Raw genomic sequence first — 66,912 nt, 5'->3', positions numbered from 1 at the left:
GGGGCCCGGCCTCGGGGTCGCCGCAGGCTTCCCGCCGGCCGGGCGAGGCCCCGCGGCTCGGTCGTGCGTGACTCGCGGGGTCTGTGGCGGCGCGATGTTTTTGCTGTGAGCACAGCCCAGCTCTCGGGGCCTTGCCTGCGGCGTGTATAGCAGCTGAACGGCTGCAGGTGAGGGCGCAGGAGTAGAGGGTGACTTCTCCCCTGTGACTTGTTCCCGTGCAGGATAATTAATGACCTTTACCTGGCAATTAGTGATTAAAATCTTAATTGGTACAAGACTTGGTGTATGTTCTTTTCACTGTTTGCACCGTTGCCTCAAACATAGCAAAACCCAGCCTCTTTGGGGGGCGAAGCGAGAGGAAGAGCTGTTTGGTTTCACGTGTTGTTAGCGGCTGCGGACAAGCCAGTAACCCCGATCTGGAGAGCGTAGCTGGTGAGCGTGACGGGGATGCACACGGGTGCGCACCGGTTACCGGGGTGCTGGGAGCTTTGCTGATCCCTCTTCTTTCAGGTTGTTTTGGCCCTGAAGCTGTGAATCTTGGCACGATCCGTAAATACTAATGGAACTGCTAAAGGGAAATGTTTTCTTGTTTCCAATTCACGCTAAAAAACGTAGTATGTTTTTTGTGGGTAAACCAGAAAGGTGATCCAAAGAGAGATTGCTGCGGCTCTGTTTATTGCAGGACACCTAGTGTTGCTGTATTCTAACACTTGCTGCCAGCATCTGCAGAAGGCAAGGCTGAGGCAGTTTATTGTGGAAATGGGAAAGGGGGTAGGGATCTTTATGGATACAGTTCCCTAGATTCACCCCCTGGCTGGCATGTCAGTAAGTCTGATAAACTGACTATTACTAAGCTGCAAGACATGGAGGCATTTACTGAATTCTGGAGGAGCTCAAGCATGAAGTAATTGAACTTGCCTGTTGTGCTGTGTTCCTTAAGGCACAAATCAGCTGCAAAACTAGATGGAAGGAGGGTGGCAAATGTGATGCTTTTTTAAAGAGGGATTGCAGGACTGGCCTAAGAAAATAGGGACTGCCATATCAAGCAGATTACAAGAAAACTGGAATATGCATATATACAATATATTATGGGAGAGTTGATGAGAGGGGTGAGTCACAAAGTGCAAAACGGTGAGACTCTGCAGGCCTTTATGTAAGTTGATATGGTCTGTATGGGTTTTTCACAAAGCTTTCAACAAGTTCCTTCGCCTAAGGCTTTTAGTTTCTTGAAGCTGTTATACGGTAAGAGAGAGGCTTTCCCATAACTTAAAAAGATAGGATGTAGAGTGAGAGTGAATACAGAGTTACAACTTTGGGCTCCTTTGAACAAATAACATTCGAAAGACAAACGGTTTAGAAAAGGAGGGTGGAGCATTTATAGCAGACAAAAGTTTACAAGATAGATAAAAGCAGAGAGGTGCTTGAGAGATCGTTCTGCAACCCTTCAGTGATCCCAAACATCTGAATTTCAGCAGACGTCAGAGCTAAATGGCACCTTGCTTATTGTCAGTGGTGTTGGTCACCCCCACTGAGTAGTGGTACAATAGAGCTTGGAAAACGTGTACAAAAGAGCAACGCAAATGGCAGAACAGTAAACCAGCTCCTGTACAAAAAGTAATGAAATAGATTACAATTCTGTAGCCTGGACAGAAAATTATTAGCTTGGTAATGGTCTCAAATATTACGAATTATTGGGGGAAGGTAAAATCATTGTGTCGTAACACAAAGTATTAACTGAAAAATGAAATTAGCAGGCAATACATTTAAAATGGTCGGAAGAAAGCACTTTTTTTCCATACAAGACATTTTGAAACATGTTGCCAATATTTTATACCAAAAATGCCCCAAAAAGGGTTATTCTGATTTGCAGAGGGTGGATGAAGTGGGGCTGCAAACATGCTGCATTCTGGCTCAAAGTTGCCAGGCTGTGAAAGCTGGGCCGTGCCAAGGAGGGGATTGCTCTGTGTTTGTCGTGCTTTTATACTTTGTCTATGAGCATCTGTCGTTAGCTGCTGTCAGGAAGAGGAGAGCAGGCAAGACCAACTTTTTCAGGTGAACGTATGTTCTGTCACAGTGGGGCAAACAAGAAATTTAACAATGAATTAACCACCCATGTGGGTACTGTCTCTCTTTCATAGATGTCCAGGAATATGGAGGAAATGAAAGAGAGCTGCATATGAACAAAAAGTGGTGAAATCTGTTTTTGGGGGGGGGGGGGGTTCCCCCCCCCCCAAAAAAAAAAAAATTTTGGTCTTTAATAGCTGAAGAAACTGATGACCTAAAGTTTGCATAAGTTGAAACAGCAATTGCCTGAATAACAGAGAAAATGAGATAGAAATTAGACATGTCATTCATGGGAGTTAGATGTGCCTGATGATACATACAAGATCCTGGTGTCCTGTAGGGCATATAAAAGGTGGTCCTGTAGGGCATATAAAAGGTGGCAAAGACCACAGTTGTCTTTGAAGAAAAATTATGTGGTAAGTCAAAATACTTTGTTATTTCATGTCCTCTATTATTCACAAAATCAGACTTTTACCACAGAAGCACATTGGCAGCGTTGAGACCTCTAGCCTGTCCTACTGCAGTTTTTCCCATGGACAGTTCAGCCAGAAGGAAAAAGCCACAAAAAATCTATATATCCGGACAGAGAATGGTACATGGGAAGAACGTTTGTCAGTGAATCCTTCTTTCTGTGGGACAAGCATGGGTACATAAAGAGTGCTTGAGAGATAGTTATTTTTAAAACTTTTTTTTTTTTTTTTTTGAGGAAGACATTCTAGAAGTAATAAAGGCACATAAAGGCTGCTTCATTCATACCTTTTCCTTTTTCTCACTACCGCTGGTTAGGAGTGAAAGTATTAATATAGAGATATTCTATGTTTTCAGTGTGTCTGTACTTTTAAGATTCCAACTGAGTGGCAATTGGATGCTTTAACTTTTTGGTAGTTAGCCTAGTTTCTCTCGCTTGATTTAGAACCCCATGTTGTGCAGATTGCCATCTATTTTTCTTCTCCTGTTGCAATATTGAAAAGTTCACAAGGCATGAATTAAAGTTAAGAATATACATATGTTTTATACATAAGTGCATGTTTTTATCTTGGCTTCCTTTGGGAGCTTTTGGATGATTGAGGCTTTAGTTAGAACTCCTTTGTTTTGCCTGATTGATTTACATGTAAAGGTTTTGGCTAATTTTGGCCTTAGTCATGCAAATACATATTATAGATAGGAGCAGCCCAGTGCACTTCCCAGTAAAACTTACCTGTATAAAAGTTACTTGTATGAAAAAATGCTGGACTGGGGTTGTGGAAAGTCAAATTCAATATCAGGGAGACTATCCTATTTAGGGGTCACCTACATTTTTTGCAAAACTTGAAGTGAATTAAGAGAAGTTAAGGACTGTCTTTAACTTGCATACAGCTTCTGTGAAGAGCTAAGTGGACTAAATGTTTATATACTATCCAGTGAAATTAGTCCTGTGCATTTTTTAGTTATTATCATATTTCAAAAGTACAGTCCTAAACCTTGTTAGAAATAAGTTTTTACTTAAAATTTTGTGTTCTTAAACTCAGTCAGCACTGATAGCTACTGCTTAAAACTACATTTTTATTTCGAATAATAGAGAACAATTGAATTTCCATTTCTTCGAAATAGTGTGCTCTTTAGACAAAGCATTGTGAAATATAGTCTGTTTTGGCTCTGAATGAAGACTTTGAGATTTCACAATTTCAATGGAAAACCCATGATTTTAAGGAATGATGAATTAGAATAATAAGCATAATAAAATTCAGAGAAATTATACTCTTTGTATAACTACACTGTAGTGTATCTAAGTGCAACATTTGATAAAAATAAAAGGTATGTTGGAAGGATAATATACATAAAGCACAAAGGAAGAGTTTAAAAAGAATGGTCTGTGTTTTGTATATAGAATGGCACTTAGATTTCTTTTTCACAGGTTTGGGGTTGGGGTTTTTTGTTGTGGTTATTTTTTTCTTTTAAGGTCTCATTAACGGTTAAGAAGAAGGTGTGGTATATTAAAATGAGAGTGGTTCTTTGGCTGCTGTATATTTCATCTCATAAGGAAGACTTGGGCATTTCTGGAGGCACTGTCTTGTTTGTAACCTCCAGTTTACTCTCTTGGCTGCTGTTTCAGTTTTGTTTTATTCTCCTCCCTCATCTTCCACCCCAAACTTCTACTATTATGTTTAAAGAAAGACATCAGACATAAGTAGTGCTCCTAACAAGTTTCAGGAGCTTTCTAATATTGCTTGGGGAAATAGTAAGATACTCAGTATCTGGAGGTTGGAAAGAAGGCATAAGTCCTTGGCCTAAAATGTCTATGTTTAAAATATATATAATGTGTGATGTTTGGAATGTTATTTCAGTAAACATACTGTAGGATGGAGGATTGGTTTATTTGTGAGTAATTGATGGGAGTGCCATGGAGTGCAGAGCTACCAAGCTTGGGTCATGAACTCAAGATATGGAACATGCTCTCCTGTGAAGAATTAGTAAACTGAGATTCTTCAGTCTTGAAAACTTGATTAAGGAAGAATTGGTAGTGGTCTACAAATCATGATAGACAGAAGTTCAAACTGTCTTTTCCTATGTGTCATGGTTTAACCCCAGCCAGTAACTAGGCACCAGGCAGCCACTTGCTTATTCCCCCCACACCCAGTGAGATGGGGAAAAGAATCAGAAAAAAAAGTAAAATTTGTGGGTTGAGTTAAGAATAGTTTAATAGAACAGAAAGGAATAAAAAAATAATGATAATAATAATAATAAAATTACAGTAATTATAATAAAAGAATTGGAATATACAAAACAAGTAATGCACAATGCAATTGTTCACCCCTCTCTGACTGATGCCCAGTTAGTTCCTTAGCAGCAATCCACACCCAGGCCAACTGCCCCGAGTTTATATACTGGACATGACGTCACATGGTATGGAATATCCCTTTGGCCAGTTTGGGTCAGCTGTCCTGGCTGTGTCCCCTCCCAACTTCTTGTGCCCCTCCAGCCTTCTTGCTGGCTGGGCATGAGAACCGGAAAATCCTTGACTTAGTCTAAACACTACTTAGCAGCAACTGAAAACATCAGTGTGTTATCAACATTCTTCTCATACTGAACCCAAAACATAGCACTGTACCAGCTACTAGGAAGAAAGTTAACTCTATCCCAGCCGAAACCAGGACACTATGGAAGAACTAAGTGCCTAGGAAAGGCAGGTGATTCTTCAATCAGCAGCAGTGGATATGGAAAACTCTTGTAGAAGCATGCTGTGGATGCAGAAAATTTGAAGAGAAGACTGCATGACTTTGTGAGAAAGAAATCTGTGGAAAGTTCTACAGAATATGCAGAAACCACGTCCAGCTCAGGAAGTTCCTGGACTAAACACAGTTGGCAAAATATTAGACAAGAACATAATATTTACTTGCCCTCTTCTTTTTCATCCCAGAGCATCTGCTTATGGCCTCTGTTGAAGGCAGAATACCAGGCTAGACTGACCATTGGTCTGACTGTGAATAACTGTCCTTATTTTCTTATGCATCTTCCTCAGCAAGTTAGTGGCTTTCAGAGGGATTCTAATTAGTAGTGGGTTTTCTTTTACATAGTTCACTCTTACATCGCTCTGATATAGCTCCTGATTTTCATTATCTGCATAGTGGAGGGTTTTGTAGCAGTAGCTGTAATAACTGGTAAGTCACCTATTCTTACAATCTAATCACAAGCAACATGAGTTTGATTATGTTTTTCATTATTTCTGACAGTTTCTTTTTATGCAACTTACTCAAAATGATAGTTCACATAAGTGTGTATGTTTCAGAATCAAGGAAAGTATTTTGCTTGAAAGCCAAAGTATAAAACCAGGGGTTTATTTTAAATTATTAAGAAAAAAATGAAACTATGGTCATTTTGAATTTATGATTTCTACTAGAAAGATACCTGTCTAGCAAATCTGATCTATGCCAACATATTTAAAAAGTAGGTAAAGATTCAGCTTTCCATGTCATCTGCTGCGTTCTGAGCTACTTCTGCAGAAGTTTTGGCAGCAGGATCGTCAGCTGTCTTATAAGTAGCAATGGTTGAAAGAGGAGCAGAAAGGCATTGATAATCTGCTTCTGCAAGATCTTTAATCTGTTCAGAAATGGCGCTGTACTGAGTAATGAAACAGGCACAGACTGGGAAAAAAAAGATGATGTTGCTGACCTGGAGTGACCTGCACTGGTTGAAAAACAGAAGAGTTACAGAGACTACTTTTCTGGAAACCTTTTGAGTTCAGCCTACTTCTATGGTCCTAGCATACTTTCATGAGAGCTCCTTTAAATGTTCAGAAGCATGTGGCCCTCTGTGTCTGGCTATTTGCCACATCCCATTGCTGCTGTGCAGTAATTAATCAGTTTGACATAGACAGTGCATATGCATTGCGATTAGGAAGGAAGTGTCAATTTGATTTCTGGTATCTCAAGGATTTGCTTGAGAGGTTACTGGTCAATTTGAAGAAATTCCTGAACTGCCCTGGGGTGACAAATAGACTCTTATTGATGATAAAAATAGGAGCTTATCACCATATGTGTATATTTTATTTAAATTTTAAATACATTTTTCTTCCATGTGTCAAGATCTGCCTGACCAAGAGCTCCCAAAACTGAGAGGTAATGAGTAAAGAATGACAGTTTTAATCAAGTCAGTTTATCTTGTGTGTTAGGGGTATATCATGTGGGTTGCTCGTGAAGAACCAACCCAAACCCAGAGCTATGACTCTGAGGTGTTTATTCAGACTTTTTTCAAGACTGTTGTAATTCTTCATGTTATTCCAGCTATTTTAGTAGTCACAATGCAATAGCAGTGGTAAGTAATTGAAATTCCAGGAGAGAAAATAAGTTTGGTTGTTAGAGTTCATTTTGAAATGAGGGAATGAGGAGCCATAGGTCATTGTAAATACTACTACTTGACTGTGTTACTGCTGTGTTTGCTTGGATAAATGAGCCAAGGAGTAACAATTACAATACAGTATGTTCTGCAAAGTACATTGCCTTTTTCTGATTTTCATGAAAACAGGTAGGAGGAGTTTCAGGGAGGAAGGTAGGGATAGAAGATGTCTTCAGCTGCCACCTCTTCCTTCCTCCAAGCTAATTTTATATTGCTTTTCAAGAAGTAGCATACATGAACTGCATTGTCTGTACTTGTGTACCTGAAATGCTCTTCATGCATCCTAAGTAGGTATGAGAGCTAGAGTTTTGAAGTAAGAGAGAACTAAGAGGTTTGGGTGTCAGCTGTACTTCAAACATGTTTTGTTTAATGCTTTTTGTAGCGTTTTCCCAGTTTCATAGATGGGAACCTTACCTTTTGTTTTTCTGAGTGGATTGTGAAGGAACAGGTAGCTGAGTATCAGTTCACAAACTAGAGTAGCAACATCATTGCCAATGTTAATGGAAGAGTTATCTGGAAACATCTGTGATCATGCAGGATTATAGAGATCCTAGTTCTGTATTTGTTGGAAATACAGATATGTTTCCATCATCCAACTAATTATTAATGTTTTCTGAAGTTTATTACCCATAGGTCTAAAATGTTTATAGTAAAACTGTTTCAATATAGATACTATTGTCATTCTTCCCACTATTGGGAAATCGTGGAAATAAGTAGTTTTCCCAATTATCCTGTGTCCATCCCAAAAAAAAAAAAAAAAAAAAGCCAAAAAAAGAGTTGATTCAGTGCATATGAGAATTAGTTAGTTTTCACTGTGATCTTAGGACTGTAACTTAGAATATGTTTTTTTATCACAATGTTACACAGAAAGTCTTTCTTTATCTGGTATACCTTTTTTTTTAATTATTTTTTTTAATTGATTGGACTGTGGTCTTATGGAATCCTTTGTTTAAGCACAAGGGAAGAGATACGATGGCTCTGTCTCTTCTTCCTAAAAGCTTTACTGTAGTACTGATCTTTGAGGACTGTGAGCTTGGGTCTCAGTAGACATCAGTGGTACCTTGTAAATTCCCATTCCTACAGACTCAGACTTCACACAGCTTGCATCTCTTTCTGTTCACCTCGTCTAATTTGCATTTCTAGATAAAGCTTCAGATTTTCTCGTAATAATTGAAGTAGAAAGTCTGTCCCATTATAACGTGTGGCTCCCAACAGCCCTGAAAAGAAGAAGTACAGAGAACATGCCCTATTCTTTAGAATTAGTGCAAGTTTTGGTGGAGTAAATGAGCAGTCGTCTGTTGAGTTTAATGAAGTCAAGGTTTCACAGAAAATGTTAAGTACAGGCTGTGGTACATTGTTTCTGCACAAGCTAGCACAGGTACCTGCCATTTCATTCACCACTGTTTGCCTGTTTGTCAGTGCTCTGAAATGCCAAGTATGACAAAAATGTTGGAGGGCAACTTCTCTTGCAGTGAATTGTGTTCCGTTGTGTTCAGTTATAAGGCAGCAGAATCTGACATGGAGTGTGCTGGAAGATAACAGTCACTGATTTCATAACTGGGGTATTTTGTTTATATGAACTTAAGTGACCTGAAACATCACCACCAATTCTCGTGTAAATGTTTTTTGTTTTGCATATTAACCCAGCCTGTAATTTCACTGATTCTAAGGCGTCTGCTATGTCTTAAGCAAGGAGATGTAATAGACTTTCTTGCAAATCTCATGTTGAGATTCATGTTCCACACAAGATGCTGTGTATGGTGATTCTGTGTAGAAGATTGTTATATTGAACTGTTCTTTAATTTCATTTAAGTGTATTCTGGATAGCAGATAGCACAGTGGATTGGCATCTTTAGGTGGAAGTGCCATTCTAGGTCACAACATCTTTCTGACAGCAGAAATGGGATCGCTAAAATTTTGTGGATAGAGGAGTGATTTACAGAGAGGTGTGGTATAGTAAGTGAGAAGGCAATTTGCAGAAACTTGTGCAAGGTGTTTTTGCAAAAAGTTAGATTGGTTTACTACTATTGATTGTTTCGATTCCTGTGTTTCAAATATTGTCAATTTTTTTTTAATAGCAATGGGGCTAGGTTTTAACTTTCATGTGTCTGAATTCTAATCTTAATATAACATTTTAAAGGTGGCGATACATGTGAGTATCTTCTGTCCAGTGGGAGATTTCTTGGAGAAAAAGTATGGCAACCCCACAGTTGTATGATGCATAAGTATAAAAATAGGTAAGGAAACACATGTCTTCTGTTCATCTGCCTAGAAAGGAGAGTCATTGTTTGACTGCAGCTGTAGTAATTGCAATGTCACCTATTTTTCACTTTATAGCTGATCCTTTAGGCTTTCAAAAATATGCAACATTTATCAGAAGGAATTCTTTTCCTTGTGCATTGTCTGTGTGTCTACAGTGTTTACCATAGGTGTATTTATGTATAAAAATACAAATAAATGTTGGTGATAGTAGTACTGATACGTGTTACAGAGAGCCACAAGATACTGCAAGAGACTGCGTAGCTTCATATGTCACTCTCAGATTGCTGAAAGGGAAAATACTGACCTTATGTGTAGAATTGCAAGTAAAAAAATCCCACATAAAATTACCAATCACTTTTTTTTTTCACCTACTAGTAAGGAACTTTATTTTTTAGAATTATGTTGTATATTACCATTTTGAAACTACTATGTTTGTAGCACCACAGAATAGGAAAGCCTGCTTGGTGATTTGCCTAATTGTATTAGCAGGGGAGTTAATTTTCATTTCTATGCAACTTACACTAAACTTTTTATTAATTCAGCATGTTCAAAAAAAGATTTACCATTCCTTAGAGCTGGATATAATGCTTAGAATTATCTATATTGCTCTGTAGATTTTCTAAAGACTTTTTCCTAAAACACAAATTTGCTGTAACATGAATGTTGCTGTTTTGTTTTACAGTGAAGCAAAAAATTGCCTCATAGACAAACATATTGTGTTTATAGGAGATTCTAGAATTCGACAGCTGTTCTATTCATTTATAAAACTCATAAATCCTCAAGTCAAAGAAGAAGGAAATAAGGTGAGTTAGTTTATTTTGATGATGTTTTTGTTTCTTTCTTCCTAATTTACCTCATAACTCTTCTCTAAACTTAAAAAAAGTAAGAAATTATACCATTTGCTGGCCTAGCCATCAGGAAGAAGAACCACAGAAAGGTCTTTTGGAGAAGAACAAGATTAGACCAAGATAATTATTTGGGTACAGATGAGATGATTGGGAATCTGAGAAGTGAACTAGGAAGCTCAAGAGAAAGCTTGTGGCAGTCTGGGAATAAAATAACAAAGCTGACTTGTCCCATAGCAACTTACACTTCATATTTGGTTTCTTGATGAGAAAATGATTGCTCCTTTGTGTGTTTTTAAATAGTAGTAATCCGTGGGTTATAATTTGTCACTTTAAATGTCAGTTAAATTGCTGATCTAATCTGTTCATAAAAATCCTTGGGGCAATGACAGATTTCCAGGTCTAACTTGAAGCTGAAACTAAAAATAGCTCCTGGTCTTACCTTCCTTTTGATTGCTGCAGAAGAGCTGTCTGAATTTTATAAGGTGAAGAATGTAAACTGCAGCTTGCTCAGTAGAAGCAGTAAGAAAGGTTTTAGCTGTATCATTTGTTGAACAGAATATTAATTTCTTTTGCTATATCATGCGTCTTAGGTTCGTGGATGTATGTACACATGTGAGGGAGCAGACACATTTCATTTTCAACTGTACATCAGATTTGTCAATTATTTAGTAATTCTGTCATTTAGAAGTGCAAGCTGGCAGCTTGTCCAGCAGACAGCATGCAGTCACTTTCACTTGTCAAAACAAGATGTTTGATTGATTGAATAACTCTGATTTTCCTAGTCTGTTGGTTAGGTCACAGTTGCTGCCCAAAAGTAGTGGTGAGATGATAGAGTACTATAATTGAGTTTGAGTTGAGAGGTGTCTTTTGTCAAGTATTTATGAAATCAAGATCTCCATTTGTGGAAGAGAAATACGCTTGTTCTTTTGGACCAGGATTGAAAATAATACTGCATTTAGTAATATTTTAAAGGAGGATTGTGCATGCAGTAGCTGACTGCTTCCTTTCTGATTTCTTACAGCCTCACTCAGCAAATTTAATAATGCATTCCAGACTTGCCTGAGATTATTTTCTTTTATTCTTTAATTAAAACTGTCAGTTGTTTTGTGCAAAGAAGATGGGCAGATGAAAAGGAAGGCTAGGGCAAAGGAAGTGTAAGAAAAGAAAGATAAAAAAAGTCTAAGTTTTTCTCATTTTGGGAGGCTAAATTTAGGAAAATATTTTATACCTTTGTAACAGTGAACAGAAAGCATTTCAGACTTGTTTTCTTCCAGGAAAAATAACCCTTTCTGTGAGTAGCTTGTTTTTCAAGAAAGTAACATAAGTATTTTGCATGAGTATACTGACAAGTTTATACAAGAAAAATCCTTTCTACTAAAGATAAACCTTTGGGTGAGAGCAAATTAACATATGAATGTAAATATTTTTGTTTCATTCTGAAAGTTTGTCTTTTGTTTTATTGTTTTGGGTTTTTTGACAGCATGGAAATATCCCCTTTGAAGATAAATCTGCTTCAATTAAAGTGGTAAGGTTTTATCTAGCATTAAATTGCAAGTCATAATCATATTATGATTTCATACAATGTAATCCAAATTGCAGTCAAAGGTGGATTTTTCAAATTTCCACAATTGCTGTAAAAGTAAAAAAAAGCTTTAGACCATTAACATTCTTTACAAATTTTCCACAAAATATATCAGAGTGTATCTTAAAATATTACGTTTTGAATAAGATTCTTTGAGAGACACTGGCTTTGAGTACTTGTATTCTGTGTTAGCTTTGGGCATAAGCTCTGGAAGTGTGTATAATTTTTCTTTTTGTCAGATCTTATAATTTGACCTTCCCAAGAATAGCTTTTGCCAGGAAGTTTACTCTTCCACTGCCGTAAGAATACGTATCTGGGGCCAACTTACTTGGAGTGGTAATTGTCATAATTGCCACTGAGCTCTCTATGCTATCCCAACAAGTATTCCTTGCGCTGTTTTTGCATGGAGAAATAACCACATTGTTGATTATAATGTGGATACTTAAAAAAAGAAAACAGAGTACTTGAGGGTAGGTTTTATGAAGGACTCTGTTCTCCTCTGCCCTGGCAATGGAAATGGTGTCGTCAATAGCTTTCTTTGCTTCCCATGACAGCTGTCAGCAGCGCTGGGATTCTGCTAGTCATGTATTTGTTTATGCCCTGGAGACAACTCATTCTCTGTTCATGAAAACCAAAGAAGCAGTGTGTTTGCTGAGTTGTCTGCAAGCTAGTTTTCAGTACCTGTTTGTGTACGTGGTTAAGATTTAGGCTACAGAATAACATTTTAGGGTGTGAGCCCATGGCAATTTAAGTCTATGCTGTCATGCTCTGTTGCCCTTCACAGTATGTTCCTCTGTTTGCCTGTAACTAACGCTGGTACAGCTGTGGAATGGGCTGTTTCAGGAATTGATTCAGCCAAAAAATTACTTTGTAGGATTCCTTTTTGGTCACGTCTGGTGTGGCTCATCATATGGTTATCTGAGTGCTGGAAAAGGGGGAGTAGAACACCAGGCAGGACAAAGGGGCCAATGCAATGTGATTTATGATGGCGTAGCCTGACACAGAACTGCATCTTCAAAACTCCTTGAGCCTTGGTAGGTGTCTAACCACCAAGATTTGAGAGAGCAGGTTTGGGCTTTTGGGAGATGCCTAGGTAGTTAAGAATATATTCCTAGTCTGCTGCTTCCTTGTTTTGATGCTGTATTGCTGTTGATATTATTGGCACGGTAGCTGAATTTTCACATTCACAATGTCTGTGACCCAGTAATCTAAATGTGGAAATACTTGACCAACAAAAGAGAAAGTCACTGGGAACAAATGGAGAGTTTAATTTTGCCCTTTCTAGTTATCATACTGATCCTTCTGTCCTTCAGCCACTGCAGAGGGCTATGTGATCACTCACACCTACCAAACAGTTATTTGACAGTACTCAAGGGAACTACCAAAATCTTTAGGTCTGTGCCAGTGGAAGATAGAGATTTCCTCTCTGCTGGTAGTGTTTCTGCATTCCACATTATAAAGCTTCCTCACAATATTTTCTGCATATGTAATCCCTGCCATTTCACTTTAATATGTATTTGTAGTCTACTCAATAGGTCTGCACCTGAGGAGTCACTAGATGCTAGGAAGTCATGGCTCTACCTGAGAGACATAATAGCACTAGGCAAAGTGTAGACTGTCCTTCTAGATGAAGGTTGGGCACTACTCCTGACATCTATAAAAATGTCAGTAGGTAATGCATTTAATGCCCATCGCACTATTACAGTTAAACAGCTGATAACTTATGAAGTTGTAAAGTAAATTGTTAGGTTTACTTTTTGTTTGAAAATTATGATCAATTATATGAATTTCTGGAACAAAGAAAACCTTTTGGTAAAAACTGTGGGAAATAGAGCAAAAAGTAAGTTCTAATAGATGTGAGCTTGGTTTTATCCCTGGTCTCATTGGAAACCCAAGGACATCCCATTTGGCAGAAACTAAAAAATTACCTTCTTGGTGAAATCCCAACTCCTGAACTACAAATGAAAACTTATTCTTTTTTCATGGGGGCAAAGTTTTGTGTTGGGTTTTTGTTTTTTCCCCTGTTTTTTTTTTCTTTCCTCTTCTTTCTGTTTTCCGTGCTAGAGTGAGATGTCAGGCTTTTCATGCTAACTATAAAGGAAATCTCACTTTGAGCCTAGTGTTTTTCCTTCACAGTTGAATTTATGGCAATTAGTTTGTTTTTTTGAATTTTTGTTATTAGTCTACTGCTCATCATTAAGCTTGCAGACTAAATCTGCATTTATTTTACAGGATTTCCTGTGGTATCCAGAAGTTAATGGCTCTATGAGGCAACGTATCAAATCTTGGACTGAGGTTTGTCTTAAAAAAACTGTTTATTTTAGGAAAATAGAGCATCTGACTGAGGACTACTACCTTTCTTTTTTTCATACACACAACTGTAATTACTAGGAGTCCAGCAACTGCAGCATATCGCATACATTCAGTTAGTTATGTACCAGAGACCTGAAATTTGACATCGGGATAGTGAAAGGGGGATGTTTACTGGTGTATATGTTTCTGGGCATCTCCCGGTCTCGCCAGGATGGCTTCCCTTGGGCCAAAAAAAACCCAAACCAAACCAGAAAAACCCTATTTCCTAGGAGCAGGTTGATTCATCCTATTAAGAGCTGAAAGGATTTTACTCTGATTTGGTGTTTTGCTTCCTCTGTGTCTGCGATGGCTCCACCTTCGTGTGACCAAACATTTTTGATCCTTATGGGTCCCTTCCAACTTGAGATATGCTATGATTCTATATTTACGTTAATTTGAGTGTTCCAAACTGAAGGACAAAGGCAATTTGGAAAGTCAAGAATGCCTTGATTTTTTTTGTTGTTTTTCAGTATTTCCCTGAAGTTACATAGTAATCTTACATTACAGTTATGATACTGTTTTTCATGTTATTCAGCATAAAATTATGTGTGTAATTCTGATAAGGAGTAATATGTTTACGGATTGGCAACTAAATTTTTCATGCTTCTTCCTTTGTTGACCTTTAAATAGCCTGGAGTTATTTAGTAATGTCCCCCGGTGATTCTTCTGCTACCCTATTGGTCATTCTTGCACAACACCTTCCATAAAGATAGCGAAAGTTATCATTTGTTTTTCTGTGATTACTACAAGAAAATGAGAGCTGCTAAACACTTGCTGTGCCAAGGCAAAACTTGTACTGAGGTGGTCAGCACTGTTTGTTTCCTTGTACTCTTCTGTTTGAGTACATATTCTGTTCCTTGTCCTAGATGTAACTTTCAGACCTCTGGGGCAACAACTTTCTGTTCTGTCATGTCAGTACAACAGCTCAAAGAGATGTTTGACAATGCTGAGAGACACTAAGGGAAAAAGTACTTCAGTAGTGTGATCTACAGTTTACTTGACCTTAGGAGAAGATGTTTAGATGGCTTGTAAAGAGAACTTATGCTGCTAAATTGATGATGATTGTATATTTTGCACTTTTGCAGATTCTGTTATGTGAAAATGCTGGTGTATCACAAGTTGATGTTCTCTGTAATATATCTGCAATCTATTCTTTTGTAACCATTAACTGATGGACGAGTCACAGTTAATTAAGATACGAGTCTTAATTAAACTGCTCAGTAAAATAATAATTTGTGAATATGTTAAAACTAATTTCTCTTTACTTTGTGTCTTAGGGTTCTGTGGCAAAACCTCATATAATTGTAGCAGGAGCTGCCACGGTAAGTTATACATCTGTGGAGCATTTTAGTAAAGAAAGAAGTTCTAGTAGCATAATTGTTATGCTTTCAAGTTGGTTACATGACAAAGTTGTTAAACTCAATTTATAATAAAAAATATACTCTCAGTGAATTTGTTATTAAAACAAGTAGTTCTAAAATATCAGGTATATTTTATTATAGCTGTGCAATGTACAGTACTTGCTTTTTGGCAGCAATACTGGTTGATAAGCATTGATTAGCTTGAACCTAGCTAATAAAGTAGCTTTGTTAAAAGCAGATTATTCATTTAAAAAGTTAAGTAAAAGTACTTGCATACTAACTAAGATGCATTTTTAATAAATTCTTTTCAGTCACAAAATACTGCTTTTGAGCATGGTGCAATCTGGAATGCTCTTTTTGAGCGCACATATTGCTTTTAGACTTATATGGGCAAACCCCTGAATTTTACATGAACGATTCAACAACCAAAGAGATTGTGCTTCCTGAATCTTGTTCCACTGGAAGTTTCCACCACTGCTATAGGCAGCAGCGTCACAGAAAACAGGGCTGACAAGGACCTGAAGAGGTCTCCTAACCCATCAGTTTGCCACAAAGCAGGATCAGTTATACCTGTGTTGCACTTGACAAGAGTCAACCAATTCTTTAAAACTTCCAGGGGTGGAATACAACAGCCCCCACCTAAGTAGTCTATTCCAGTAGTTGGCTGGGTACTGGGAGTCAAGAGTCAAACAACTGCTTATGTCATTAATTCCACATTTAATGTCCTTTACTTCCAAATAATTTGGAACTGGAATTTGAAAGTAATTAACTGTTAAAATTTCATACCAACTCAAATGTAGAGAGGGAAAAATGTGTTCCTTTTTAAACAAAATCCTTTGAAACCAGTTTGATTTAGAGACAGTCCAGGCATTCTACCAATCTGGAAGCTCCTGGGCATGTCAATCTAGGGTGAATTCCGCTAATTTTAGGGGAAGGTCATATGTGTATGCAGACCTCCACACGTTTCGCGAGGGATCAGAAATCCTCTGTTTCCTTACAGGTGAACCCCCTAAGTTCTCTTCCTCTGTAGGATCCACATAAATATTTGAGCTTTAGGAATCTTAGTAAGCCTAGAATATCTCTGCTCAGTCTGAGAATCTAGCATGTCTTACTAGCATGAGTCATTGTATTTCACACAGAAAATGCCATTATATACGGATAGTGTTTTGGCATGCAGAAGGTCAGGTTGCAAACTACAGAACTCTTAGCTAAATAGGTTTTTTTACTAATATATATACATTAGCCATAGCTTGTTGTCCTTTGTGGACAGCAGGAGATACGAACCAACAATATGCATGTGATGGTCAGCTCTTTATAACACCAATACATTTACACAAAACATTAATAGCGATACCTAGAGTTGGCCAAAGATGAACATCCCCTATTTTAAGGGACTTGCAGAAAAATAAAGTGCTTCAAAAATCTGGCGCATCAGCAACATTACCATGGATAGCACTAGTGTGGTAGCCTGCTACTAGATTAAACAGGTGTGTGCCCTTGGACTTGTCAGCATTTTGAAACTTGCCTGTATCTTTAACTTAGCTCTTGATTTGGTCATGCTACTTTGGTCTGTCTTAAGATGTCAACTACGTAACAGTTTATAAATAGATGTAAAGTCTCATAAGCTGGAGAAGCTTCAGCTAGTACAAAACTCAGTTGCTTGCTTATTTGGGGAAGAGGAGATGCTCTGAGAATGTCACTAAAGTGCTCTTCTCCTTGGTTCCTGACTTCCTGTTGAATAGAATATGCTTCTTAAAATGTCTGTTTAAATACTGTAGGTATTTCACGAGTAAAGATTTAGCTACTGGGAGAAACTGCTTTTTTTCCAGAATGTGAGTTCTCAGAGCAGCTGCATGTTACTTGGTTTCATGAACTATTCATTTATATTCAGTAATGTTCTCAGCAAGTGGATTAATCAGTGTACTTGGCTTATATCAAAATTTTTATGTAGATATTTAGAAATAACTAGAGATTTCACTATATTCAGGATAATTTTTTTTTTTTACAGATTTTTACTAAATCAGTATAGATACAGTAATACTTTAAAAAAAAAGCTAAATCTATTTTTCCTGCAGTGTGGGAAATTCTCTTCAGAAGTTAGGAGAAATTCTTGGGTGGCTATAGAATGGAATCATAGAATAGTTTGGGTTGGAAGGGACCTTTAAAGGTCATCTAGTCCAAGCCCCCTGCCATGGGCAGGCACATCTTCAACTAGATGAGGTTACTCAGAGCCCCGTCCAACCTAACCTTGAATGTTTCCAGGGATGGGGCATCTACCACCTCTCTGGGCAACCTGTTCCAGTGTTTCACCACCCTCATAAAAAATTTCTTCCTTATATCTAGCCTAAATCTACCCTTTTTTAGTTTAAAACCATTACCCCTTGTGCTATCAAAACAGGCCCTGCTATAGCATTCTCCCAATCGTTACATGTAGAAAATTAAATCAGAAATTAAGCTGGCTCTTTTTCTTTTTTTTTTTCTTTTCTTTTTTTCTTTGTGGATGTCTGCAAAATAGATGGAAATATTGGATCTCAATACCACCATCAAGTTTTGCTTGCACGCATCTCTTGCTGTGGTCAGTTTTCCTAGAGTAAAGTGGACTGTATTGGCCATGATTTTTATATAATGTGACTGGCTTTGCTACTTCATCATTTTTCAAATTCAAGGGGCTTTTAATTAAAACACTTTGCATCATTTAATTTATGAAAAATCAAATATACATTAAGTTGAATATTATATACTCCACATTTAAATGGTCTGTTTGAATGTAATTATCTGTCTAGACAGCTGATTGGTCCAAAAGAAAATTTTTAGCACTTAAGCAAAGACTAAAGAAATAATCTAGCTTTATAGAGACAACGAAAAATAGCTACTAAGAGAGAGCAATGGAATCAGTTAATTAAGTGTCCTCAGACATACAGGTTCTGAATCTCTTTCTTTATTTCTCCAGTGGTCTATCAAGATTCACAATGGCAGCAATGAAGCCCTCACACAATATAAAATCAATATCACTTCAATTGCACCTCTTTTGGAAAAGTTAGCAAAAAGTAGTGACGTTTACTGGGTCTTACAAGGTAAAGTAATTAACAGTAGGTAAGAATTTGTACTGTCACTGTCTGTTGAATCTTTATCTTGTGGGATGTGGAAAACTTAGTACATATTGCTTACTTGCAGAGTAAGAAGGGTGCTGGTTGAATTCCAGTCTGGCCTTTCTTGCCTTAACTAGCTGGTACCTAACTAGCTGTTACTAGTGACGGAGATTTTAAAGCTCTCTCAGGAAAATGTTTTGCCTTCTGAACTCTTAATTCTTTGTTAGCTTACTCTCAGACTCAGTAAGCCAGGTCTATTTTCCCTGTGCTGTACTCCATATATACCTCGTGGGAGTCAAGAACACAAGTGCATAAAACAGCTGTATTCCTGTGTTTGTGTTCTATTAAATTTTCAGATTACATAAATAATAGGAGAGGTGCAACAAGTGCTGTATCCTCTCTGTGTGGTTGGAATGAATAGAAATATTCTAGAGAATATAGAGAATTTATGTCTCTAGAATGAAACTTGCTTCTGTACACTGAGCACAGATGAGTTAAGATTAGGAGCCAGAAACTGTGGTTCACAATGAGTCTGTGAGATTTTTACTATGGCACCAAGCTTACATTCTTTTCCTTTTTTTCAATAAAACTAAAGTATGTCCCTGACACTGAACAATGAGCTCATAGGTGGAATGTGCTACTGATTTATCTGCCATAGAAAATAGCATTTTAGATTATCATCACCTCAGTTAGAAACGTAGGCAGATTTTGAGCTCTGATAGGAATACACCCAGCTGTACACTTACAGTCACATCCAAGTTGCTATCAAAGATGGTTCTAGAGGTTAACCTGAATCAACAGATTAATCTTCTCGCATTTGTTTCAAAACCATGTTTATCTATAACAGAAGAAATTAGTTGTCAGACAGGCCCACCATTCTGTTGATAAAGATCCTGTCCATTTAAGTAATCTCTGAGCTCTTTCATGGAACAAATAAGAGGATGAGCAGTCTGTATACATAGAGTTGTCTAGGCATTAATTCTCCAAAAGTGAGTATGAGGTAGCTAAAGTAAATCCACTTACAGCCTGTAGAATGTGTTTCACCAGCTATGAACATCAGCAGCTTTTCAGAGCACCTTATTGATCTCTAGTTGACCTTTTGATCTAGAACCCCATATAGCTTTGTGTTAAGCTCTGTATAATTTCTGAAGCCTGCAGGCAATTAAATGGTGTTCCATTCTTCTGAAAAACTGAGATTCTGCCGTCAGTTAAACTGGAATCAACAGGAGCAAGTGTAATATGCTTATGGATTATGACTTAGAGAAATGAGAAGCTGGTTTCTTCTGCAGTAGCTAGAGGGTTTGAGATTTTTAATTTTTTTTTCCATGTGTCTATTCTGCTACCTAACTTCTGTCCTCTTGGCTTTGGAGTCTTTCCTTGGGGGATTCTATTAGTAAGAGAAGTCATAAGCAGCTCTGCACTCCAGCATTATATGCTTTTCATGGGTTTGGGGAAATTAAACAGGCATTTATGTCTGGCCAAAGCTTTCTAATCTATAGGTACATATGCATGACTAGGGAATGGCGATATGAACATTTCATCATAAACTGTAGTCACTGTAACAGTCACTCATTCCTCACTGTACATTTTTTCTATACCATTAAACAGTTGTGACTACCTAAATGAAAGTAGCCTGTGCAACTTGGGCTAAGCAAATGCATTGGTCAAGTAGAAGATTAATGTGCTCGTTCTTTGTCCTTTCAAATTCAGATCCTGTTTATGAAGATATGCTGAGTGAAAGTCGGAAAATGATTACTAATGAGAAAATAGATGCTTATAATGAAGCAGCTGTTCGCATTCTGAACAGTAGCTCCCGAAATTCTAAAGCTAAAGTTAAAGTCTTCAGTGTATCAAAATTGATAGCACAAGAAACTATCATGAAGTCTGCAGATGGCCTGCATCTCCCTGAATCAAGCAGGGATACAGTAAGTGTTTTTATCACTGGTCAACAGTATAAAGTACTAATAGTAAAACAAGATTTTAAGTGAATGTTCTGAAATGGCAGACAATATGAACGTAATGAGGACCTGTACATTCTTCAGGAAGTTTTGTTTAGAGGATCCCAATAGGTGGGAGGGCAATCAGTTATATAGGATGTTTAAAAAACATAACAGCAAACACACTAGTGTGTAGCTATTTTGAAATAGCTGTTAATCTGCTAGATCTTTTAGATCCTGAGTGCAAACTTTGTGCCTTCATCTGCATGAATGAGTTAGGGTGATAATGATTTGTAAAGCAGTGCTCAGAAATAAGTCTTAAATTTTCCCCTATGTGCCCATATAATTTTGTTTAGTAAGGAGTATGAAGAGGATAAGAAAACACACAATAGCCACCTTCCTGGTTGCATGGAGTGCCACTGACTTTATTTCTTATTTTATCTTTAACCTAGCAATATATATATGCATGCAGTGAGCCCCTCTGAGCTTTGTCAGTCTGCCTTTCTTGTGAAAGAGCTCTCCCACCATGTCACTTTTAGTTCCACTCCTTTGCAGGTTTCAGTTGCTTTTAAGTACTGGATGAACTAAATACCATCTCACCAAGGGTTTCAGTTGCATTGTGATGTTTTAGAGACCTTCATTACCGTGCCCCTTTAGGACCCAAGTCTGTGAGCTGTTTTTCATTTATAGTCCATTTAGCTCTTTATAGCTCCTTTTACAGCCAGTAGAGAGAACCCTTCTGTTGTAAGGATTAGGATTAGGTCTTTTTGCTTACTTCAAGAAGCTCAAGGGTTTCCTGTTTGGAAGAGATGTTTTGACTGTACTGTGGAATGCAACTAGGTATATGGGGGTACTGTGACATTTTATCCATGTAATGATAAGTGAGAATAGCATATGTTTTATGTCAATGCATGATCTAGAATAAAATTTCTTATGATTAAAATGTTAACTTTTTAATTAGAGATTAATTGACAAAACTGCATATTTCTTTGACAGAATGCGATGATTCTTATGAATGTCTACTGCAATAAGATAATGAAGCCCATTGATGGCTCCTGCTGCCAGCCTCAGCCTCCTCTCACTCTGATACAGAAGTTAGCTTTCTGTTTCTTTACTTTGTCCATTATTGGATATTTAATTATCAATTTAATTCATCGGAATAATTATCGGAAGAACAAATCATGCACTGATTTGGAAAGTGGAGAGGAGAAGAAACCTGCCATCAGCACTCCTAATGTTTCTACTTTAGAGATGCTCTTACACTCCTTCTGCAAACTTGGTCTAATCATGACCTATTTTTATCTATGTGACAGAGCAAATCTCTTCATGAAGGAAAATAAGTTTTATACACATTCATCTTTCTTCATACCAATCGTCTATATCTTGGTTTTGGGGGTATTTTATACCGAAAATACCAAAGAGGTAATGATCATGTTGACATCCAGCTTATAATGTTGTTTCCCATTTTGAGTGTAAATAACTAATTGCTAAGTATTGAAAGTTAAATTTTCAAAGTCAGTATGACTCATCTGCAAAAAATGCACTCACAAGCAATATAATGTTTGCATGGAATTAGATGCAAAAGCTTTTTGAAAGCATATGGCTATGAGTGCTTTGAGCCATTGTCATAGTCAAACTGGAAGTGAGCATAGCTTGAATACAAGAGAGTGTAGATGATGTTAAAATCTGGTAGACCTGTGTCCACTAGACAGAAGGCTTTTACAATTGAGACCTATTTATCCATAAAGTGGTTTATTGTTTTGAACTTTTTCTCCTCATTTTGTAGATGTTCGTTGTACTTTTTGGAATAGCAACACTCTTGTTTTGTTTTGCATTAGACTAAAGTGTTAAATAGAGAACAGACTGATGAATGGAAGGGCTGGATGCAACTTGTTATTTTGATTTATCATATCTCTGGAGCAAGCACTGTAAGTTATTTGAATTTCATCATTTTTTTAAGTGGGAATGCAGTTTGGGTATGTTACTTCAAAAGAAAGATAGTGCAAGTGTGTATTAGAATTGAATAGAATGAATAACTAATGCTATCGTTCCTGTAGTTTTAAAAATGGTATTAGCTGAATTAGTTTTTCTCTCTAAGTGTGGATTTTATTGATAAGAACATTTTATGCATTACTTAACCAGTGAAAAAATATACTTGTTTCGTCCATGTAGAATATTACATTAATTTATTTTTAATTGCTAGCAACACTTCTTTTTTATGTTCTGAACTGGAAACTGCTGAATGTAAACTTTCAAAGAGCCATTCTTAAGTCTCCCTTAACTGGTAATGAAATATGGAAAGTGTAGAGTAATAAATAGAAGAAATTAATTTTAATATCAGAGAGGTTAGGACATCAAAACAGCTTAGTAATAAACAGGGAAATGTAGCATAATGTTTCTTTTCTTAGTTAAACATGATTTACGGCAATGCAGAAAAAGCATAAGATGCGGGGGGGGGGGGGGGGGAAGCCAGAAGCATTTACATGGCAATTTATAAAAGGTACTTTATTTTTCTCAACAGTTTTTGCCTGTGTATATGCACATTCGAGTTCTGGTTGCTGCGTATCTGTTCCAAACAGGTTATGGGCACTTCTCATATTTTTGGATAAAAGGGGACTTTGGTGTATACAGAGTGTGTCAGGTAGGAATACCTACTTACCATTTTTATAAAGAAATTTGTTCAGATAACACAATATCCATAATATACCTGTACTCCCTAAATAATGTGATACTAGGTTACTTAACCAAGGTTTGTGCATTAAAAGTGGCTATTGTTTCTATGTAATCTGACCTGTTTAATTGGTAGTGTTTATCTAATACAAACATATGGCATATAAATGATACTTACAATGTAAAAAATGTAAGTATGTAGGCTTTAAAATATCAAGACAAATATTTTCCAATATATAGCAATGGAGTTTTCATTGCAATAGCAATTTACAGTATATAGCAATATATAAGTAATGATCCAGGCAGACTCCCCAAGACTGTATTGGAGCCTACATTTGTTAATAAAGAAAATAAATTTTCACACCATAACAGTACTGGAGAACATACCTATTTTTGTGGTTTTGCTCCCAGGTTTTGCAGTGTGTGCTGTAGCAGTTTAAAAAATTAAGAAAAAATATATCTTTTATTGCTGTTAAGTATTATATTGTCATATAACTCAAGTCATCTTGCTTATTGAACATGCTTATAGTCTACAGCCTAACTGCAGCGCTGGTAATGACATTACCCTAGCTTTAACTGTGCTAGCCCAGGTAGCTATGAGAGTGAAAGCAGAGAGGCTTTAACAGCATCCAGCAACTGGAATACTCAGTCCCCAGCCTGGGAAATAGTCAGTTCTGTTTTACCCTATTTTCATTGCTATCTCTACCCAAGTAGGCCAGTGTAGGACAGGTCCAGTACTACATAATCAGCCTGCAGTCTTATATTGCATTGTTGATGTTCCCCGCGATACTCATCCATGTGTCAACTGAAATATAATCAGCATGTGAGATGTAAAATACATAGATATTTTCATATAGTGTTAAAGAAACATGTCCCCTGTCTCTCTCAGCTTTGCCTCCCAGTTTATATATCCTCTGTCTTCCCTCCTCTGACACCCTCCAGGTTTTATTTCGTCTCAATTTCTTGGTTGTGGTACTGTGCATAGTGATGGACCGACCTTACCAGTTCTACTACTTTGTGCCATTAGTCACTGTCTGGTTTATGATCATTTATGCCACCTTAGCTATATGGCCTCAGATAGTCCAGAAGAAAGCAAATGGTAAGATTTTTTTTTTTCTTTCTGCTATAAAACATTTGCATGTTACATACAGAAGTGGTATTGTTAGTAGATCTCAGTCTCTTTGTAACGTAGTCAAAATATGTTAAACGGCTGTTCACAGAAATGCAGTTTGTCATGGATGAATTAGATGTCAGTTGAAAAATGTAACAGCTGGTAACTAAACTCTGTCTCTGGTTACAGTCATATTAGAATACTTTTTAATAGGCTTTGACCATCAGAAATGTGTTTTATCAAGAGTTGTAATATTACTGAATGCAAACTAAAAATATAGGTTACACTATCTATGCTAGCTGAGATTGTTGCTGTGGTGTACCAATGAGTACGGCATGAACAGTGAGCTTTTAGACTTTCCCATTCTGTATTGCCAATATGTCTTATCCATCTTGAGCACCAATTCTGCCATATCCTGCCAATTAAGAACATGGGATTTGATATCTTAGTATCTTAGATTAAGTAAATGCTCATTATTTAATTCACCTAAATTAGAACTAAAACATTAAGAGTCTTAGATCCTCCTTTCCTATTGATGGAGTAGTTTCCAAATTTTATAGTCTGCAGATATGATAATGAAATATACCAAATGCATGCTAGGAATAGATGCTGCAAAAAAATATAATTAGAGAGTAGTTTTACAAGATACCTCGAAGCCAAACAGCTCCGATATTACTTTTTTTTTTCTACAAAGGCACTTCTGTTCCAGATACAGAAAAATTACTAATGTGTACTTAGGAGCAATAGTGTACTGTGAAACTAGATAATCTTTCAATGACAACTTTCACTTGCTTATGTCCCTGTTTACAGCTACCAATTTATATGGTGAGAGAGGGAGATGATTTTGGTTGCAATGTTGAGGCTTGGGTAGAGCTTAGTATCAGTCGACAGCTTTGAGGAACAGTTTCTCAGGCTTCTCTTAACAAGATACTTGTCCCTAATGACCTGCTGTTGAGCTTTAGAATACAACTGGTACCTCAAAGTTTAATAATACATGCTGTACTTATTTCACATGACAAAAGCCGTTGGGCATTTTGTTTTATTTATTTCTTTACATTCAGCTAGAATAAGGACTGCCTGTGCAGAGTGTTTGGGAAAGGAGAGGCTTTAAAATAGTGTTTCTGTTTGAACACCTAAATTCTCTTCTTTATCTATGTATGTTGTCCCTGTTTTAGACGTGAGGATTGATTTAGGATTAATAGGTTGTTAATTAATATGAATGTTTATTTTAATTGCTTAAAGTAAAATGTAATACGTAACTGTAGATAGTGATAAAATATTGCTGGTAATACTTGAACATTTATTTATGAATGTGTCTATTACTAAGCATAACTACACTAAATAATTGGCAATTATTATTTAATGTGTCCTGGGTTTTGCGATTGAAAAATTGATGACTGTATACTGATTAATTTATTTCTTCCTCAGGGAACTGCTTATGGCACTTTGGTTTACTGCTGAAACTGATTTGCTTACTGACATGTATATATTTTCTGTCATATTCTCAGGTTTGTAAATTTTGACTATTTTTATCCTTAACAACCTAAGGGTATATTATCTTTCTCTACTTTTTAATGTGCTTATAACTTGTATATTTGCTCCTGTATCATAAATACAGAAGAGAAAAAATTGAACCTTTCAATTTCTTTTCATATTTGAATTGGTGTGGACACTGGAAAAAACACAATTCTCTATCTTACTTGTTTGTATTGCTTGACATGTTTTCAGTATACCTCAACTGTAATAAATACAAAGGTCTGTGCTTTGGTTTTGGGGTGGGTTTTTTTTGATGTGCTTAAAGTTGCTGGGTTTTGCTAGCATCTGGTGATACGGTTATATGAAGATTTGTGTCTCTCAGAGACCTGGTGTTGTCTTTGATACCTTATCAAAAGACTGGTTCTCATGCTACGTTAGTGACTTACTGCATGCTGTAAGTATAGCTGACAGAAGTAAGTGCAGAGTTTGTCACTCTAGGATTTTGGGGGGGGGGGGGGAACCCCTCATTGGTTGTAAGCCCGTTGAACTGTAGTCTTCTGTGGAGTATGCATTCGTTATCCCAACACACTGGTGGATCTCTCCCTTTAAGCCTGCAGTACAAAATAGAAGGCGTGCCAATACCTTTATGCGAAGCAAAACTGAAACCCTCTCTCATCTGAAGAAGTACTTTTGTTTTGTTGTTTTTTGTTTTCCTTTGAGGGGGAGGAGGGAGAATGCCTTCTAAGGAAGCCTGTTATTTTGGTAATGCCACGTAGCTAGTGAAATAGAGATGCGATAATATTAAAAGACAGCATATTGATTTAAACTTAGTAAATATGGTTGACATCAGTGTTAATGCTTTTGCCATGTTTATTTTTTACAGGGTGCATTTGAGAAGATATTTTCTTTTTGGCCACTGTCCAAGTGTTTTGAGCTGAATGGGAATGTCTATGAATGGTGGTTTAGGTGGAAGTTGGATCGCTATGTATGTAACGTTTGCATAAATTTATACTGCTCTTTTAAGTGTATTTTTTAATCTGGGGGAGGGTGGGTTGTTTTCCTTTCCTCCAGAGACAGCAGAAGTTTGTCCCAGTGGATTGTTTAATAGAAGACTAAGCTGCATCCACCTTACTTCTGCAAATGTCTGTCAAAGCCTTGCTTAAAAGATGGCTGTTGATTTATTTGCTGCTGGATCCTGCTTAGTTTGCTTTTAAAAAATAAAGTCATAAAGCAACCTAGATTAGTCTTTTCTCAAAAATTTTACTGTGAAAACTTAACGCCTGTAGCACTTCAGGCTATTGAAATACAAGGCAAATTATTGTGGTGGCTTTCTTAATAATACTTTTTGAAAGTTGTATCAATTCAGGATGTATTTCTTTTAAGGTAACCTTTAAAGCACTTTTAAAATCAGGGTCTTGATGCCCAAACCAGACTATTCTTGCACATATTTTGAAATCGTTTTCCAGTAAAGTGCTTTCTTTCCAGTTACTGACGCTACAATGTAGGGGAATAGAACAGGCAGACACTTTTTTTTGTTGTCTTGGTAAGATAAGTGGAGTTTCTAAGACGGGAGCATTCATCTGCTAACCTTAACGGGAGCACTTGCAGGCTTCTCCCTCTGGAGGTCTTCAGTAACTGAAATTTGTGGAGCACACAGTTGTCACAACTTGGGCTGCTCCCATCAGCAGCACACACTGCGTTGTGACATTTCAGACTTGGAGATCTGTTGCTTGTGAATAGTGTGTGTTCTCTAATGCTGCTAAAGAGGAAGTCCCAAAATAAATACAGAAGACATGCACCACATGGGCCTGAAACAGCATCGTGTTGCTAGCTAATGAGAACTTGGCATAAGATCATAAAACACTCTGAAGAATTGTATCTGTGAGAGAGGGAAGCACTTGTAGTGCTTCTTGAATGTTTTCACCTGCCAAACTGGGAGAAGGCCAGAGACTCCTGGTTTTTCCCCAGAGAAGGACCTTTTCAATGCTGGCATAGATTGCAGAAAGGATAGTAGGTACTTGAAAGCTTCTTGAAATTTCATTGTGGTGTCTTTAATGCTCTGTGAAGCATTAGTAAGAGTACTTCATTTGTAGTTTTTGAGTTGAGTTAAAAATGCAGCTTATGACAATCTAGTGTAGAAAGCCTATTTTTGTTTGCTTCACTAAATCTGGAAAAGGACCTTTTGACACCTGAGCTTTGGTATTACAAATAGTTTATCCTGTAGCATTTCTGTTAAGAGTTTGTACCTGAAGTACTTGTAAAAGCCATGAAACACTCATTGCATTCTGTTTGTCTTTTACAGGTGGTTTTTTATGGGATGCTGTTTGCTTTTATTTATCTGGCATTGCAGAAACATCAGATGATATCAGAAGGAAAGGGAGATCCTCTTTTCTCCAACAGAGTTTCTAATGTTTTATTATTTATTTCAATTGTATCATTTTTGGTACGTACCTAGTATACTAGTATAATCAGGTTTGTAAATCTCTATAGAATAAGTTTTCTGAAGTTCTTCTTTAAGAAAATTAAAAAAATTGATTTAAAAAATCAAATCTTGATCTGGTGGTATTTCAGCTGTGTTTTTGTGCACAGCCCTACCTATCTACTCACTAAAATATTTTTCCTCTCAGTCAACTGTATATGAAAACATCATCACTCTTTTAGTTCATTGCAAAGGTTAGAAGAAAATCCGATCATAGAAATTACATGGTAGATAATGCAGCTCTTCACTCTTCATTGCTTACCTATTTGTGATGAAAAAATTGACAACAGTATGCCTGTATTTTAGGGTATGAACAAGTATGGTATTTGTCAGTTGCAAAGAATTTGAGAAACACAAAACTAAACACAATGTGTATTTTTCTATTACTGTCCCACATCTTAGTGAACCAACTACTGCTGAAGCACTTTGAAATAGCTTACCGCTTGTTTCATTTTTAAATGTTACATATAATTGCTACACTGACTAATTTTTATATCTTTTAGACCTACTCTATTTGGGCTAGTAGCTGTAAAAACAAGACAGAGTGCAATGAACTACATCCTTCTGTTTCTGTGGTACAGGTAATTATAATTATAGTCCTTTTTCTTACAGTGATAGAATCTACTCTGTTCTTGTTTGGGCTTTTTTAAAAATTATTTTAAAATATATTTTTGCTTGAGCATGACATGTCAGATATTGAGCTTCATTCTTGTGTCTGAAAGTGAAAAATGGTTTAACTACATTGCTCGCTGTTTTTCATTCCTTTAAGCAATGAAATCACATAGTGTGATTATGCTTTTGATTAACCTTGATGTCCTTAGGGTAGGTTTCATATGCACTGTTTAAGTCCAAACTGAACTTTTGACTAATTGCATACCAGTGGAAAAGAAGAAAGATGTAGGGAAGCATGAGTGTTTGGGAGGTACTAGTGTAGGAAGCAACCTATGGGACCCTATAGTCATGTTTAGGCAGAGAAGAGGTGGGCCACAGGGGCATGCATGTTGTTTTCTTAAATTTAGATTTTCCTTTTACTGTGTCCCCTGCCCCACTATATGCCAGCTATCTGATTCTGTTCCTTCTCTGTTTCTTTTTTTTTAATAGTTTGTCCTGCTTTCTTGAGGGGCAGCATGTGTGACTTAATTTTTTAGTATTAATTTGTCCATCTTGACACCATCTCTTTAAAAAATGAGGGTTAATCAAATTTGTTGCCACCTTCATTTTAGGCTAGCATGGTATAACGTGTTTTGTGACCATGCCTAGTAAGTGTATAGTAGTGTCTATCAACATCAAGGCCATGATTCTACTGAAGATGTAAATGTGACTTGCTATGCTATAACAATGTGTGTAAGAGATTTGCAATTTCAAGACCTACTTTGTTAAGTATAAACTACATGGATTTTTTGTTTGGTTTATGTATTTATTAGATTTTAAAGAAAATTTAATGCATGATGCCGTTCACTTTAGACAATGAAAATGAATAAACCTTTTGTGTGTGTATGTGTAATCTACTTGTCATCCACAGTCACTATTTTCTACTACTTTTTTAAAAAAGATTTTAGCTTTCATCCTCATCAGGAACATTCCTGGATACGTCCGATCTGTGTATAGCTCGTTCTTTGCCTGGTTTGGCAAAATTTCTCTAGAGGTAAGTAGAATGATCAGAAGTACAGTGAATTGAAACTTAGAAATGTAAGGTGGTTTATTATCTAAATTGTAGTATAACACATAAATAGTGAAAACATTTATTGGCTTATTTAATACAATGCTGTTGTGTTTGACCTCTTTGAGCATTGTAGCTTCCGTCTACACTTAAAAATCATAGCTGAAATAGCAGTCTCACAGTAGCAAACTTATTTCTTACGCTGTTTTGGGTGGGAGTTTAGGGTTGTGAGAGAGGGGATTTAATGCTGGAGTAAGCTGTGGCGTGTATGCAGTTGGAAGATAAAATTTAAGCCAGTTGAAGAATCAGCATGAATTATACTGACTAGTATAAGTACACTTACAAATGTGTTTGCCCTAGAAGGCTTTCCTGCATTAATAAACAAATATAACTTTACAAACAAAACCCTTCTTAGTGCAAATGTTATCTTGTTCCGTTGAGTGTAATTTTGAAACAGTAGGAATTATCTTGCTTTCCATTTTATTTGCTCTTTAGTAAAATTAAATGTTTAATTTCATTGTACTACTAAAGTATATTTTAAAAAAGGAAAGGAACTTATATGAGAAACTCGTTGTAATACAATGTATATGTAGTACATGATTCTGAATTTTTTTAAAGGATCACATTTTCACTGTTCTGATTCCTAGTGAACTTTAAGGTGCTTTGCATTCATCAGCAGTTGAAGCATTAGCTTTTATTTGCAAGCTTGTTAGTTCAGTCCCTAACCAGATGTACAGTAACTGAGTGGAGGCATATTCCTCATCTGTTTTGACATAATATAAACGATGCTCCCCTAATCTGTATTTGGTTAAGAGCTAAGCAAACCCATTGTATTGTAACAGACTAATAGTTTTGTCTTGTAGCAAAGACATGTGGAAAACAGCTCCTCAAAGTACATTATTTAATCATAAATGTCTGACTTAAGCAGGACAGTGTGTCAATTGATGCAATAGTAATAATTGTATGTTTTTATATAAGTAAAAATATGTATAGATAAGTATTATTAAAGACACTCTTTTTTTCTTTCAGCTTTTCATTTGCCAATACCATATTTGGCTGGCAGCAGACACAAAGGGGATCTTGGTGCTCATTCCTGGATATCCAATGTTTAATGTTCTTGTCAGCACTTTTATATTTGTGTGTGTGGCACATGAGATTTCTCAGATCACTAACGATCTAGCACAGATTGTGGTTCCTAAAGATAACTCAACTCTGCTGAAAAGGTTGCTATGCATAGCTGGATTTTTTTCTGGACTACTCCTTTTCTCAGCAATGCAAGATCAGTCAAGGCATTAACTTAAAAAGATTCTTGGAAACTTTCTTCAGGTTTACTTTGTGTCTGCCTGAACAAAAATTCTCAACTGGAAGTACAAGAAGACATTTAAATTAAGTTTGTGGAAAATGTATATAGCGCAAATGTACACATTTTGTGTGGAAACAGCCTTCTCAAATAATCTGAGAAACAAGAATGCACTGTACAGAATTGCATGTGAAAATGAGTCTTTTCTACTGGATATATGTTTCTGTTTACATACCTGTTTAAACGTGACACGAAGAAGTGAAGTTAAATCATTTAGCAATATCACATGCATATCACGGAATTATCTTTATCTTGTGTCAGTTGAATGAAGAGTGGATGTTACTAGAGTACCACCTATACATAACACATTCTGTAATCATTCTCATCAAGGAACAAAAAAGAGCAAACTTGTGATCCTTCGTTAATGCTCACCTTTAGCTGATGTGAAACATGAAGTTACTGGTAAACCAGGGCGTTCTTCTGAACAAAATGGTAATTTTTTGTTTAGAAAGGAGTATTTTGGGTGGAGATAGTATACATTATATGAAACCCTTTATACGTGGAAATAAAAAGTCATCACCAATTCAGTGATTTAAGAATATATACAAGTTTACATAATATTTTATGGGATTTTTTTAGAAATTTAAGATGTTTTCAGCAAATATGGTGAATTCTGAGGTGAAATTTTTTTATAAAGAAAATCTGATTTTTTTCTCCCTAAAATTGTGTGCATTTTTTTCATAAATTATCTACTAATTTATTTAACTATGTGCAGTTCTCTGTACAATCCCAGTGAACAAACAGATGAATAATTTTCAGACACTTAGTTCAGGATGGAGAATTTTTGGAAGACCTCTAACATTTTCCAGTGAGATGAAATCCCATCATATCCACTCTGTCAGATCTTAAGGAAATGGGAGAACAGGGGAATGGTGATCTTCAAACCTCTCTGAATTTGTAGGGAACTTTGAACTAGGTCTCATTAGGGAACTGGTGCCATATTCTATCCTGTAATAATATTTTCATTTAAAAGGATGCATGTCAATCTGCTGATATCATGAGGAGGAAGAATTTAGTAGTCATCTTGTTGCATGCATGTGGTTGAATCTCAGAATTACAAATGGAATGAGATTGGAGCCATTTGGAGGAACCTTTTTTCCCCATCCTTTTTAGCAGTTCCCATCTTTCTTATTAACTCTTTCCTTCAGCATAAAAAGTAAAATTGAAAGAAATAGCCCTTCAGCGTGGCAGTGACAAGCTGTAATTTATGTTCCACTTACTCAGTGAAGTTACAGTCATTTCTTTGCTGTTTGTGGTTTTAGTTCAAGTGATAGTTTGACCTCTAGTTGCTTCTTCATTTTACTCTTCTACTGATTACTTATTAGCAGTCAAAAACATGAGCACAGGATTGTTTTCCAAGCATATGTGCAATTATGTATGATTATAAACAATATGAATCCTAATCTGTACTGTATGTACTGTTGTGTACATGTTTTTGATCTTATCCCAGTTAAAAAACTGAATTCAAATTTGAAGCCACCAATAAGTGCAAAAAAATAAGTGTGAAAAGAATGGCTTTTTTTTTTTTTTTGGTGGAGAACAGTTTCTTTTAAAGAACGACCAGTCATTCATCATAAAAAAGAAAAATCATTCACTTCCCCCAAATTCAGCAGTTTTACTAAGTCTGCCAGCTATTTTGAAGCTATTGGAAAGATACTCAGCTATTTGTTCTTTGTGTGCATTACTTCCAATGTTTGGAAAGTTAACGTCCTTGATCAGTACATTTGAATGGCTGAAAGAAATGGTATAGGTGAACACTGTCATGGGGGATAGGATGCATAACCTTCATCTATGCCAGTATTAGGAGCAATGGTGAACTGTGAGTTTGAGGGATAATTTTTATTTTGTTCTTCACAACTTAAGTATTGTAGATATAATTTTATTTATCTGTTGTACAGACTTGGTTAAAAGATTTATTTTTAATGTTTGAAATAATGCACTTGTTTACTGTTACTGTATGTGGGATAAATATATTTTATTTTCAGGTTATGTAAAAATATGAAGTAACTTAAACATTAAATAAATGTGCTGTGGATGCTTATTTTTGTAATGGGAGCAGCATCAATTAAGTAAAAACTTTTTATTGCTTGACTCTAGCTGGGCTACAGTTCACTATTATGCCTACCTTAAATTACAGATTAGTATTGCAGTTTCTCCAGAGTGATATTCTGGATACTATTATTTCAAATGAAGGGCAGATATTCACTTGTACCAGAGATTATTTCAGATGCAATGCAGGAAGAAAGATTCTTCTGCGGTAAATTGCATTGTGGTGCAAATACTCTCCATCCCTTCCAGTTACAACACCGCTTTAGGCATCTCCCCCAGTTAAACAGAAACCCTGCACAATCGGCTCCACTTCTGTTCCTAAGACACCCTCCAGTATCAGTGTCCATAATGTTAACAACTATAACACAAAGTTGTTCAGGCATCATTATGTAAAATAACCAGGCAGCAACATCACTACTTAATGTTTTCCTATTTATTACATTTTACATATATTTACAGACATCTGTAGTGCTTTGTATTTAATTTGGTTGCAACTGTCACTTAATCAATACAATATCAATTGATACTGTCATTGTACATCATTAAAAGAGGCTGTGAACTTACTGTTTTAACTATCAGCGCTTTTAACTATTACTAGTTCTTTAGCCATAAGTGTCTTTTTAGCCAGCTTTATAAATCTATGCTTCCACAGTAATTATTTAGTAAGTAAAAATAAATAATTTGTTATTAAACTTACCTCAAATGAATGAAGCTTTCAATCATAAAATAGTTCAGGTGTGCTTAATACCCAAGCCACCTACATCATTAGATTCTTTTCAGAATAGGTGGAGCACTCACTGGTACAAACTGATTCTTTGTGCACTTATATAACAGTTTAAGAAATTTCCTTAAAGATACTAGCACTGTTACATATTAATACAAACAAGAAGGGAGCAGCTCAGCTGGTATTTAATTGATTGTCATGTCACCCTCAAGTTATCAGAAATTGTTATGATCCAAACCCAATACTATTTACAAAGTTTAGTCTTATGTTGCATTAAAAATCATTATTTAAAATCCATTCCATTCATTTCTGTTTCAAAGCACTGACAGCTCATACATTTGAAAATAGTAGTAGAAACCAAATGCTGATTGTACTCAAATTTTTCACAGCTTGGATAAGAGAGGTAAATTTTTAATTTACTATAAATGTCAGTCTGCAGTCTTCTAATTCACTTTTCACCGATAAGCATCCAAGCTGCTGGAAAAAAGGAGGGGTCTCTCAGGAGGCTGGCTGACTGATGAAAGCTCCTCCTTGGTACCTTTTGGATGAGGTAGGTGTGATGCGTGCCACCTTGACAGTAAGTAGGAATGGCTCTTTCTTTATCCCAACTGTTTCAGAAACTGACTTAGTTTTTCAACTTAATGACCGTAGCTTGAGCTACTTCTCGTAGGATAGTAACCACTGGCACTATTCCTATGGCTCGATGCATTTGTTAACATATTCTGTGGATTGTGCTTAGGATTTAGGGTAGCCTTGCAAAATCTCACGTTCAAGGCTTGACAATATATACGTATGTATGTACAATGTACTGAGCACTGATTATATATTTTGCTGCAATAGTTATCATACTTGTTGCACAAAATGTACCTAAAAAGCAGCTCAAGACTTGTTTTAGTTATCTGCCAAAGGGTTGCCTTCAGGTCCAAGCCTATAAGCACATCATTATTATGTTCATTTTTAAGCAAACAAAATATGTTTTTGTGTTTTGAAGGAACAGGGTCATAACTGTAAAAAGAAAAAAAGAAAGAAAAAAAAAGGCCAGTGACTACTTTGGTCTTTCTACAAACTCTAATAACCTTATTTTACAGTTTCTTTTTTAGCCTCAGTCTTAAATTCCTAAATTACTCAATTTCTCTTAGCAGAAACCTCAGCTAAGGAAATGTAGCCAGCATTTAGCAATTTTAAAGCAGATGCAGCTTTCTGCTTACAGTGCAATGTCCTGATGAACATACAGCTTCTGAAAGAGAAAATATTACAGAAAAAAGACAAAGTATAAGTGTCAGCTTAAAACAGTATGATGCTTTGAGGTAAAACCCCAAGAACTGTTGGTGTGAGCTGTTACAGCTGGAGACCCTGAAGTCCTGCATTATGCTCTATTTGAGGATTTAAAGAAGCATCAGAAAAATTCATTTAAAATGTGCAAAACAATGTCAGGAGATAAACTGTCGCCATCTATTGAAAAAATAAGGAAACCTCAGTTCATTTCCTTTTAACAAACTTCGTATTATTAAGCTTTCTGCTGTGTAGACAAATGCCTCTCAAAGTAGCCACCTCCCAGGAAAGTATGTATTTAATCAACTCCTTTTTAAGATGCTAAAAAATAATCCTTGGTTTATTGGGTAGCTAGTTCTCCCAGAACTCTTTTTGCTCTGAATAGGACAAAGAATGTGGAGGATATAAAAAATAAACTGCATCGGGGCATCAGGAATATTAACAAAAAAAATTTTTCGAGAGTTAAAAGTTAGTCCATGTATACTGTAACAAAGTTTACCCTTGTTTACTTGCAGACATTAATTTCTGCCTACAGGAGTTTGTAACAGTTTCTTCCAACATAACCAGATAAATGAATGGACAGATTTTAAATGTTTTATTGCTTATAAGTTGTTAAATAGGTTAAATATCTGGTAAAGGAACAGAAATCCAATTTTCAACAGGAACAGTTTTAGTTTTTTGTTTGTTATTTTCAAAAATAACTTTGCTCATTATATTTTGATAATCTCTACAAAATTAATGCCTAGTACATCTGGAATACTATTTCTGAGCCTCATATTGCACAAGTTTTCATGCTTATACACTACTGCTTTTTTTGTGCAAATGTAAGGCATTTATATCATCCCATTGAAGAGAGTCTGAAATCCTTTGAACCTGGTGTTTATTTTGAAGTTTTGATTTCCCTGTTAAAACTTTCAGGAGAGATCACAACACAGAATAAAGATATATTTATTAATACATATATTTGAAAGATTATTTTCTGAATGTAACAAATATAAAAAGTTATCAGTGTTTACAAATTGTCAAAAATGTCCAAAGTACAAAAGCATACAGTACATTAGTTATATGGAAGTGATTGTACTCTCTGGCACCGAGATCATCTTAATACTGTGGGCATGCACAATATACACCAGAAAAACTCATGCATCAATCAGAACAAATAAGGAAATAAGACAATTTGCTGCCTTCTCTGATTACAAATTCATTGCTTCTGTTAGTTTTCTTTCCTCAGGAATACCATTTACCTGCAAATAGATGAGAATTTATATAATCCATCAGTGGCAGATGATGCTTCAACAATATTGAACTGTCAATTGGTAACATAAATAGTACTTATTAGTCCTTTATCAACAACCACATTGGAGAAACACTGCAAGTACAACCTGGACCAAAAGACAACATACACATGAAAAACCTTTGCTTGCTTTCTTCTGGGAAGGAAGAGATCTGGGAGAAGATTGTTTAACTGGGAACTTATCTTTCTATTTGGGATCTAACAGACTTCATAGGGAGACTGTGAAGCTCAAAATGGAAAATGCAGTATGCAGGGTACATGCACTAGGCTTTTGCATTATAGGAATATCCTATAAACTTTTTCATCTAAGCACCTTAAAACAGTCCTCATAAATTTTGCCAATTCACACAGACAATTATAAAACTTAATATACCTTTTCATATTGAAGACCAGTAGCAACTTTCAGCAGTGTAATATAAACGTTAGATGGGAGTTCTGACCTTTCAGACAATTCTTTCCCAATTATTTTTTAACTTTGTGAAATAGTCGAGCATTATGTCAGCTATAAGTCTGCATTATTATATAAGGTTAAAAAAAAATTGTTTCTTATTGGGGATGCAGACAGTTCCTGAAGAGGATAGTGGTTATTAGACGTGGTCTGCTCTTCAAATTACTAAGTATGGTCTACTGAAGCTTTAAAATAGAAGTATCTTCTTATTCATGGTGGTGAGTGATAGTATGTTAATAATCCTGAGTATATTATTGGGAATTTTCTGTAGGAAAGGAAGAAAATTAAACAATGACTGTCTAGTTCTATAGGCTTTTTGGCCTTAAGTGGTTTAGTATTGTAAATTTCTTATTTGAACAGATCAATAAAATTGATTACTAAGTTTGTACTGATGCTACTAAAAAAATCTTAGGAGTGCCTGAATTTTGTAACTTTCTAAAAATCTAACCTACTGACAACACAAGTCATAGATATCCTTTAGAAGATAAACTCCAAGAGGCACGTGCCATCATGTCATGGAAGTGCTTGCAGTGTCATCTGCACATCTGAGTTAGGAAGGAAGGTGTAATTGTAAACTAAGAGAAGAAGAGGAAACATCGTCTGTCCCAAATACATTTCCCCCTGCCCCAGTTTCCAAGAGCTTGTCACAGGCAGCATCTGCGATGAATATGAAAGAACAGATGTATTCTACCAAAATGATGTACTACAGAAAATACAGACACAAGAGAATTTTTAAGATCTATTTTTATGGCAGTTCTTCAGCGCGACTGGTAGGCGACAAACCCATGCTAGCTTGTATTTCATACCTTTTTGAAAATTTCTCACTGCTGTCAACATACAGTACTACCAGGTGATTTTGCATCTTTTTTACTGCAAGACAGACTGGAATTCTTGTAACAAAACAGTCATAACAGAAGAGCTGAACCGTGTGACATTTTTATTCTGCCTTCTAAATGCCGGCAGTAGTGAGTGATAAGAGCTATACTAAATGTCAACCCAAACCAGTGCTGGAGGCTTTTGACTGCCAGGGTCATCCACCATTTCCAGTGTATGTATAATAAAGCACACAAATAGCAAAGCTAGCAGAACTGCAGTCAGGTTGGGTTTTTTTATAAATGTGTTTTTAATTTCCAGATAACAAAAAACCACATGGGCAGAAGCATCTATTATATACTTGCCTCAAATCTTTGAAATGTTGTCATACGATATTCTCCTTTAATCCCCGAAAGCAGTAATGAAGAAGAAGGATTTTGAATGAAAAGAAAGAGTTGCTTATGTAACTCCTAAGGTAAAACAAATCTTCCTCTCAGAGCTGTAGTTCCCTTGTTACGTTCAATATATACATATCTCTAGAGTTTTGCCTAAATACCTCTCTGAATATTCAAAAATTATATTTTAGCCTCTACATTTTCCTTGTATGATCCTCATTCCCTTTCACATGGCTACAGCTGTAGCTTTTTCTCGTACCTGATACACTAACTAGAGAGAACAGTCAGCCTTAGTTGATACTCTGATGGGATCATTCACAACCTCCGTCAGTACACTAGGATTTGTGAAAATTATGCAAAAGTGGTGACTAAGACATGGGAAACATGCAGCATGGATATGTGCCTAACCACAGATTCCCCACTATCAACTCTTTATGTTTAGTAACAGCAATAAGGAGCTCCTTCTTCAGAGCTTAACTAGTATTGGTGAGAATTAGAAATTTTGATTTCCAGTCAAGTTTTAGAGAATTTGAACAGTGTAACTGTATTTGGGAATCTGGCTGTAGCTTCATGTTGTAATAGAAAATTATTTATATGAGGAGGTTTCTAACTTAGCTGTACCAGATTCCAGTGCCTCATGCTGAATCTTAATGTAGCATTTCTCCTACTTGTTCAATCAGTCCCATCCCAAAATTTTCACTGGTGTATCAAAAATATCTGGAATGACAATGCTGTAATACTGTACTATATTTCAAAATGGTTTCCACTGTCCATAGACCGTATACATTTTGACTAGTGATTCCTCCGCACCAGTCACTTAGAGTATTCTCTCAGTACTGACCTGCACTCTGCTGCTGTGGAATCTGAGTCTGATGTGGCAGGTTCCTACAAAAAACAATTTAATATCTTTAATGCTTCCTACAAAGTCTGAAGTATAGTATGCATGAAAGTTCAGTATTTAAACTTCTTTTTTTTGCTTATGAAGCAATAATCCATTTTAACTATGCATATACAGTTGTCAAAAGGTTAGCCAAGTCAATGAAAGAAAGGAAATTAGTGCTAAGGGGTAGTTCCTATTATTTCACTTGTCAACTAGGTTCAAAGGCTCAGGGCTTGGTGAAACGCCAGAGGTAACAAGAGTCACCGCAGGTTCCTGATGTTATGCAAAGTTTGGTTTCCATAAGTGATGAATACAGAAAAGGTGACAGTATTTGCAAGTTAATTATTGACTGTGGAATGAATGAACAGTCAGCTAGTTCTACATATCGGATCAGTTCACTTACCAAGGCAAAGTCACATTTTTGTGTCCTGCTTAAGTGTGTATTTTAACACCTACCAGATATTAAGGTTGTTTTTACAGAAAGGAATTAGGGGTTGGAATGTAGGTGAAGTGGATAAATACTCAATGTACAGCTCAAGAAAGCCTTTGGCACAGGCTTTGGCATCCCAGTCATAAAAAATTGCTATTCTGAATAGAGGAGAAACTGTTAAAGACAGGGTAGAGCACTTTGCAGTAGTTGTACAAGGGATAATTTATATAGCTGTACTTTCTGGAGAATTTAGCTTTGGGACAGGGAGAGGAAAACACTCTTCTAGCACGTACCTACATTATAAAGGGCATTCAAGGCAAGCATCTGTAAATTAGGGCCAAGTTAGTGCTGGCACTGGACCAGTATCATTGGGGCCATGCAGGCCTGCCAGCTGAGGAGCTACCGACTGGAGCTAGTGTCATAACACAGCCCTGAAAAACAACGCCAGCCGCTTCAGGGACCACTGCCTCAGATCTGCTCAACTCCAGACATGTCAACCAAATCTTTCTAGAAATGCCTTTTTCCTACAGCGCTACCGACTCGTCTGAATTAGAACATGTGCAAAGCACTCGATGGGTCTGTCTTGATAGTTTCATTAAGTTACTGATAAATGAACTTTAAGGAATAGAAATGAATATTTTTCTGGTTTCTGTCTTGGAGAGAGGCTGACAACAATGTAAACGGCTGAGAGCTCTGAGCATTTTCCTTGGCAAGTCTATATTTATTATCTGTGTAATGGAATATGCTCTTCTGTTCAATGTTAACATTTCAAACATAAACCACGTGTGACAGGTACATGACTAACTACTTACAAAGTCTGGATTTTTCTGGTATGAAAATACCACCAACCCAGTGGTAGTTTTATACCGAACTCCAAAGACATGGGTTACGAGGCAGGGTGTCCAAAATAGAACAGTTTTAAATGATTCCTCCGTCAAAAGTAGTTTTTCTCCAAAATATGCAGAAATTTAACTTCCACACAAAGCTTCTTGCCAAGTCTGCAGACTGAAACCCAGCCATTTAATTTTATAACGGAAAGCCTGCCTTTCTGCTTGAAATGCAAACATCAGAGCAATCTTGAACTACACAGTCATTACTGATACCTCCATAATAAACACATTTCAGATGACAAGCACTGGAATCCATAGTTAAATTGTGCAACATAACGAGTGTTAAAAAATAAAATCTAAATACTTACTGCTGTGTTTGCATCAGTGGCATACTGGTATTATCGTAGCTGTCGGTATGAAGGGGCGGTACAATCTCACCAGTGACTGGGTGAAACACAGGAAGCGTTGAAAGAGGCCATGCTATCTCTCTATTTTTAGACATGTCACGAAGCTCTTTGGTTGATTTCTGTATAGCACTGTGGTGCACCAACTGGATGCTATGTCAAGAGGAAATAAAATAGTAAATACATATTTTAAATGCTCTGTCAAAATGGACAGACTTTTACAATTTACAATGTTTCTTAAATATACAAGGCCTTTGATGCATGCTACAGACTCTAGAGTGCAGCAATTACAATAAACCTTTACATAGTTAATTTAATAAATATTGGATTTATTTAATTTTTTAAGGCAGTAATTATTCCATTAGATTTTGCTGTCTGGATAAGTATTTTTCATAGGATCCAAGACTCTGCAGTTTACTGCTAATGTTCCATTTATTTGCTGCAGTTAAAATAAAAGTTTGGGTTAACTCCTGATTCTTGTGGTAGATTCACAAAAACTCATAGATTAATTTTAGAACACTCCATAGTATAGGCACTGGATACCTTCCAGGATATTTGTTCTCCTGTCCACTGCCTTTAAGATATAGGCCGGGAAGTCCAATAACCAGGAGTATAAATTACATATTAACATATTTATTCTAACAGCACTATTTTATTTTGAATTGACAGTCGTTAATTTCAAACCCTTTTTATTCTGGTCTTCTATCCTTGCCAAGATTTAAAAGCAGCTTTCACATTTATGAATTAAACCATGGATTAGAGAGAATGAAAGAAGATTATGACACACATGTATGAAGCATGACAAGCTACTGAGAATGAAAATTAAATGGTAAAAGAAAAATAACAGGAAAGAAGACACTTACTCTGGTGTTTGCATGTTTCTCTTTTCCCTAAAAACAAAACAAAATTTATGAATTAAATAATAGCATTGATAGTTGGAACATTAAATCTATCTGATGATGAAAATAGTACGTGATGTAGAAATGCTGACAAGGTTATTGCTAAACGCAACTTGGCAGCATTTGCAACTGGGTTTATGGTGAGGCCTCAGTGAACGCACGTATAGAGATGTGAAACTGATGACAGACACACACACAGACACACACACAGAGAAATGAAAATGCAAGTTAAAGAACAAGCTTCTGGCTAAAATAAATTCTGTGACAAAATGAAATTGTAGTTTGTGTAAGAAATGGCAGAAATTACGTTACTTGCTGCTTTCCTTTTATGTGTTTTTCTTTTATAATATGTCTAAATTCAGTTCATATCCTCAAGCAGACTTATTTTACAAAAGTTAGTGTTTTAGAAATTACTTAATATTCTCCTGAATCTCCTTTATTAGTATTTTATTTGTTTGGGGCATTTTGGAGAGTTGTGCGTATGTGGAGATTTTGTGGAGTTTTGTGCATATGTTGAGATTTTTAACCCTTTCAACTAGAACAATTAAAGACCCTACATCCATTCTCTTAGAAATTACTGTATGTGCTTAGATGAGAAACAGTTCAGTATTTCAAGCAGATACCTTTTGGCCTGTTTTAAATGTTTTTAATGAACTGAATGGAATTCTTCTAACAAATAGTCTTCTATGCATTATATCTTAGAAAAATCTACAATTACTTATTAGTGTGTTAAAGTACTCACACTCCTTCCCGTCGGCAGCACATGATATAGGCAAGTATTAGAAAAAGCACCAGTGCTATTGCCGAGGGCACTGCCAGTGTAATTAGGAAATCCGAGTAATAGTCTCTGCTTTTGAGTGTATCAGAAGGTGGCTTGTATTCTCCACCATCAGGTAATATCCCCTCTCCACGAATCACTTCCTGAAAGGTGGAAACTTGTTTTGTATTGTCAACCTGATACCCAGAAAAAAAAAAAAAGAAGAAAAAAAAAGACAATTATATAACAAAGTAATTGTAAAAACAGGCAGTATTTAACCAGCCTTAACATATAAAAGAATCCATATTACACATTTGACAAATTCTATACAATTTCATCCAATCACTTCTTTTTAACCAATAAAACCTTACATTTCGTTGAAAGCTTCTGATCAGTGTGATAAGTAATATCACTTTATTACTTATCACATTATCACTTTATTTTGTGCCTACCAGAGATACTATGTTTTTTACAGATTAATTTTAGGATATCTCACACAAATAATATTTGAGTAAAAATTCAGTAAACATTTTTATTGCAAACTAATTATTTGATACTGATTTCTTTCTGATGAATTAATCCGTTTCTTACTAGTCTTCCTGAATAACAATACTGCCCTCTCTTGTATGAAGGTGGTAAAGATGAAGAGTGGAGTACCTATGGATTTTCTTCCCCCTTCCTATTGAGCTTCGCGTCCGGTGCTCAAAAAACACAAGAGGCATGAATGGAGCTGCTGAGGACTAAGCAGCTCTATTGCCTCCCCCCGCCCCCCTGCACCCAATGCAGGATGTACCCCAACATGAGATGTGCATTAGTTGTTCAGAGCCAGAGTTCCAAGGTTTTTCTCCCTCCTATTCAACTAACCTCCAGAAGGCTGCATTCCGGGTCACAAGTAATCTTTTCTTTCTTTTTTTTTTTTTTATGTCTATATCTAATGTTCCTAGAAATACAACCTTTTTTTTGCTACTGAATTTCCTATTGCATTTAATTGACTGCCCTTCCCACATGACTTTTCAATTTTCTGCCTCTATTTTCTTGTTATCTTCAGTTAGATATTACTGTTAAATTTAGTGTTAGCTTTAAAACTCTCTCCAGATCATTAATGAAAATAAATTACATTTGCCTACATGCTTGACCGTTTGCCTGACTGTTCACTGAGAAATCTTGCAACTGATGGTCATTTCTTTATAATTTACACTTCAAGTCATAAAATGCTGTTTCAAAACTTAAGCAATGGATGAACAGGTTTTAATGGAATGCTAGAAATAATGTTATGTTGAGCTTCAAGCGCATACACATGTGTGTATATATATATATTTTAAGTGCAAGACAGTTTGACAAAAATGAATTTATGTATTCTTCACTCATTAAATTCTGCAGTATATTTTGTGTTATGAATTCTACCTGGCTGCTTAACTGAATCTCAAGCCCTAAGCAGACACACAAAAAAGATGTACGCAGCTACTGATGTGACTGACAGAAGCCCATACACGGTGTGAGAACAAGCTATCAGAAAGCTTTGTTAAGAGGAAGCATGTATTAAGTTGCCCCTCTTTTCAGTATTTGGGACGCACAAGCTTAAATCTACTGTTTGATTTAGGTGTTAACCGCCAACGTTACCTCATAAAAAGTGGGAAGAAGAGGATATGATGGTTGTATTTTCACTCACTGGTCTCTGTTGTGGTTATGGGGTACGAAACTCAACTCCCTCCCAGCCCATGGATCTTGGGGGGCTTCCTGCTCCTTGGCTTGCCTTGTGATTAGATGGAGGGAAGCTTGGCTCTGTTTTCCTGTTGATCCACCAGGTTACAGCATGCAGCAGCAATGCTGTTGGCAACAGTAAACCCCCCTAAGACTGATTAAATTCAGTTATCACGGCATGCTGCCAAAACAAGTGCCAAGTTCAAGAAGGTTGGGTGATATGCTGCTATAGAAAATTATGCTTCTCTTTGAGAGCCTGTTCCTGTTAACACAATCTCTGCTTTTCTCAAAACAGCACAACACCACTGCTCCATGATAAGTTTATGAGCCACTGTTACTATCAGACGTTTTTTTCTGGAGGAGCTCTCCTAACCAGCTGCTCTTCAGTCTGCGTGAGCAATGTTGATTATTCTTGCATTAGTGCACTACTCCTCTGCTGCTCCTGTTGAAATTCACCCTGTTTTCTAAGGCTGTTTCTCCAGTTTCTCAAGACCTTTCTGAATTCTATCCTGTCCTTCAATGCACCTGCAGATCCTTTCAGTTTCATGGGGACTGCAGATTTAATTTAATAAGCACATTCCATCATCCAGCTTATTACTGAAGCATGGCAATGAATTATTAATAATTCTGCTATGATTATGGCTATCCAGCCAGCTCTCCGCTAGGTCCTAGCTTCATCTAGGCCACGTTCCTGACCTTGCTTATGAGACAGTATAAAAAACCTTACCAAAAAGAAATTACAACTGCTGCTGCACCTCTGTTCTTTCTTGTAGAAGGAAATCAAAGACTCAACACAGTTTGCTCTTGACAAAGGCTGACTGACTTCTACTATTTTTCAGGTGCTGGTAAGTATTGCTGTGTACAAATGTACCTTCTGCAATTGTCAACAGAAAGCCAACAAAAAGTAAATAATCTGGATATTCTTTTGAAAACAAGTATTTTACAACTTTCTAACAGCTTTCCTAATTTATAGAGTATAGAAAGAAAGGGTTGGAAGTTACCTAATCCACTTTGTGTGTGAGTTTTTCTCATAGTCAATACATTTTTTACATTGTACAAAAGACTTTCATATCTCCCTTTCAGTCTCCTTTTGGGTAATGTCTGAAGTAGCTCAACAATCATCTAAGTTTATTTTATGTACCTTCACCATCTTTGTTCAAACTTATCTGCAACGTTCTCTTCCAATATTGTATCATTTCTTGATTTTCCTTACCAGAACTAAACAAAAATAACCTTAAAAAGCCTCTTTGGGAATTATGTTTGGTTATCATTTTCCTTGTATTTGACCGAGAAGAATGTTCCCATTTATTCTGATTACATAAGTCAACACATTTTCTTCTCTTTTTCTATTTTGTTTTTAACATGAAATATGGTTTAGACAGTTTTCAGAAATATTTTTTTTAACACCACAGAAATACTATTTAACTGGTCAGTGCTGTAGACTCAGCATTTGAGAAAACACATATATATATATATAGACACACACTTTTTAGGAAAGCAAGTATAACTAGCAGTATTAGCACACAGAATTACTGAACTACACCTACCTAAATAATCCTCTCATTACTTTTAGTTCTGTAAGCCCTAGAGTTCTCTGGCCATTTATATAAATCACCGCTAGTGAAAACAAAGATGGTGGTTTTGCTGGTGCTCAACTCTAATAGAATTTAGCCTACAGAGCAAAATCCTTTCAGAATCTTAAGAGTGTGTGCTAGATGGAAAACAATGTCAATCAGTTATGATAAGTGGAATTTGGCAGAGCTGTCTGGCCAGGCTGGCAAAACTCTTACCTCAATCATGTCTGGCACAAAATATTGTACTTCTACAAACATCTTTTTTACGTGATAATAAAATAACTCACCAGAGAGATTTTACACCAGTCAATATGGAATTGAGTACGAAACTTTTTGTCACAGGTTATTACAGGCTCCATTTCTTGACTGCATCTCAGCTGATTTTGTGGGTTTTCCACTTCTCGTAAGCACGAAGAGAATGGAACGTCTGCCCCAACCATAACATACACACTGCAGAAAGAGATGAGTGACAGACTGTCAGGATACCTCTCACAAATCCCCAAAGGACAATGACATACTCTTCCAAACATTATTATTGTTCATGGTAACATTCAGCTGTGCTTTAAAGACTAAAAACGTTTTTTTATTATTTATTTGATAATATACTTTATCTAAGCATATGAATAACAGACTGAAATTAAAAGGATTTTTCTAGCTACTTATTACAACTTGCTCTGTTTTGCTGCATAATGTAAATGTTTGCTTACCGTCAGAGTTGTCAATTCCTATGAAGTCACAGAGCTCCAAGTGTAGGTTCCTCATGTAAGTAAATCAGTACTACTTTTGAAAGTTGCATTAAAATAGTATAATTTTATCTTAAGGAAATCTTCAGTCGTGCTCAGCATAGTATTTTTGAAGAGTTTCTTCCCATGTTTTCAAATAAAATTCATGAGGACTACTTGTTTCTAAACCTAATACTAATATGAACCTGCCAAAGCACCCACCTTCTCCTAAAAGATTCCATACTGTAGCTATGCACTGCCACCAAAATTTGCAGAATACTGAAAGCTGAATGTAAACTTAATACTTCATTTAGCATTACAGTACATAAAAGAAGAGCTACTGCGCTAATTGTATTATTCATTTTCATATTTAAACATGTAGAATGCTGCTGGAAAATACAGTCTACTGCACCAGGTAATAATGTATCAAAGAATCCTGAAACAGAAATTAGGTCCTGGTCACCATTTGGTATATTAGGCATTATCTAGCTAACTGTTTTAAATTAAGCCGCTAGTATTAAGTGGCTCTGCTATTACTCTGGCTAGTACAGAAGTCACTTTCCTTCTTTAGATTGTGTTTTTACTCCCTGGTCAGAAACTCCAGTCCCACCAAAGGGCCTGAAACAACAATCTTTTCTGCATACATCTCAGATTTTGAACCCTCAGCCCTTTTTTAGATATTATTTGACACAAAATATCTAAAAATAACTAGGCATCTTTATTTTTGCCAGGGAAAAGCAATACCACAACCATATTTTTAAAAGACTGAATCCTTATTAGTTTCTAATTGAAGTATCATATTTCAGAACAGAATTTATGGTTACGAATCACAACTGGAAAAAGTGCATTCCTGCGGTTTACACTCAGAAACCTAAGTTCCCCAGATACCTCAGCTTATCACTTTCAGATGAAAGCACATAACTAAATTTCACTGAGTACAGCTACAAATGACACTGTTACATGCTAAATGGTCTTAGAAATCTAAGTGTCTTTGTAACCTATGCTCTGTCATACTTTGTTTCAAAATTTTGAGTTTTGTGAATTGGGAACTATTGAATACTCAATGCCAAACAGCTGCTCAGAAGTAACGACTGTAATTACAAAATAAGCATATTTACTACCAACTGTTTTCTAATTAATGGAATTTATTAGTATTCCTTGGATCGTAAAATCAATATATAGGAACTGTCACCTGTTGAAATGGTATCTAACATGATAAACCCATGGTATAATGGGGGTTCAGAACATCAGTAAACTTTTCATATCTAACACCAATCTGGATTTCTAAAATATAAAACAGCAATTGCAAAGTTTCTAGAAGACCTGAAAAAATATTAAGCTTTTCAGCAAGAAAAAAAAACAGTAAAGCAAAAACATTAGACTGACACATGTGCTTACCCCTCTTTCATGTCATTAATAGGAAGTGGAACTCTCCCTCCCCTGTCAAGGGCTGAAGTAATGTTTATAGCATTCAAACGTTCTGGCTGCCACACGTTTTTCACTGCTCCGAGAAAGTCGCCAAGAACTTCACTTGCTAACATTTCTTCTACATTCATATTCCTTATGAAGAACTCCGCTTGATATGGTAAAGGAAAATCTAGTTGTGATGAAAAAGGAAGAGTTTTGCCTTAAATAAAGGCTCCATAACAAAGAATTTGAAGTAATGATTAACGTAATACCACTTTAAGATTGATACACCTTTCCAAAAAACTTTTATTTGAACTAGTTATTTTGAAGCTAATGTGATTACGTTTAATTAAATAGTTAGTGCTATTGGCTGTTACTTAAGCTGAAAACCACTGGCCATTTATAAAGCAACTGGGAGATGAAGGAGCAGACTAGAGGAAAAGAGGCTCAGCTGGTAAATCTTCATTAAACAGACAAAATTACATTCATGCTAATTTTGGGGTCAAAATTGATCTGCAGTGACAATGGACTCCAACCTGCAATACTCCAAACTATAAATATATAAATATGGTGAAGAAAACTAATTTTAAGGACACAAACATTAAATTCAATTTTTTTTAATTGAAATGTTCATATATGCCATAATCTGTTGTTTTCTGAATCTGCCTATATGATTGTTCTCTGCATAAAGAACATGTAGAACTAAGCAAACTAAACACGCAGAGAGAGAGTAAAATCCATCATGTAAGGTCCATTTGAAAAGATGGGAAAAAATTGAAATTAATTCTAAAAAAAGCAAATGTGCCTTTTTTTTTTATGGATGATGAATAATAGTCTTACCTGACAGAAATAATTTAGATAAAAATAACAAATTGAACCTGAAGAAGGAAAACTCTCTTACTTCCTCTTTGTGTCCCCACATTTGGCTTGAACACCAGACAACTATTTTACATTGATTTTTTTAATCTTTGTCCTGGTTTCAGCTGGGATAGAGTTGACTGTCTTCCTAGTAGCTGGTACAGTGCTGTGTTTTGAGTTCAGTATGCGAAGAATGTTGATAACACACTGATGTTTTCAGCTGTTGCTAAGTAAGTAATGTTTAGTCTAAAGTCAAGGATTTTTCAGCTTCTCATGCCCAGCCAGTGAGAAAGCTGGAGGGGCACAAGAAGTTGGCACAGGACACAGCCAGGGCACCTGACCCAAACTGGCCAAAGGGGTATTCCATACCATGGGACGTCCCATTTAGTATAGGAATGGGGAAGTGGGGGGGGGAATCGCCGCTCGGGGACTGGCTGGGTGTCAGTCGGCGGGTGGTGAGCAATTGCCCTGCGCATCATTTGTACATTCCAATCCTTTTATTACTACTGTTGTAATTTTATTAATGTTAATCACTATCATTATTAGTTTCTTCTTTCCTGTTCTATTAAACCGTTCTTATCTCAACCCACGAGTTTTACTTCTTTTCCTGATTTTCTCCCCCGTCCCACTGGATGGGGGGGAGTGAGTGAGCGGCTGCGTGGTGCTTAGTTGCTGGCTGGGGTTAAACCACGACAACCTTAAAAGAACAGGAGCCCATAAGATGTTTTTGCTTATTCAGTTCAAAACACAACAAGCTATTTTCTGTACATACCTTCTGCTGACATTATATTAATGATCAAATTATGCCTTGCTGTCTCAAAGGTACGCCTGTTATATGCAGTGATCTAGAGTAAAAAAAAAAAAGATATGATTGCAAAACAGTGTAAATATGAAAATCAGGTAAATGAAACATCAATGAAAATTAAATTGATAATTTAGAAATACTTATCACCTTTTAAATGCTTTGCCTTCTTATTTTGAAATGTACGAACATTCATTCATTAATATAAATTTTGAAAGGGAAGATCAATTTATTTGATACAGTATTACCTTCCAGTCAGGATACTGGAATTTTCTCAACCAGTCTATAGCCAAATACAATTATCCAAAGGATATATGTGAATATAATATATTTTGGTCCAGATAAAAGTGTTCTGCCATACATATGTATTCTTTCTTTTCTGCTATCTTTAAGAACAGCCATAAGCAAAGACTGGTTTCTCCATTTCCCCTTCCACCCTCCACCACCACCATAAGATCTACATTCATTGATAGCTCCTAGGGACCTAAACTACCTGGAGATATTTAAATTTTTTAAAAAATCCTGGAGTCTGTAACTGTAGGGGAATTGAAAACTAGTAGGTAGATGCAACATTCGTGACTCTTAATTTTTGGAAACCTATGCCTTCACGGTCAAATTACAGAAGGATACCAATCTTACAGTTTAAATGTATGTGGGATGCTTGAAATGCTTGCAAATGGTTACTCCTCAGTGGTGACTGTACTCCGAAGTTGTATTATGATTAAGTGCTCACTCATAAAAAATACAGAATGAGGCTGGATATCAGTATAATTATGTATTATTTTCTCTACTTTTTTTTGTTCCTGAAAGGTGATCTTTCATGAAACAAATTGAAAAAGACTAACTTTCTTCCTAATTTTAGACTTTAGTTCATTCATTTCAGGGACAAATGAGACGCAGAGGAGTGGCAATAATGACAGAACTATATTGCTTCTCAGCAAACAGAGCTACAAAGCATAGTGACACTGATTATTAAACAAACAAAAGTAATAGATGTTGCAATTCCTTTAAGGGATTTAAATGAAAAACGCTCTGCAATATCTTCTGCAGGGTCATTTAAGTGTAGAAGGAAAAGCTTACCTGACAGAATTACATCTTATGTAAAGTAACAACTTCATTATAAAATTAACAGAAAATAAATTCCTGAGATTTTTCAAATCCTCGATTCTGTTAATTTTTCAAAGGGTTGTTTCAACAGTAGCTTAAAGATGAACACTTAGGAAGCCAAACACTCTGGTTGTACAAGCTCTATACAGAAACACAACAGTACCCACTTTGAGTCTGCACTCCAGCAGTGAGAGTTGCCAGCGTGGAACATGCACCTGTACCGAGTAATAGTGACAGCGGTGGAGATTGCCTTTGTACTGAATATTCATTCAAACACAAACTGTCTTTGCACAGCTTTTAAAGGAGCTTGAGCTCAAGAATATTACCCACGCTATTGCAGTGCTAAGCAAAAAGTCAGGCTCTTCTAATCATGAGGTCTCCTCCAATTAATTGACCTATCCATGACATCATCTAAGGAATTACAACACTATGAAAGTTATATTCAGGTCGGCAATATGCAACCACTGCTCCCAGATGGCACGAGGAAGCGGGTCAAATGCAATCTGCCCTCCTCACGTACTACAGAATTAATTTAAAAGCCACATCTGAGAAGGGATTGCAATGAATTAATTTGTATGCTAGGCAAGTTTTAGTTCAAATATAGGTTTGGGGTCAAGCTTATAATGGAGGTCTTGATATAGATCCAAGAATCTAAAAGCACATGCCATTTTTAAAAAAAAGGCAATTTTAAATAACAGTTTCCTCTACAGAAAGCTAAGCGGAGTCGGCAAGTACTTCTACACATGTAATTTTACAGATGTGATTAGTCCTGCTGAAATCAAAACTGAATCATGTATATAGAATTAAGCATGGGTGAAATTATCTACAGTATAACTTAACATTTAGAGATGTCATTCTTGAGGAAGAACAACTATATCAAATGCAATTTAGAAAAAAGAAACTCATCAAGGATTTAAGACAAATATACTGCTGAAGCAGCAAAATGGCTGGAACAAGTTAATGAGCAGATTTTCCTTAACACTGTGAACCACTGTGTCTGATTCAGTCTGCTACAATATGCATAGCAGAAAATATAGTCCTTCTTCCCTTTCAATTGCTGCTCAAAGAATAATTGGCGCTTTTAAACATTTGGATAGCTAATTGTCATAAATAAAGTAGTGGGGTTTGTCACTGTTACACTTACAAGAATAGAATTAAACACATGTAAGTGCTAATTAAAATTAAGTCTATCAATAAACATGAGTAATGAACCAGATAATAGTTGATGAAAAATAATTTAATTTTAAAAAAACAACAAGCAAACCCAAAAGCTGTTTATTGGCTGAACACTGTATTTTCCAGTGGGGAAGTCTGGCCCATATTTAGGGTAGAATGCTACAAATCTCTGAATTCAGATATTCTTCAAGTACAGTTGTTTACAAAGTTTTTTCCCCCCTATATTCTGAATACAGCTTTCATATATTCATAGTTTACTGAAATGAAATGCCTCTTAGAAAGATGAATGGCAAGAATCTAAAGGTATTTCATCAAGGAATATTAAGCTTAAATGGTTATTGCTACTTACTAGTTCTCCCTTAAAAGTAAAATATGAAATGTCATACAATTTGGCTTTCTCTCAAAAGAGGATACAATGGTAACTAAGAGAAAATGTTAATGTCACAAGTCCTTGTCCCTGCCTTATAATCTTTCTTGTTTTTAATTGTAATTAACTTTTAAAAAAAAGAGGCAATGCTTCTTGACAATTCTGAATCTTATACTCTATAACAAAATAAGTCTTTTTGAACCTTTAAAAGAAAATACCTCAATGATGGTTGGTTTGCCCACATTTTCTACAGTTGGTGAGCCATACAGCACTCCATCACTATATGGTGTCCTTTGTATATAGCGTAGCCATCCAGGTCTGTCAGGGTAACCCATTAAGTTGGTATTAAATGTTATAGGATCATTACTTATTTCACCTAGATAAGAAAAATTGTATTAGAGTATTTACAAAAAAATACTATACACTTTGATTTTGATATTTTCATTAGAAAATCTTATGGTCTTCCAGTTGTCTTCTAAGCATTTAAAAAAAATAAATTGCTAACCTTCACCATATCAGAAGTATGTGAACTCCTACTCAGCACTTGTAAGTATTAAGAAATTTGTATCTGAAAAGTGTAACCAACTGCATAGATGAATGTGCTTGTACTTCTTAGAGTCCTGGCTAACTCTGTGTGCTTGCACTCGTTAACTAGTCGGTCTGATTTTTAGACCCGAGTTCCACCTAGAATTGAAGCATCTAACCTCCTTACTGACAAAAGCACAAAGGTCTCAGTCCTTTAATTCCCAAAACCACTTATTTTTATTTATCTTTTTAATAATGGCTCTGGAGACCCAATGTACCCAGACGGCCTTTCTGTAAAGAGCGGCCTTGTGATCATCAATGTCTGAAAGCTTCTCTTAGCATCCGGATATACATACAGGTCTGCAGCACCGACAGCCTGGCAGTAGTTGTTCTTTAGAGAACAAATTAATTCAAAAAAGGACCAGACATTCCAGCAAAATGGATCCACTGATAGGTACAAATACTATGGTCCAGCTGCAATCTCTAAAAGCCCCTAAAGTTAAACCACTACAACAGTTCTCATGGTTCTTACTGATACTCTTACAAATGGCCGTATCTGACTTCTGTTTATTTTTGCTTTTGTAAGCACTACCAGATCTGCACCATTAAGGCATGGGCACCTTACAGCTGAGGCACAGACCTCGGGCAAATCTGCTCTGAGCCTGTACAGAGCCCTCTGCACCGCATTCCTCCAACCTGGCTTTGAAATGGCAACAGCAGCCATTGTAGGGCAAGCGACAAGAGACGACGACAGGCAGGCTGGCACAGAAGGCAGAAACCGAGCCCAGTGAAGAATGGAGATGACAGCTGTTCTGAGAGGAATAAAGAGACTGAGACCTGTTGCCAAAGGGTAACTAATTTTCAGGTACGCATTTACACATCTGGATGTGGGTAAAAGGGACCAAACCCACACCAAACCATTACCAGGGCGTAACACAACTTTCCTCGCTATTCTCTCGGGATGTCCCAGTAATCTCACCTATTGCATTCATAATAAAATTCCCAGCATCACAAATGATTTGGGGAAAAATCTGAAAGCCACCCGTGATACATTCTGGTTTGCCCTCTGTCAAGGTAGGCTATGCTAATGATCCAGCACAGCAGACCAAAAAAAAAAAAAGGACCATGCCAACATCTGGCCTTACAGTGAATTTCTGGTATGATAACAATCATCTATGGGTACAACAATTTGAGCAGTATCTGAAATCAGATTCATACTGCCTTTGAATCATATGAATGTCAAGAGAGGCTGGGGCTGTAAGGATTCGAAAAACAATCCATCTTTAGTAAAATTTCCAGGTTCCTTCCATCTATGTGCCAAAATCGGGAGAAAACTGGGACAGAGGCAAACCTCACTCTGCCAGTCACTGTTACATGAACTGAAGACTCTGGTATATGTCAGGAAAAATATCCATCAAGGAAAGGAATTTTTTAGAATATTTGGTTTTATTCATGACAAAATTTAACCAATGCTAACAGAAGCTTATTTTTTCCGTGAGCTTTGAAAATAGTACTCTCAAATCAATTCAAAAGTTTATTAATGAAAGAGGTTTTGATTATGTGTGCGCAGTACATTTATTATGTGTTTTTCCTATTTTTATAGGAAAACAGGACAGTTATATTTATATAAATAGGATATATTTATATATTTATTATTCCTTTGCATTGTCAATAAGCATGTGGGGCAGCACGTTCTCTCTTTCTCTTCCCCCCCCCCTCCCCCAGCTTGCTTATACATATTCTAACTTGCCAGTGATCGATCCTTTAGGTTTGCCTTAGCTGTACATCAAAACACCGTACTTAGGACATCACAGCTTTCTCCAAAACCAAACTGCTTACTAACATTAAACTGCTCCTAAGTACAGGAAGAAGGCTGAATCCAAAGGAGCATTTGTTTCAAATGAAACAAAACATGATTACATAGTCTCATATCTGATTTAATCTTCTATTTTGTCTCAAGTTTACTATATGCTTTCAAAATGTTCCTTCATATAGCCTGATAGTCTGGAGCACTGATCAGATAGATAAATGGCATTTTTAACAGACGTAATTATTAAACTTCCACGATTTCATATTTAATGCAAAAGTGAAGAAAAGGTATACTTCCTAATCTCAGACACAGTGTGTTATTACGCCTTCCCAAATTATTAAGTACATTTTTCACAATGCACAATTATATGCATCTTTTCACAAATGATGATCACAAACCAGAACATTTTAAACTTGTAGGACCACATATTTTATTTCATTTGAAGATATTTCAACAGGAACTAAAAACTGTCCTTTGTATGTTATATAGTGAACTGTAAGGTATGCTAAATAGACCTGAATTTTTTTAAACTCCCGACCCCCCCCCCCCCTGTTTTTATATAATATGGAAGATCTTAGCATCTCATACCAGGCTTTGGATAAGGAGGAAATTCCCCCTTAAAGTACTCTCTCTCCAAAACATGAACAAAAAGAACTCCAGCAGAAGGGTATACATTCCGATCAGAGTGCACCTTAGACAGAATCGTGTACACTGAAAAGCAGAAGGAAAGATAAGAGACAGAAAAAAAGCAAAAATGAGACATGCTCTAGATAATACAGCATGCATTTCAACAGCAATGTGGGCAATCTGGGAGAAGGAATGCAATGAATATTAGATATCTGTTAATAAGGTTTTTAAAAGGTTGCAAAGATTTAAGAACAGAACACAGAGCAAACCCTCTCTTTGCCCAACAGGATCCTTTCCAACACTGCAATAAACAAAACTGGCTATGTTAGGATTTCAGAAGTTGCATGAGCTCTTTATTTTTATTACAATTAAAAAAAAACCACAAACAAACATGAGGGAGGCTATTGCAATTTTATAGTTGGTTTATTTGTAATATTACATGAATAAAAATACATTAAATGAATGACACAATTGTGTTTTCTTGATATTTTTCATTAAAAAAAAGGAACATGAGAAATACAGAGGAACCTTACCAATCAATGGTACTGACTCCTCACTGAATGGAAATGGCGGATTTTTCAGTTCTTGTGTGGAAAAGGACAAAGCAATTCATTTCAGCTGAGGATTTCTGATTTCTTAAAGCTAGACTTTCTTAGACCAGCAAATTCAGAAAACGTACACCCAAAAATCTGGTTAGAGAGCTCATTATTGAAGAAGATGTGCTTGTATTGAAGGATAAAACAGAAAGACATGGGCAATTATAGGCCATTCAGGTGTCACTGATTCCAAACAAAAAAAATGAAGCCATATTTTACAGGACTCGGAATTAAAAGCCTAAAGTAAACTTAATTCAGAACAACCAGCATAAGTAAAAGCAATATGCTATTTTTTTATGTAATTACAAATTTAGTTGATAAAAGCAAATCTTATTTACGTATAACACATTTGACACGGTATTATATACACATTTTAATGAATTAGAAGTATACAGAAACCATAATGATACATTAAATGGATAAGAAACCACTTATAGACAAGTTTAAGAATTTAAGTATAAATGGAGAATACTGATCTAATAGGTGTTTCTCATGGTGTCTTAACGGGGTACACTGTATATTCCATATTACTATTCAATTTTAAGTCAATGCCCTGAAAGAATCTATCATTGCTGATGATTTTTGTCCATGAGATGAGGATTACACAAGTGGTAAATAAAGTACAGAAACAGGCACGCACCACTACCTGCCTTGCTTGCTAAACTGAAGGAAACTTTATGAGAAGTCACATCTCCAAACAAAGACTACAGGTCTTACAGCATGGGGTACTATCATAGGGAAGAGGGACTCCAAAAGAGACTTCAGAGTCATCACCACAAACTCATAGAAACAAACTGGTACCTCCGAGAAGATAAAAGGGTTAATTTTAACACTTGGATCAATAAGTAAGGTACATTTCAAATGTGGATCAAGATCATGTGATTTCCTAATCCTGGTATAATTTCTCTGGCCTTATCATTACAGCAACCTTCTTGAGATCTGCTTAAAAAGCCACTGCTAATTAGGCATTAATCACAGACATTCCGTCCTTTGCACCACGTACTCCGTGTGGAATCTATCTCACCCAATTTTAGATGCCTACAGAAACAACAGCCACCACTGAGTTAGTCAGGCTCCTTTTATAGTCAGTGGAGAAGAAACAGATGCTTCTAGGGGTTGATTAATTTGATTTCTCCTATAAAGTGAGATGAATCATGCCCTAGATTCCTGACTACACTGACTAGATCTCCACTGACTGCAGAGGCAGCGGAGAGGAGATGCAGACATCTGTAATGTAGACCTCTACATTTAATTACATACTTCCCACACTTCAAGCCTGATATTGCAGAATTAATAGTCTCAAGCTCTGGATATGCTATTGATCAAATTCCACAGCAGTTGCTTTTTCCCACTTTTGGAAACCACTTTTAACACAGTACTAAACAGAACATCTTTCTAATAATTTTACCTTAAACACAAAATTAAAATGGATCCTGAAATTTAAATAGTTTATTACAGCTTTATGTGGTTATTAAACCAGTTACTGTAATTTTATTATGTAGACTTGATTTAAATACAGTAACATAACTGTTTGATTTGCATAATTAAAATTAGTAAATTGATGACCCAAAAAACTTTTGTACTCACTTCTGTGAATGAGCTATAAATAGAGCAAGGAAACTAATTTCCTTTAAAATATTTTCAAGAAAAGCTGAAAAAGTAATTTCTAACATTAATACAGCAGAAAAGCTGACAAAAATATGGTGGCTGGCTGAAAATGCATCAAATATCTGGAAAAAATCCATTTTTCCATCTCTGATGCTTTGACTCTACAATGAAAATCCATATCAAACAGGAAGAGCAGTGAAAAAGTAATGTATATTTTCTCCATAAGCAATAGTTTTAGAAAGGAAGAAGCATAATAGAATCAGCAGTTATTGAAAAAAACTATGTAACATATTTCTTTTGCCTGTTAGAGGAAATCTATTGCCACCACTAAATGCCTGCCCATTCTTAGTAATGAGACGTTCTCGGTTGCTAAAGTAAGCATACCAATAAGGATTTCATGCATATATAAAACAGTGATCTTGGTGGAAGTCTAAAAATGCCTCTCAGAAGGAAAAATCCCACAAATTTATTTTATCTTATAATGACAAACACATTGTAATGACACAAGTACGGAGATTAAGAATTTGAAAGTTCTCACCCCCCTTGTCAGAGAAGCTCTCTTCTTTTTCCCCTGTCAAGTTCCTTCAAAATCAGGAGGAAAATGGTGAGTCTTCAGCCCACTACAGTAATAGCTGCTTTTCAACAATGAAACAAGTGAAACGCTATTTTCTTCAGAAGCTTTTAAAATGCACAAGTATTTTCATAAGACTTCCTGAGACTGGAGATGAATGTGTAATCATCTTAGGTTATCTAGGGATGAAACTGAATATACTTACCAACTTCTAGATACTAATCTAATACAGCATACTGCCAGATGTGAATTGCCTGGGTAAATTCCCTGTGGTAAATAAAATCTCGGGGACTGGGAAAGGCTTCTGTAAAACTAACCACGGGAAATTAAAAATCTTCACTACATAGGATCACAACAGATCCCTACTAGAAAAACAGACAGTATCAGCTACCTCAACAGCACTGTTGTCTTCTTTCTTGTTTCCAGATCCCTTGGAGGACTTTCTGTAGATCCCAAGATATATCTGTACAGAAAGGTTAGAAGTTCTGGAGATCGGCAAAGAAGTAGATTAACTGGAAACTGAAGGTTGGAAAACATGCACCACTTTTTGAAACATGTACAGAAACTGTCCCAGTTGTTGTTCTTGTGGGTCTCAAACATGGGCACCGCCAGGAATTCAGCTAGGATTGTATCAGCCCCCAGCCCAGAGCCCGTTAACAGACACAGACGACCCCCGTCTCCAGAAAATTCAGAAGATTTACCATGTTGGTTGAAGCCTGTATGTCGATGATCTTCAGAAAAAAAAACACCTGGAAATTTCTTCTGGGAATTTCAATGGGTTCTCTCCCCACAAATTTTTAGCAGATGAAGCACAACCCCAGAAATAACTTGATTTGGGGGCCAATCCAGATTGCCTGCCTGGATGGGCAATCAGTGCAAAGCCTTTTCTCAGGTAGTGTACACTAGCTAAAATAGTCTATGTATACTTGCATAAATGACAGTAAAATAGTCTTTTTACAATATGTATATGAATTTTTTTTTTAATTGTTACAGACAAGTTATTGTATTAAGCATACTGCAAAGGTACCTCCAAGCAACCAGCCATGATAAGAAAATGTGCAATATTAGGTACACACACAGCCATTATTTCAAGCAAAGCCATAGGAACAGGAAAGTTGGGGAAGACTCACAAAGACACGCAGGTCTGTGAATGTTTAAAAGATTGAAGAAATGTAAAATTTTCCAAATTACTTACCTTGAAATAGCACCTTATTCCTAAAACAAGGACATGACTGGAAAAGCAAGAGTAATATTAAAAGCAGATTTGACTGAACCAACATGGGATTTAAATTTACAACCTAAACTCACCATTCTTCTCAACAGCCTTTATTCTGCTGATAATATAACTGTGGGCTTGCTTAGTCGTCCAGTTAACTGTTCCATTATTGCCATCAGCAGAGCTTAACAAAAAAGCTTTTCAGAATAAAACAAATGCAAAAAAATTAGTCAGATCAACAGACTCCCACAAACAAAGTATCAGATGGGATCAGATGCCTTCTAAACTAGGTTTTGGTTTAAGTCAGAGTTTAGGAACCTCAGGTTAAAAAAAATGGTGGTGTTTGATTTGAATATATAAACATATAATAATCTGATAGTAAGCTTTTTGACACTTATTTTTCTAAATAAGGTAATGTGCTGGTTTTGGCTGGGGTAGAGTTCATTTCTTCATAGTAGCTGGTATGGTGCTATGTTTTGGATTTGTGCTGAAAACAGTGTTGATAACACAGAGATGTTTTAGCTGTTGCTGAGCAGTGCTTACACAGAGCCAAGGCCTTTTCTGCTTCTCACCTCACCCCACCAGTGAGTGGGCTGGGGGGGCACAAGAAGTTGGGAGGGGACACAGCCGGGACAGCTGACCCCAACTGACCCAAGGGATATTCCAGACCATACGATGTCATGCTCAGCATATAAAGCCGGGGGAAGAAGGAGGAAGGGGGGATGTTCAGAGTGATGGCGTTTGTCTTCCCAAGTAACCGTTATGCGTGATGGAGCCCTGCTTTCCTGGAGATGGCTGGACACCTGCCTGCCGATGGGAAGTGGTGAATGAATTCCTTGTTTTGCTTTGCTTGTGTGTGCGGCTTTTGCTTTACCTATGACTGTCTTTATCTCAACCCACGAGTTTTCTCACTTTTACCCTTCCGATTCTCTCCCCTATCCCACTGTGGGGGGAGTGAGTGAGTGGCTGTGTGGTGTTTAGTTACTAGCTGGGGTTAAACTGCGACAGCTAAGCTTACACTAAATGCTTAAACCTCTGCAGACACTTCTGCTGATGTAATTATACTGATAATAAAGATGATGAAGAGCATTCTCTGATAAATATATTTGCACTGACAAAACCTCATATACCAGCAAAGACATACCTAAAGTTACTTTCACTGGCATAGTATATTTTGGCCAAACTAGGAAAAGTAATGTAACCAAGAGCACAGCTTTGCTGATATAAAGATGCTTTGCTGATATAAAGACACATGGGGCTGATCGCCTTGCCTTGCAGCCATAACCAATAAACAATTTTGAAAAAAGAACCAGTTAAAAAGGGTTGTCTTCACCCCAAGCAGCTAGAACACAGCCTGAAAACAGCTGGATCAGTGCAGCTGAAGGTGCAAGAAGGTTTAAATGTTCTGAGGAGCAAATGATTATAGGAGACAGAAAGCAACCGTGGAGCTTACAGAAAGACTCCATTTCACCAGTACCTGAGAACACTCCATCCTCACCTCCCACTTTTTGTTCTTTCATTCCCTTTCTTCTGTGATGAACAGCAGATATATCAGCTGTTTGTATAGTTACATACCAGCTGAAAGTGTAGAGGGAAGGAATTGGAGTCAGATACTACAAATGGGAAAGTGGTCTTTCTTTTGAAGTAGTTTGGGAGTGAGAACTCATGTCAAACCTCAGTTAGAAGATGTTATTGAATTAACGTCTTAATTTCCTTGTAAAAACAGCAGTATCAGAAAAAAACAAGTAGCAGTATTTGCATTCAGATACACCAGTATGCAGGAAGAAGAACACTTATTGGCAAACACTCAAAGTATACATGTATCATTTACATCAGAAGCTTAAACATCTGCGGAAACTTCTGCTGACACAGCTACTCCAGTCAGCTATTATATTACTGGCATCGCATTCTCCAAACAGAATTTAGGAGGCTGAACAGATCTGGCTTAAGCAGCAGTCATGATACACAAATACTCAATCTATGCATGTGAGTGAGGCATTTATTAATGATAATTTACTCAAAACACCTGAAATTGAATTGAGGATAAAAAATAACAAAATAATTACATGCTCAAATTAACATACCAACAAAATAATGTTTCTAAATTATGAATTTCTGTTAAGTTTCTTTAGATTTTCAATATACACAAAGGAGCTGATCGAACAAAAAGATATTATTCACATCCACTGTTTTGCAAGATGGACAACTTTCTCCCTGCTGAATTGATCTGCATACATTGCAAGTCTTAATATAATACCATCCTAGGGATTATCCAGCTCAGTACTGCATATGACATTTAGCATGAATTTTCTGTAATTCTTGGAACACTCCATAAATTCCAGAAAGGTAACATAAAGTTGTTCCAATATTTCAACAGGATGAACTGGGCAATCGGAGGCTTTTCAGCTACAAACCAGCACCATGCGAAAAAATTAATACAAGATTTGATTACTGAATTATTAAATGGAGAAGAGTATTATACTTATAACAGTCAACAAGGATTTAATGCATCTTTTCTGACACTTTTGATGAGCCCAGGAGTTTTTTCTGATAAAGATAGAAATAATGACATTACCCTTAGATATACAGCATATCACCTAGCACTTTGAAAAACTAGATACAAAATCATTCTAGCACATTTAAATGGAATAAAAAAAGAAAGACAGGTTCCAAGATGCATTTTTAAACATAAATGATCAGTAAGTGTCTTTGATTTGGATTTGCAAATTGTGCTAGGTTTAGCTGTGGGGATTAAAGAGGTTACCTGTCCACCTCTCCAGCCTACACTGCATTTCACAGGGGAACTGGAAAAGCAGGCAGTGTGCCTGTTTTTGGATCCTAGAGTTTACAGTATGATGTTTTAATAGAAATATATATCACCATCTATTTGATTTCAAATGACAGGTGTGAAATGAAACATCAGGAGCACACTGCCCATTCAACAGCTTTCACCACAGGACTGGCAGTCTCAAGCAAGAGACTAGAGCTGCTGAGTAGTTAATTTGTTAGATTTCTAGTGGGCCTCACAAGGTTCTGGCATTGGCCTTATGCAATTTGACTTTATATATATATTTAAAATGACCTGGATGTACAATATTTACTGATAAAATTTGCTGGTAAAAACAAAGGCAGGGAGATTGATAAATAATGGAGATTACATGCCACTAACAGAACAGTCTGCGTTGTTTGGTAAAAAGGTGATCAGTGATGTGCACTTCAATAGAATAAAACGTAAATGCACACCCAGGAGCAAAGGTGGCATGCCATACGCACACTATAGAGCATGCACTTCAGGGATGCTAACTCTGATAAAAAACTAAGGACATACGTCAGGTAATAACTAGTTGAACAGAAGCTTTCAGCAGAAGACTAGTTAGAACGGCTGATACGTAAACAGCAACATCAAGGAGAAGCAGGGAGATTTTATTTTTGTCCTTGACACAGATATGATTGCTGTTCAAATGCTGTGTCTAGTACTCACACAGAGCTTTCAAGCAGCATAGCGACAACATGAAGGAAGCTCGGGGAAGATCTGTGAATATGATTAAAGGATGACAAAAGGGGCCTTATACTACAGAATGCAGGGATTCAAACTATGCATTTTATCAAAGAGACAGTTTAGAGTTAATTTAATCAGCCTTGTAGTCACGCCGAAAAAAATGTTAATAGTGTCAAGCTCTTCAGTTTGTTACACATGTTGCCACAGTGGCAGGAACACCCACCAGTGCTTACAGCAGCAGGAGCAACTCACAGCTCTGTGCCTGGGACTTGAACATGCCCAGGTGAAGTGCACCTACAGTGTTTTCTTTAATTATATTTTTCTTTAATATTTTAATTTTCTTTTCCTTAATTTAATCTTTTTTATTTTTCTTTAATATTTTTCTTTAATGATATTTGTATTATTTTATAAATATAAATTACATTTCTATTATTTTTACACTATTTTTCCATTAATTATATTTGTATAGGTTTTATGTAAAGGTTTTAAATGTTAATATTTAACAGGACAAGAATTAACAGAGAAAATATCCACAACAATTTCTGCCCACCTCGCAATCCGAAAAGGACCTAAGTTATCATGGACCACCTTCACCTTCCCCATTCCTTTACTACAGTCTAACATCCACAAACCATCCCGTGCCCTTACCTATCCTCCTTACTGCTTCTTTGAAGTAGGATCTCAAGCCCATCTGTCCCACGACTAATGCAGCACACAGCTCCACCTCTCAAAACCCAGCATTTCCCCTCTCCCCCATACCTCCACCTGGGACCCTGACCTAAGCATGTGCTCATTACCCTCATGTCACAGACCAGGACCTCGGGCCATGCTTTCACTACCCCTTACTCTCTTACCACACAACCCTGCTCCAAAAAACCACCCTCGCACTTCTCCACCACATATCCCATCTGGCTCGGAGCCCTTCCTGCATCCTGAGCTGGAAGCACAGGTCCGGACACGGCACAGGTTTCTGACAGGCCGCCGAGAACCGCGCAGCAGAACAACCAGAAACCGACACCACCAAGTTACAATACAACACCCGTCAAGCAACCGTCTGCATCAAGGTGCTTAGCCCGCAGCTCAAAACAGAGCTTGCACCCAGCGAGTCACTGAGGACCCACTGACATCTGCACATAGATATTTGCCCTGTGGGTCATGTCGCCCACCAGTGGAGGCAGAAGTTGCACTACCACCTACTCTCCCTCCTCTTCCAACCTCTGCACCCCTTCCTCTTACCTAATATGCGGTACATAAGCAACCATCACTGTAGAAATTTACTGTGAATTAAAGTGGATTCTCTCAGTGGAAATTCACACTGAGATGGGATATTTTCTAACAGATAAGATCCTCTTCAATGACAGCTACTACATACGAAATGGGAATTAATTTGTGTTAGTTCTCCATTATGGATTGCTCAGGTGTCTCTGTACTCCATTTATTGTAACTGTGTAAAAGTTCAAATAAAACCCAGAAATGTTTCTAAGCTCTACATTTGTTCATCATTGTTCAGTAAGTAATGGTTTTCTACCTGTTTCTGTGCTACCCATTGATTACTGTAACATCTGAATATTTCAGCAAGATCATTCGAGAAAAGTAACTGAATCAGGCATTTTGTCAGTCTCACTGTGAAACTTCAGCATTTGCATTCTTGCGAATGCTGCAAATTAAGTACTGGGAGAACAAAACCCTCATGCTTTATCTATAGTAACACTTACCCACCACCAGTCTCCCTCCTGCAGGCCTGATGAGAACCAAATTAGGTTAGCTTTTCCATGAAGGTGAGGAAAACTTTGGTAGTTCCTGCGGCCCTGCCCCAAGCTCCCAGTGTAACCAAGGGGTATGGCCAGGTCACCCTGTAAGCCTGCTATTCCAGGATGCCCCCTACATTTCTATTATCTCTTTATATGAATTATCAGAGCATCTCTGCAATTACATTCCAAATTTTTGAGGTGGCAATTGATTTAAAAGTCTAAAGGAATTCAGAAAAGTCATAGATTTCAAGATGAGATTTCTGTCTGATCACTAGATCATTCTTTCTAACTTCTCATCTTCATGGCTTGGACTGCCACTAAAAATAATCTACATTGAAAAGGCATTTTGGTGGTTTGTGTTGCAATTGTAACAACATTTAGACACAGTCTATGTTTATGTAAATGAATTTTTTTGGTATTACATGAGTGCCATAGCTATGCTGTTAACAAAACAACGTATACTTTTGACCTATGTAACATGTTCATGCTAATTCCAACACAGCAATACTTATCAGTGAATACTGAAACGCGTACCTTCAGCTCTCAATCTGTAGCACCCTGTTTTGCATTGAAAACACTTCAGCAAGAGAGTCATGCAAAAACTCTTCTCAGATTAGAGCACTTCTTGGTTCTACTACTTCTTGCTTAAAGAGCAGTTCAGCTGATTAGGAGGGAAACTAATAGGTGTTCTCTGGTTTCTTGGCTCTTCTGCTTCTTTCAAATTCCTATGGAAGTAATCAAAACTAGCAACTCCCTCCTTTCCTCTTTGCTCTGCCAAAAGGCGGCACTCTGCACTGATAGTGTCTGCTGTAAATTTATCAACATCTATATAAGAAGAGCCCGAAAGCTGTACCAAAATAGATATTCTTGTCTAGGTTTGAAATTCTTTCTTCTTAGTTTGATTGGAAACAATCTTTCTTCTAAAGAAAGGGTTTTACTTTGGTGAATGTAACTTCGGAAGTACTTTAATGAACTTCTAACCAAATCTAAAAACATTAAGGAGCAAAACCAAGCCTCTCTTTACACACTAGAAGTTACATCTAGAAGATGAATTCCTGCTATAAAGCTGACTTCTTATTGTCTGGCTTGAGGACCTGCAAGATATCTCCATGTAAGCTATACCACCTATAAATAATGTGCTTCTGTAATGAAAAGTGTACTAACGGAATGGCTAGCTTTCCCCTCCTATAATTACTTATTCAAGCAACTTCATTGACAATAGATTTTATTTATTGATCTGGGTCAGATTAGTACAAAGACTTGACAGGCAGCATCTTCACAGGCAGAGATTTGGAGCCCCGTATGAAGAAAACCTGTTTCTTTGCCCTTATGGTTGCAGCCACAAAAGAAAAAAGGGCAGGTATGCCATGGTATTAGTTTGAAAACACTAGATCATCCGTGAAATGTTCTGCCTCCCTCTGTGGGGTGCAGCTGAGAAGCAGAGTGTTGCCAATGGCACTTCTGCTGTGAACAGCGGGACAAGTGCAGGGATCTAGTTCAGTCTCCTGAATAGCCGTCCTAGCCCATGATTTCACAGTTGTTTTAAACTAATGTGTTTGCAATGCTGCTGAAAGGGGGGATTCCCAGCACATTTTTGGCCACCTAGCACACACCAGTCTAAATGATCCTGTACCAGCCCTGGTCAGTAAATTGATTTCTGTGAACAATTTTTACTTGTGGGTAGACTAGTTTTCAGCCAGATGACCCAATTCACAGTATCACTGTACAAGTTATTCAGCACCCACATGGGAAGCAGTGAAAAATACCTAGCTGTGGAAGGGCAGGGGAATGTTTTCTGGCAGCAATGCAGCTTTATGACAAATTAATGTGACCACATAATCACAGCTTCTGAAGTGAGAACTAATGAGCTCCTTCCCCACTTTGACCCCTTTATAGGGAAGGGGGAATATCACTCCCTATTCCTGGGATAAAACACGGGTTCCAGGGACAACACAGGCATTTATAACTAATTCTTTAAGTGTAGAAATATAAGGGGGGGGGGGAACTCAGGTGAGCTCCTGGGACAGTTTGCATCATTCAGCTTCTAAAAGCTGTCTTGTGTTGTACCTGAATTCAGACCAGGAACATGCAACGAAACTCCACCCTGATGAAGAATAAATTTTACATAGATATCTCTTAAAAGAACTTAACTGAACTTAAGTTCATGCTTCTTTTTTACCTCAGTCTCAAACTGTATATTCTGCTGTTTTAACTAATGAGATCCAACTGAACCAAGCTTTAGAAGGTCTGAATTTGAAGTGGAAAAGTTAACACCTTTTAAGGTAAAAAACCTTAAGGCCTCTTCCCATACCATGTAGCCTGGAAGGGACTTGTTGACTAAGCTCACAACTCAGCTACTAGAAGCTCATTTCGGTTGAACCTTTTTAAACCTAGTATCTTAGCTGATACTGAAAACTTATCCTAAGACCGTCCTAGCTCTTTCTTGGTTGCTATCCCACAACCGGTCTTGGGAGAGGGAGGGCAGGAAGAATTTCCACATAAGGAGAAAGCCGTATCTTGCATCTAACAAATGCAAAGTTTTATCCTCACGTTGAGCAACTTAACACTTAGGTGCTAACCGCATCTTTAACATAGCCAATGCCTCATGCCACTTCTGCTGTCAGTACCCTAGTGTAGCTAGATATTATTTGAGAAGATACTGAGCAGACTGTTAGCA

The 66,912-nt window shown here is 36.7% G+C and overlaps 2 protein-coding genes across 4 annotated transcripts; one reads left to right on the top strand and one right to left on the bottom strand.

Moving 5' to 3' along the window:
* Positions 1–9,075: 9,075 nt before the first annotated feature.
* On the top strand, positions 9,076–33,164 carry CASD1 (CAS1 domain containing 1). Of its 3 annotated transcripts, XM_010569898.1 has the most exons (17): positions 9,076–9,173; positions 9,881–10,001; positions 11,527–11,571; positions 13,861–13,923; positions 15,258–15,302; positions 18,292–18,415; positions 20,141–20,355; positions 21,364–21,789; positions 22,206–22,295; positions 22,889–23,008; positions 23,980–24,136; positions 25,577–25,656; positions 26,508–26,609; positions 27,927–28,067; positions 28,607–28,684; positions 29,656–29,748; positions 30,793–33,164. In XM_010569898.1, exons 1-17 carry the CDS (start codon positions 9,151–9,153, stop codon positions 31,057–31,059), a joined length of 2,190 nt encoding a protein of 729 aa, XP_010568200.1. In that variant the 5' UTR covers positions 9,076–9,150; the 3' UTR covers positions 31,060–33,164. The 3 variants fall into 3 exon arrangements, with proteins under 3 accessions (XP_010568200.1, XP_010568055.1, XP_010568126.1); XM_010569753.1 differs by lacking the exon at positions 11,527–11,571 and having other exon boundaries at positions 9,081–9,173; XM_010569824.1 differs by lacking the exon at positions 15,258–15,302 and having other exon boundaries at positions 9,081–9,173.
* Positions 33,165–36,361: 3,197 nt separating this feature from the next.
* SGCE (sarcoglycan, epsilon) lies at positions 36,362–55,130 on the bottom strand. The gene is made up of 11 exons (XM_010569634.1): positions 54,956–55,130; positions 52,251–52,408; positions 49,353–49,425; positions 47,714–47,912; positions 45,881–46,043; positions 42,304–42,515; positions 41,526–41,552; positions 40,627–40,815; positions 38,960–39,003; positions 38,089–38,123; positions 36,362–36,412 (listed from the first exon to the last, which is right to left on the bottom strand). Exons 1-11 carry the CDS (start codon positions 55,128–55,130, stop codon positions 36,362–36,364), a joined length of 1,326 nt encoding a protein of 441 aa, XP_010567936.1.
* Positions 55,131–66,912: the final 11,782 nt, after the last annotated feature.

The sequence above is a fragment of the Haliaeetus leucocephalus genome, unplaced genomic scaffold, assembly GCF_000737465.1.
Source record: "Haliaeetus leucocephalus isolate CR32 unplaced genomic scaffold, Haliaeetus_leucocephalus-4.0 Scaffold0, whole genome shotgun sequence".
In the NCBI taxonomy this organism is placed as follows: Eukaryota; Metazoa; Chordata; class Aves; order Accipitriformes; family Accipitridae; genus Haliaeetus; species Haliaeetus leucocephalus.
Note: the sequence above shows the minus strand (reverse complement) of the source record. Positions and strands in the feature narration are given on the sequence as shown.

Bases quoted from the DNA above. Each gene is read 5' to 3' on its own strand.
- SGCE (XM_010569634.1), bottom strand. From the start codon at position 55,130: ATGTCTCATTTTTGCTTTTTTTCTGTCTCTTATCTTTCCTTCTGCTTT. The intron at 40,816-41,525 runs GTAAGTGTCTTC...CTCTTGACATAG, and splicing joins AGAAACATGCAAACACCAGA to CATCCAGTTGGTGCACCACA. The intron at 38,124-38,959 runs GTCAGTACTGAG...CGGGGATTAAAG, and splicing joins TCCACAGCAGCAGAGTGCAG to GAGAATATCGTATGACAACA.
- CASD1 (XM_010569898.1), top strand. From the start codon at position 9,151: ATGATGCATAAGTATAAAAATAG. The intron at 20,356-21,363 runs GTAAGTGTTTTT...TTTCTTTGACAG, and splicing joins CTGAATCAAGCAGGGATACA to AATGCGATGATTCTTATGAA. The intron at 26,610-27,926 runs GTATGTAACGTT...TGTCTTTTACAG, and splicing joins GGTGGAAGTTGGATCGCTAT to GTGGTTTTTTATGGGATGCT.